General features: G+C 38.5%; 3 protein-coding genes across 4 annotated transcripts; all 3 read right to left on the bottom strand.

Annotated features, from left to right (window-relative positions):
• Positions 1–3,650: 3,650 nt before the first annotated feature.
• Positions 3,651–13,439, bottom strand: cacfd1 (calcium channel flower domain containing 1). Of its 2 annotated transcripts, XR_010924625.1 has the most exons (6): positions 12,847–13,439; positions 9,997–10,069; positions 8,165–8,290; positions 7,880–7,987; positions 6,165–7,486; positions 3,651–6,062 (listed from the first exon to the last, which is right to left on the bottom strand). XR_010924625.1 is itself a non-coding variant. In XM_067573962.1 (5 exons), exons 1-5 carry the CDS (start codon positions 12,953–12,955, stop codon positions 7,396–7,398), a joined length of 507 nt encoding a protein of 168 aa, XP_067430063.1. In that variant the 5' UTR covers positions 12,956–13,439; the 3' UTR covers positions 3,651–7,395. The 2 variants fall into 2 exon arrangements, 1 of the variants encoding a protein (XP_067430063.1); XM_067573962.1 differs by having other exon boundaries at positions 3,651–7,486.
• A 927-nt stretch (positions 13,440–14,366) lies between these two features.
• Positions 14,367–19,022, bottom strand: ptcd2 (pentatricopeptide repeat domain 2). The gene is made up of 10 exons (XM_067574668.1): positions 18,871–19,022; positions 17,562–17,654; positions 17,342–17,471; positions 17,055–17,172; positions 16,570–16,648; positions 16,385–16,476; positions 16,152–16,265; positions 15,974–16,048; positions 15,772–15,885; positions 14,367–14,973 (listed from the first exon to the last, which is right to left on the bottom strand). Exons 1-10 carry the CDS (start codon positions 18,998–19,000, stop codon positions 14,752–14,754), a joined length of 1,167 nt encoding a protein of 388 aa, XP_067430769.1. The 5' UTR covers positions 19,001–19,022; the 3' UTR covers positions 14,367–14,751.
• An 11,010-nt stretch (positions 19,023–30,032) lies between these two features.
• On the bottom strand, positions 30,033–52,763 carry map1b (microtubule-associated protein 1B). The gene is made up of 7 exons (XM_067574485.1): positions 52,018–52,763; positions 49,634–49,735; positions 40,207–40,289; positions 39,222–39,362; positions 33,533–38,828; positions 33,215–33,453; positions 30,033–32,473 (listed from the first exon to the last, which is right to left on the bottom strand). The coding sequence occupies exons 1-7, from the start codon at positions 52,199–52,201 to the stop codon at positions 32,318–32,320; spliced, it is 6,201 nt and encodes a 2,066-aa protein (XP_067430586.1). The 5' UTR covers positions 52,202–52,763; the 3' UTR covers positions 30,033–32,317.
• Between the last annotated feature and the right edge of the window lie 17,286 nt (positions 52,764–70,049).

Genomic DNA, 70,049 nt, shown 5'->3' with positions numbered 1-70,049 from the left:
AAGGGCAAGATAATAAGTTTTAAAACAATAAGCTTTATAGGTGAGAGAAAATTCCCCCGGCCAAGAAAAGAGAGGCTAATGCTGTCATAATACAGTTTTAATTAAATAGTGAGAGGTGGTGACTATTCATTTGATTAGTTAATTAAACAGGCATTAACCACCAGTAAAAAAAAACTCAAAACATCTGATCCATATGTAAGGTCAGCCTCACTGAGAGCCATGAGTTTAATAGTTTAACACCACTTGCTGTGATGGAAACAATCTGATTTGATTTTTTTGCAACACAAAACATGTGATTTATTGGTTAACATGTAGATGTAGAAGCAGCACATAAAATGACTATATGGTGTAAGAAGAAAAAAAAAAACATACAGTTGCAGCACATTTCATGGAAATGAATCATCCAATTTCTTCCCTTAAACACACAGGACTTGTGAAGGAATCTTTAAGTCAAACAGGAGGGATGTAGAGACGTTGGTCCTGATGAGGGAGGCGTTTTCTAATTTGGGCACTTAAAGCCCAAGAGATTTAAATCAGGAACTAGACTTGCAGTTATATTTGCAGTCCAGCCCACTGGATTAAGATTTTTGTGTGGAATAGGAAGTTAGCTCAAGGCAGTTTTTCAAGTCTGTCTTAAAACGGCCATATGAACATTTAAACAGGTTTTGCTCGCTGATAATTCCTCCTGTTCATACTGACTATTAAAAGATCCCCTTCAAATGTACTTTCAATGTAAGTGACGGAGGACAAAATTGTATTTAAAAGTTTATCTGAAGATAATATGAGGCTTCAGCTGTCTGAGTTGGTTAAATAAAGTGGATATCTCATATTTTTGCACAGAACGACTGTGTGGACACACACTTACATTGAAAGTGCATTATGAAGGGATCTTCTACTGGTCAGTATGAACAGGAGGAATGATTACAGCAAGAAAAACACGTGTCAGTGTTCATTTGGGCACCTGACTTTTGTTTTAAGACAGACTTGAGTAACTGTGAACTATCTTTCAAGTAGTGGACATGTTAAAGTCAACCACAGATTGATTTAAGTATTAGTTTGGATTATCCATAAATATTAAGCTAAAAGATGAAAAGACTGAAGTACTAGAGATTCAAGATTATTGTCAAGATTGTATTTGGTAAAAGAAGGTTTAGAAAAGTTGATTGTAACATTGTATATTTTGTATTTTTGGTCGTTTATACTTCTCTTGTAAATATCTGTACCCTTAATATCTATGACGATCTATAAATTGCACGACTGACCAAGAGATATTAGGAAACTGGAAGCAACCTCCCTGATGAAGGCAACATCACCATGAATGTTGTATTGTGGATACACAATTTGAAAATATTAAAGTTATGTCAGAACGAAAGTTTGCCTAGTTTATCTGTGCACATGAAAACACAGATAAACTAGGCAGTTTTACTCCCTGCGAACTGTGATTAATGATGCCAGACAGTTCTCTGTCTGTGGAAGTCATGTCTAATGATAAGAAACCAGCTCATTATCTATTAACAATTCCTAGCAAGAGATTCCCATCTGGTTGTATCAGTGTTAAACCACCTTTATCTCTACTACAGTGAAGTCAGAGGGTTTACAGTCTCACCATCTGATTATTACAGCTGCTAGAAAAGAGCCAGCCTGTGATGGGTCAAAGAGTTGTTTTAAAGAAAACATCTGGCTAGTCCAGGGCAGCCTGAATTTTCAAAAATTAAGACTAGACAGTGGAAAGACAGCCATCAGTTGGGCTGTCAAAGAAAAATAAGTGACATTGAGAGTGAGGTCGTGGGAATGGGTTGAAGTGAAGAGGATGGCATCGCTGCACGTCAGTCAGTTTGGAAAATGATTTTATGACAAATATCTGAAGCTGACAGAGAAGCGACAGAAATGTCTGCAGAATCTGAAGAATAGACGTGAACACGTTGACATGTCAGGTTTACAATAGATAACGCTGCTCAAGTACGTACCGTGTATCAAAAGGAGCATTATATAAAGTAATATTTGTGCATGGTTGAGTATGACTGGCTGTTTCAAAAACTGTAAGAGATAGAGGATTATTTCCTCTGTTTCTCTTTTATGTCGCAGGGAAAAATGTGAAAAAAAAAAACCTCAAACAGATCTAAGTACTCTACAATCAATCACAAATCAAAATGATACAATCCAGCATGCAAACAAAATATGGAAACCCTAAGGGAGCTTGGATTTCTGTGATGAGACTGACATCCTGAAATCCTCTGTCAGATATTGTCCTTTGATCATTAATAAAAGAAAAAAAAAAGATCCTTGACACTCAGAAGTATAAATCTTTAAGAAGATTGTGCAAGTACTCAGACTTATGAAGTCTTACACTTACTTTTTGCATGAGTCAGGCGTTTCTGTTCTGTATGTTGGTTATTTCTTTCAAATAATTGGTTCTATAATACATTTGTTTTATTGTATTAGTGGCTGACCTACAGTGACCTACAGGAGTACATCAAATAGTCTAGTTCACAAACTTCATCATCAAACACAGGTGTCGGGTTCAGTTATTACGTTTATGACAGCAGTAAAGGAATGACTTTAATTCTGTCTATTTGTTGTCTCAGCACAAAAAGGTACAAGATATCCTCAGAATAAATGCAAATAAAAGAAATGTTTTATTTCCTCCAAAAGCAATCCAGTTCCAGGAATCACATGTCTGGTTTGGTTTCTGGGGCCATGTATGTCACAAACTCTGTTTCATGTCACAAAAGGGAAAAACAAATGAATGTAGGTGTCCCATTGAAATGGACTACCTCTGATGTAGCTTAATCACAGTTTTGCATTTTTCTATGAGGGAGAAGCAGGAGATGTAATTATTTTAACCACTTAACAACACAAAATCTTGTTCAAGACTTTAACAAGTCTGGAGGTAAAAGCAAGGGATATCATACTGTGCACTGGAATTAGATGTTTGCTTCTTATAGAAGCTAATCCCTAGATGTGATTAACATAATTCCACTGTGAGCTGTTGGAAATGCCAACCTATAGTCAGATCAATTTATCAGAGGGACTAATGATGTGCCTTCATTCTTGAAAGGACGTTCTGTTTACTTCTTCCTATCCTTATTTCAAGTCCCCCTCCACTGTGCAGAGTTTGACAATACGACACTGTTTTCACATCTATCTGTTAAAAGGTGGAAAGTTTCTCTGTGCTCACCAAAAATCTAAATTTAAGGCATCTACCTGTGAGCAGGAACTTTTGGGTCCAACTGTGGTCCAGTATGCTACTTACACCAGTGTGATGTGGAAACTTAAAGTCTCCGGTGCACAATCACTGAAAATGGACTTTCAACTTCTGAAATGAACAATATTTGCATATTCATAAATTTAACAAGATAATTGAACATTTTGTGGTAAAGCTACATCAGACACAAATTATTATTCCAAGCAGATTCTTATAATTATCTTTAAACATGTCTAGGGGGGATCTTTAACTAGTGCACATAGACTACTTTGCTACATTTCCATAAATATGAAAAACTGGACCATCTGTAAGTTAACTGAACTCTTATTATGCTTTTAGAATTTGTGAGAAAAGCTCACATCCAATAACACTCATTTCTAAAATGTAACTGAAGCTGTCTAATTAGAGCTTTAACCCAACAAAACACCAGAAACCAACACCAAGGTAGTAGTAGCAAGTGTGTTTAATTCACTAATTGATGACAGGATCAGGATTCACATCACAACACATATTAAACACATATCCCTTACAGCAGAAGATATTGTCAGTTTTGGATGCACATCACTGCAATAAAATAACGATGGACTGGTGGATGGACGGCTGTGGAAAGTAACTACGTAGCCTTATTAAAGCTGTAGTGTGAGACGGTGTAGTGTCAGGCTGTAGCATATCCCTGGTGTGTTTGTAGTGTTGCACCACTTGTGAATGCTGGTTGTGCATGTTTTTGTCTTTTCCATTGGCTTGAATGATATAGTAACTTCATAGTCATGCTTATGCTAAACTGTATCTACAATCTATGCATTAACTACTGTGTCTGTATGCTGTGTATTGTTGAATATCATAACCTGAGAGCCGGAGGAGGTGATGTGTGAATAATCACCGCAGTCACTGACCAGCCAATAATAGACTTAAACAGCTGTAAGAGGTACGTGTGAACAATTATTCCCAAAAGCATCCTTGTTAACCATGACAATAGAGGCAAGGCAACAAAACAATATAAAACACAAATCGTACATTGCTGACCACTGCATATCTCATTTCAGTGACAAAGGCAAACCATGGCTCTGATGATTGTGTGGGATACAGACCAATTAGTCCCTGAATCAAGACACTGTCCCTCATTAAATTTTAATGTGTCCTGGTGGAGTAGAGTGCACTAATTAGACTCCTAATGAACACAGAACAATCGGCAGATATATTCAGTAACAGATTGGAACATAATTAAAAAGGTAAGACATGTTTTAAAAATGAGATCAAATAAGCGCACACATTCCAGTTTCTTTTCGTTACGTAATGTGCCGCAAAGTCTGCAGTCACAACTTGGCTACCGGCTGCTTGATCATGAGGAACAAAACATAAACAAGCTGAGCTCCTCTCACCCATTCACTGAAAGCTTTTAAATGCTACTAAAGGTCGAGTGCAGGAATGCCTCAAGTGAGCATCAGCAAAAGCTTAAACAAACTGAAAAGAAATACATGAAAGCATAAAACAAACACAAGAAAAAAAAAAGAGACTGTCTTTATCTTTGGGTTTACCACATACATTCCCCCGATTCTAAAAATGTCCCTAATGCCCGGGTACGTTTGAAAATGCATTCAGGCTGCAGTTCAGAGGTGTCTGTGCACAGTAGGTGTGATGCTGAAATTACTGGCTTGGTATTCGTACCTCAGACTTGTCATTTGTAATATGTGCGTCTCAGGCAAATGAGTTGTGGCTTTTCAGAGTCATTCAGGGAAAGCAACCGATGATCTTTTGGGACTCTCAATACTTGTTTTCGGATGAAAGAAACTGACAACTGTCCCAAGTCTAAATGCAACTGTAAGTGTGTGTATGACTGTAATAATGAAAATACGAAAGAAATTCTTTATCAGATTTCTTGATTAAACACACCCTTTTCTACTAAAAAGCTTGAGCTATCAAAGGTCATAAATCTAACTGCTGCTATTCAATAAATTAAACTAATTCCTAAGAAAAACTATGATCTCAGATGAGATCCTTATCAACAGAAATAGACTAGCAGTTCATAAAAAAAAAAAAAAAACAGGGGAAAAAAACACTTATGGTAACACTTTACTGGATGTTATTTACAGATCTGTTGTAATGGTTTAAAAAGTTAGACAGCTTTTTTCCCCCCCAAAACACTGGTGATAAAGTACTCTTCACCTCAACTAAAACTGATCAATCAAGATCAAAACAAACCAAGGAAATACATACAGGTCTCATGCATAGTCTGCACTGACTTGTGCGTTTGAGTCTACATACATGCTGCATATGTTCCACATTGCTGACTTGTACTGAAAGGTTTTAAAAAGATCCCCAATTATAATTGGAAAGTCTTCCCTGTTGCCTTAGTTGACATTTAATGCAAAAATGGACCACTCTCTCCTGTGAGGCAAGTTGTTCAAATTAAACGCCTCACTGCTAAAAACTTGATGATAATGAGGTTAGAGCTGTGAAACAGTGACATCAATATTTGAGAGGTGATGCCAAACACAGGATGACACACACAGCTTGAGTCTCGCTCACACTCTTTCTTGCAAAGCTTAACTTTACTTTTAACACAAACAATGAGAAATGTCTATCTCTCGTCCTAATATGGATACTAGAGTACTTACTTATTTTATGAATGAGGTGATGAAGTGTTTGACCAATCAGTGATGATCATCCCTGCAAACACCGCCCCCACAGTTCCTGTACTTTTGGAAACTACTACCCCCTGAGCAGGGACTTTTTGGGGGCAAAATAATCTCCGTGGAACTGAGATTGTCCATGGGGAACCTTTTGAGGAACTCAGTTCCGCTACCTGTGTTTCCACTGGAGGGACCAGGGTCTAAATTTTAGGAAGATCATTTTAGTACTTAGTAGTACTTTCCAAAAGTACAGGAACTATGGGGGGGGGGGGGTTTGCAGGGATGACTGTTGCTGATTGGTCAAACACACACAGCGTGGTTGCTTCAACATGTGTACCGATTCATTCATAAAACAATGAAGTACTCCAGTATCGATTTAGGACCAGTTTAGGACAACAGGAGGACATTTCTCTTTGTTTAATAATGTAAAAAGTAAAGTTAGGCTTTGCTGCCGGCTTCCAGACTTGTTTTAAAAAAGGGCGAGAGAAAAAGAGAGAGAGAGATAGCGTGAGCGAGCTGACAGTACGAGCGAGAGAGAGAGAGCAGCAGTGGTCAAGCGAGCTTGAGACTGAATGAAGAGAGGGAGTGGCAGTAGCCAAAACAAAGCCAGTGAATGAGAGAAATAATAGAATATTTTCTGATTGTTTCATGGTGGTTTTGTCATAAAGCAGAAATAAATAACAACAACAGATGATTTACTGTGGAGACAGACGCTCTCTGCATTTCTCCTTTTCATTCATTCATTACATCCCACTCATGTCATAGTAAATACAAAGAACAACAAGACAAGTCTGTGTTGTTTTTTTCCTGATGTGTGAATGCTACGTTTCAAGCGCCGCCCTCATTTTTTAATTCCTCCTGGGTCTAACCTGCATGATCTACCTGGTTTCTTAGATGCGGTGGAAAAGCAAACAGGAATGCACTACAGAGACTTTTAGTTTCAAGTTTAGTTCCTCTGGTTCCAAATTACCTGGAACTTTTGGTTGAAACAGGGTTTTAACAGGAAAGTTCCTCATCATTTGACCTTTCTTTACTCACTGCACTCCCTCAGTCAGACAACTCTGAATCACAGCCTGAAAGTCATAGTGAATGACCTGAAGTCAAATATGTACATTTTACAATCACATTATTTCTATTCAGATTTCCTGAAAGGCTCGGGCTACAAAGATGTAACTCACAAAATTTTTCCCACCAAAAAAAGGGGTTTAATAACTGACAGCAGCAAAACAACAAAGGGAAACAAATAATAAATACAACCCATAGGAATAATTAAAAACATAAAAACAAACCATCAAATCACAATGACAAATCCCATTTACACGCCAGGTACCAAATAATGGACTGAATTCAACGTCAGTCTGTTTGGATACTATTAGGTCAGGAGAACAAGAATGCAACAGTTTAACCAAATAAATAAATTCAGTACCGTTGTTATTTGGTGACAGAAATGGAATAGAGGGAAGGAGTAATGGAGGAAGAGGTAGGATGGATGGAGGACAGGGAGAAAAATAATCCTCAGTAAGAAAAGAGAGGAAGAGGAAGGGCGGGAAGGCAGATGCCTCACTCTGGAGCGCCGTTTGTTGTTCCTGTCATCCTCTCTTCATCCCCTTGTTTCTGATGCTGCAGTCTGGCATAAGTCACTGCGTCTCCCCTGAGAGAAAAGGAAAAAGAGGAAGGAAGAAAGAACGCAAAGACAAGGATGGTAATAAAGAGTTATGGCAAGGTGGGGGAGGTGGGTAAAAAACAAAAAGGAAAAGCAGGAATGACAGATGTTAATTGCAAGGTTATTACACCACTCACCTTGTCAAAAGTTAATTTGCATGAATAAAGAGGCTCATTAAGATTGTTAAGACTTTCAAGCATAAAATAAAAAATCTTATTAACTGATTATAATGTGACATATTGAATTTAATATGAGAGCCTGGGAGTGTTTTTTATGGGTGAGACATTAGGAGATAAAAGTAATTACAAAATGTCTGTATAGAGCAGCTTTTATTCAAATAGATAGTGAAAATAAGTTATTAGCCACTGATAGATGTCTTACTTTTTGCCTAAAGACGCAAGGCCGTACAGAACTCCTGTAGCGAAGGCGATGGCGTTTCCAAACAAGGTTGTAAAGGAGAAACTCAAGAATATGGGAAAGAGAGCCATCCTGAAAATTACCAAAGAGACAGTAAATCATATTACAGTGCGTACATGCTGTAGATAAAACAACCACATTCCCGAAAGTATGTCTCTAACTAACCATTTGAAATTGTCATAGCAAAAATTGAATTTTTCATACAGTGAAACACACTCCCCAGTGACATAAACCGTGTATTGTTCTCACCCGCAGTAGAAGAAGGCTTTCTGCCAGGGTTTGAGTTTGTCTGCGCGGGCGGCCACTGCATTAGCAAACTCTATGAACTGGCAACAGAATGGGACCTCACATAGGAACAGCACAAAGGCGTTCAACCTTGAGACGGGAGGAGAAAGGACACAAACGCAGCAGTCAATCAAGCCCGTGCACTTTAATCTCAAATACAACTCTGGCTCAAATCACGAAGAGGAGGTTTGGAGGAATTTCAAAACAGCAGCCTGTTAAGAGAAGAACCTTTACTGCTGTCACCACTGTAGTCGTTCAAGGTATTCAAATTGGGCTGGAACACTTGTGATAAAATATTTACAGCTGTAAAAACAGCAGAAAAGTTTTTAAGTGAACTGGTGAAATAGTGAAATAAAACTGACATGATATTAGTTTGACTGACAGTCACAACATAACTTGTTCTGGCTTTTTATATAAAGACTTCAGCCTTTGTTAATCTGTAGAGTTGTGGACAGTAGCTTCCTAATCGTGGATATAAGATTCAAAATTAAGGAATAGGTGTGTTTGTTCAGCAAAATCTTATTTCTAAGAAACCTGTAAAGCCTCCTTAAACTCTGGTGTAAAGAATAAAAATGGCAAAATGTCTTGATTTGTAATTTTTACCATTCAATATTTATTTCAAGCTAGCATTGTCGCTAAGCTGACAATGTAAGCTCTTATTTAGTTGGCAAGAAAAATAAAGCATAGATATCTTTATTGAGGCATGTACTAAAGATGTATTTCAAATTCAGAGTAATGACAAGAATTTCTCCACACCTGCTACTGCTCTCTATTGAAACACATATACTGTAACTAAAGGAATGTAAATGAACAGGTAATATGAAAGCATAATGCATGGGATATAAAAACTGGAAATCTGAACAGTGAAGCTATGATGAGTCACAGACGTTTAAAGGGGACGTATCATGCACATTTCCAGGTCTATATTTATATTCTGGGTCTCTAGTTGAGTATCACTGCATGATTTACAGTTCAAAAAACTCCTTATTTATCTTATAGTGGCCCTTTATGCAGCCGCTCAGTTCAGCCTCTGTCTGAAACAGACTGTTTTAGGCTGTCTCTTTAAGGCGCCCCTTCTAAGGAGCCCACTCTGTTCTGACTTGTCACCTTCTGGAAGCTGCCCCTTAGCAGACTTAGAGACTATGTAAACAAACTATAGTCGTTGGATTTCACTCCTTTTTCTTGTTCTTTACTTACATCCGTACATGTTTGAGCCCGAATCTGATCTAAAATATTCAAACAACTCATGGAACAACCTTAGCAACAAAGATGACGGAACAGATTTATTTGTGGGCATGCATGAACAATTTGACATGAACTTGTTGGGAAAGTAGAAAAGACAGGCTGAAGCCCTGACTTTTGACTTGCAGGGAGCATTTTTACATATGTTTATCTCACGTTTTGGAACTTTGGCCATGTTGAACAGACACATCTGACATCATAACAGTACATAAACATGATATGTCCCCTTCAAGAACATTTGTATGTGACTTTCAGTTAGTGTTGTAGCTGCTTAGTGAAACATTAATTGGATCTGGCACACATTTGTATCAGTAAACATTATAGGTTGACACCCTAGCCAAACTATAATGGAACAATTAAAGTATTGTCTTATTCACTAGATTAAACAATCATCAGGCTGTTTAAGACAACACTTTTACTGTGCGACTGTATCCTGACAGTGACAAGTGGTTTTATAGTGTATTTATACCAGCAGCAACATATAAAAACATCTAGGCTCATGAAATGTGAATGCATGTTAGATTAAAGTAAACAAAACAGTGTTTAAGACTTACACCATCCATACTCCAGCAGCAATGTTTAAAGGGTTCACAGTGACACAGTTCCACACTCCTGCGATGGCACAGGCTGCATGATTCAGATCACAGAAACAATGTTAGAGTCAATCTAAAGACAAGGCTGTTATTAAGATGAAACCGATGACAGATAATTTCATCACACGAGCATTATTTAGAGATTGGCCTCTTATTTATGGAACATCTCAGTGGGGAGACTAGATCTTAAACTTAGGGTTAAGTCAGCACATAAATGAACATTTATAGTCATGTTCAGGACTGCTTTAACGCAAGAAAATCAGCAATGTGGAACATATGCAGCATGTATATAGACTCAAATGCACAAAAAACACACACAGATAAATGTCTGTCATGAGCAACACATTACTTTTACATCGGCCACATCAAAAGCAAAGGAATATCTGAAAAAAAAAACACTTATTAAAATGCTTTCATATCTAGATGTAAGAGCTATTATGAAACATGCTTGGCTTGAAAATCAGTTTCCCCATATCAAATTTGAAACACGTATTACCGCCGTATCAAAATCAAAGCGGGCTATATTTTTCATGTACAAGATCATTTCAGACAGATTCCTTAAATGATAACTATGAGTATTTTAATTAAAAGATTTTTTTTTTAGCTTTTGCCATGGCTGAGATTCACTGTGTGGAAAGTTTCATAACTTATTTCATTGTAGATCTTTAATAACTACACACACAGGGCCAAGAGGAATCATTGATTATCCATTGTCTGAAATATATGTATACTGCTATTAACGATTGTTTCATCTATAAGATGTCAGTAAATATTAAGAATTGGCTATTAGGGTGAGCCCAAGCTGATAACTTCAAATGTCTTGTTTTGTCCAACCAAGAGTCCAAAATACAAAAATATTCAGTTCACTACCATATATAATGAAGAAGAGCATGAAATTCTCAAAATTGAAAAACTGGAACCAGCAAAAATTTTGTATTTTTGATTAAAAAAGACAAACAATTTTTCCATATTTCCAAAATAGTGGAAGATTTATTTTCTGTCGATTAACTAATCAATTAATCAACTAATCATTGCAGCTCTGAGTGCTATATGAGATGAGGTATACAGGAATATAAACATGCACAAGTGCACGATGAGTTTGTTGGTTGTGCAAAAACTGTGAAAAATTGTGGGGTAAATTGTGGAGGAGGTTATGAAATAATGTGCAATTAAGCATCATCACACGTTTTAGAAATATGTCGGCAAAGGCAATTAACACAACCGCAGTAAATCAACCAATGTTATCAGTCCTATACGTCCTAATATTAAAAAAAATAATAATAGTTGCATTGACATTCCCATAAAGCAATCAATCATATAAACTGTGAGGTGTATCTGCTGTCGGGTTTTATGGCTTATTTTAAAAATAAAATAAAAAGGAGGATATGTCAGCTTTTAACCGTTGTAAATTATCATTAGTCCTGTGTGTGTGTGTGTGTGTGTGTGTGTGTGTGTGTGTGTGTGAGAAAATGACTGAAATTATATTTTTTAAAATGCAAAATCTGTAGCCAAGAAATACATTTATATAACAGGAAAAAGATCTAATTTTATCGACTGACTTTTGTGTATCCAATGAGATTAATAACGGTTACATTTCCCTGATAATGTGCACACTAGCTCGCTTACACAAACACATAGAGAACAGAAAATTGGTACTAAATATTTAACAGCTGTGCTTTTACTTCTGTAACAAGTCAAAATGTCAGGTGTGATAAACTCCTAGCAAAAGTCGCACCTCTACTTTAACACGTACCAGTGTGCAATTTTTTCAGGACTGAAGAAGAAAGAGGTGTCGAAAAAGTAGAATCTAAATTCTCACATTCAATTCACAATAATAAGTCACAAACATGTCTTAATTTACTGATGCCTATTATTTATAATTAGTAATTCTGCTTTCTTTTCGGGGGGCAAATAGCTCAAAATTTCATCACAACCCTAAAATACATATATTACAACTGCCCGTGTGTGTGAGACAGCTGTCCGTACACAAACTTCATCACACTTCAGTGTCTAGTATTATCTTTTGTACTCTGCAAACAGAAAATAGCAGTTTCAGTCTGAATCTCTGGTATGAGACGAGACGGTAAACATGCCTGCTGTCTAGGTGAAGTTTCATGCCATACAAGCATATCCTGCTCCTTTCCAGCCTCCTTAATAATACAGAGCCCATTGAATATGCAGTGCCCCAGGTGGTTAATGTGATACAGCTACTGTGACTCTAGTGTCACTGTGAAGGATAGAGAGAGAGAGAGAGGCAGGAGGGCTGCAATGCTGCTGCTGGAAATTTGCAAAGCCAGCAGTAAAAAGAAATAAATCTGTCCCACGCTGACTCCTTAGGGAATGAGTCAAAGAACCTTATGTGGACTTGATGGGTTTGTATCATATGGTTAATTTAGGAATAATAAGATGTTATAGGGTAAGCAAGCCAGGCAAACAGGCGGTGGCTGCTGCAGTGAAGGGACAATGGGCAGTGACAAAGCTTTTGTCCAACCTGGCTGAGCAACTAAAGAGAGGTATATGCTCAATCAGTAACATATATTCCCAAATAGTAATCTGATGCCTCATTTCTCTGCTGTCATCCTCATTTTAACAAAGAGTCCACACATTGAACTGTATCAAGGAGTCTGCCAGACTACAAAAAAAGAAAACTCCTGCCTGCCACAGCTGCCACAGAAATAACACAACTAAATAGCATTAAACAGTCAGCTGACACCACTTGTATTCACTTCACATGTTTGCCAGGATTTGTGCATCTTATCGCTTATCTACTGATAAAACAAACACCAGAAATGAACTTTGATAACCACTTACATATTCCTCCCAGAACCCCCGCTATTTTGCAGAGCCATCGGTACCACCATGTCATGCCATCATCATCCGGAGCGGGTTTAGTGGACGCTGCAGCCTCTTCAGAGCTCATTGTGTTTTTCTGGCAAAGTTAGCTAAAGCTACCCAAATCCACTATTTACAGATGAGGCTACCTAACAATAGCTAAGTTAGCTTGTCTCAAGAAACTTAACTGCTTAACTTAGTACGGCACGGCGGTCCCTATTAATGAAACTATATGTAATTTCAACTTTTTAAAAAGTCTTTTATCTTTTCCTTTCTTAGTGTTTTCGCGTTGGCTGATGTTACCAGCGGTTTTTCCACACAGCCTCCCCCGTCAGTCAGTACCAGCTAACCGGCTAGCTGCCTCCAGCCGCCGCTAGGAGTGGATATCACCGCTGCATACGTCCCCAACTCTGTAATAATCCTATAAATAAACAAAAACGATACTCCTTATCTACTTAACTACTATTTTATGGCCGTACGCTACTATCTGGTTGTTTGGCAATCAAGCAGGTCAGCTGGCCGCTCCGTTGTTCTCCTCCCTGGCTGCTCAGCCGATATGAGCAGTGCATTATGGGAGGGATTTCATATGCGTCATGGTTTGTTTACATGGTTTATTTACATGTTGGGAGGGGTCCGATCAACAGATTTGAGCTTGTAATAAATGCTTTATTACATATTTATGGTTGAAACAATGCACAGATGAAAGGCTGTTCATACTGGATCATAATGCACTTACACTGTAAGTGACGGGAGCCAAAATCCACAAGCCTAATTCTAGTGCAAAAATGTATTTTAAAGTTTATCTGAAGCTAATATGAAGCTTCAGCCGTCCAAATGAGTCGAATCAAGTCACTATCTTTCAACATTAGTCTTTTTAGTGCCAAAGTCACTCCTTTTGTCACTATACTTCCACTGTAGCTCAACAGGGAAACACTGTCCAAAGAAAAAAAAGTTGATATGATTAACTCAGATTGCTGAAGCCTCATATAAACGTCAGATAAACTTTGGATTTTGGCCCCCATCACTTAGATTGCAAGCGCATTTGAAGGGGATCTTTTAATAGCCAATATGAAGAAGGATGCCTTGCTCTGTGACTGCCTACTAGATGATGTGCACAGTTGTCAATTTAAACACAAAAGTTGATAATACACCGGTTCACATTACATGTCTTTGTCAAGTCTGAGAAAATAACTCTGATGATGCCACAGTGATGTCATCAGAATTGTCTCGGCTTGTAGACTATAAATTTACGCATTAAATTTAATGGAAAACAATTCAAACTGTGCATGTGGAGACTTATCAGTTAATCATTGCATCATGCATTTTTGGAGCTTGACAAAACGTACGATTAGGATATCTCTGCTGCATTGATTCTTCTGAGTCCCCCCTACTTTATGGAAATGTGATACTAAATCAATGGAGTGCTCCTTTAAAATGCATGAAACAGCAGAATATCAGGATTTCACCTGAAACCCAGCACATCAAAACATGACAAAGAATCTTTCTTAAAATATCTTATTCATCTTTAATCATTCACACTTTCACGTACACATCACATTTTTCCAATTCATTCATGTCATCCACATGTGATCCTTACAGGAATATTTATACCCATTAAGATGGTCTTTCCTCAAACTTCATTTCAGCAGTTTTCTGTTTAGTGTAGGTATGTACCACGCAAAAATGTACTGTGACCGTTTGCAACAAGATAGGGACAACTAGAATATGAGACTAAAGTTCAGTCTGTAGAGGGATGAATGTGTCTGTCTTAAAGGAGAGGTAGATAACTGGGACAAAATCAACTATAGCCAGAGCGAGGGTTTGCTAACACTTTTCAGCCACATATAACACTAGTTTTGAGGGACGGGGTTAAGGCAAGGTGCCTCACTCTGACAGCAGAGTGGACTGTAGTGGTGTCAGAGTCCTTCGGCTGATCCTCCTCTCCTCCGTTATTGGCGCTGGTTTCCTTTTCCCTGTTGGTGTGTAGCACAGCATGTCATCGAGGGTCTGCTGAATCACCTGTCCGGCTCGCTCAAGCTGAGACACTATCTGCTCCACTCTCGTCATGTGTGGTCCATCCTCACTTCGCAAACGCAGCAGATCCACCTGTGGAAGAGGTCATGAGAGGTCACTGAGTCAACTAGCTACTCCTTCACAGCAGAGTTTTAGCCTCTCTAGCAGTGTGGCTATGTCTGTCCATCACTCTTGGATGGATTGTCATGAAACTGTGTGCAGAAATTCATGGTCCACAGAAGATGAAACCTACGGGCTTTAGTGACTTTTCCAAAGGTTTCACCATGAGGTTCCTCTTTTTCGTTTTTAGGGAAACGTCTCAATTACTGGATGGATTTCCATGAAATTTGGTACACACATTCATGGCTCCTTCAGGATCAATTGTAATAACTTTGGTGATGTTTTAATTTTTCATCTGGTGCCATCATTGGCATAAATTTTAATGTGTCCAATACTTTGGTTTGTGACCAAACAGTTGCAAAACTACTGGTATACCCATCAGCTTCAGCTACTTTTTGTTTAGTACCATTAGGTCTGCAACTAACAATTATTTTCTTGACTTTGTCTATAAAATGTCACGAAATTGTGAAAACGGTGTACTGCAGGAAAACGTTTACATATTTGTGAAGAATAGTGCAGAGAGAAGAAAAAGAAAAAGACGAAAAAATACATTAAACAATTACAAGTAGTCTCCATCTTTATCCAAACCCTCAGTTTGTTTTTCAAGCGTGAGTAGCGGGTACTTTTTTTTTTAGATTCTATAATCTGTGCGCACACTAACCTAAACTAACAAAAAAGTGAGACAACATAGTTTAATATGCGGCCAAGATGACACATCTTTGTTTCAGATCACACGATGGCAATGAACAAGCAGTCAGATGTTTCACTCACCACCTCCTGAGAAAATTCAGGCTTCTTCACAAAAGAAGGACTTTTAGACAAAAAAGCTTCAGACAGGATGGAAACGGCGCCTGTCACTGCTCCGGACATTGCTAATAGTACAACCTAAATCACAAGAAAAAAAAAAAAAATTATGGAACAACAATGACATAAAATACTATGTTAACACTGTAGTTGTATGATGCAAACTTACCTTCAAATTTTGGCATAATCTGCTGTCTGTGCTCATTATTTGTGAATATAACGACCGTGCGCTCTCAATGTCATTCTGAAACAAAAGAAAGAAAGATAAATAAAACAGATTACTGGTATTATTTTAATATTCTTCACATCTTTCTGCATGAGTGATGAGTATAGAAGATATAACTAACCTGTCGAAGTGCTAACGCCACAGCAAAGCAGTAAGCATGTCTGGGGATAAAGTGCCCTTTGGTCTGACCCTCCTCTAAGAGAGCAGTGCAGATCCTGTAGGACTCAGGTGTGTTCTGTCCAACATAAAACATCAACGTCATTTCACAGCCAACAGTTACAAACATGAACTCAATGCTGTAATACGAAATGTCATTAAAAATCTAGGTAGATAATCCATTCACTTGACAGTTACCAGTTTATAGCAGGTGCCAGCTGCCAGGATCAATGTGTCCTTATTGAACGGTACACCTTGTTTCCTCATGGTTCTCAGCACCTCCAGAGCAACTGCAATAGTTGCAAAGTTTAGTATATTATAAACACACGTGTGACCATAACGTCAGATAAAACACAACACTAGAAGGTTAATCTGTCACTTACTTTCATGAGAGCCTTTTGTGAATAACATGTCTATGGCGATGTTGAAGGAGGTGGCGTCGTTGAAAAATCCTCTCATTGTCTGTTCAGAGAAATGAGCGGAAACGTTATTACTCCAAAAAAATATGAGTCTTATCTTGTTTTTCATTTTTTGTCACTTTGCCAATAGTCAGAGTAGAGGTCTTCTACGATAGTAAACGAAATATCTTTGGGTTGTGGACAAAACAAGACATTTGATGGGCTTTGGGAAACTGTGATCAACATTTTTCACCATTTTATATTGACATTTTATAGACCAATCAACTAATCAATTAATGAGCATTGGTTGCAGCCCTAAGATGCATTATGAATGGATCTCTTAACGGTCAACTTGAACAGGAGGAATAATTACAGAAAGAAAAACATGTGTCAGTGTTCATTTGGGCACCTGACTGTTGTTTTAGACAAATTTTAAAACTATGAACCCGTCCTTTAACGTAATGTTTTACCTTATCAGTAAGTGTAGCAGCAGCCATCTCCTCCAGACCCAGCTCATAACAGAGTCTCATGAAGACAGGACCAAACTTGAACTCTCCAAATGCCAAATTCTGGTTCTCTGCATGATACCTTGCGAGTGCAAATCAAAGAATCATAAATATGAAACTCAGATATTTATCACATGGTGACATTTTGTGGCTCTGTGAAGTAAGTAGAATCTCACTTATTTCCCACTTTTTCATAAGGCTAAATGTCTTGCAGAGGAGGAGCAGAGAAAATATTTTTAGGTGTACTGTACCTATACATGGCATCTCTGGCTATCATCATGTCATCTGCAGACTGGCACAAATGAAGGAGAAGCTTCAGCTCGTCTCGCAGTATCAGCTCGTTCCTCTGTAGCTTCTGATTGAACAGCTCAATATAATTCCCTGTAAAAAAAGGTGAAAATCCTCTATGTATCGAAATCGCATGACATAAAACTGTAACTTAGTGCCAGTGACAAAAAAAACAAACTTTACCTTTCGATCCAGTGACAAGGTGCGCCACTGCCAGCTTCCTCTGCTGAAAGTCTTGTAGTTTGATAACATCTTCTGACAACAGATGCCTTTTTGCTGCAGAGAAGGCAACAATTCAGGTGTGTTGATGTGATGTGTGGTAAAAAGTCAGGGTGGTATAGTGAGTAAAGACCACTGGGTAAAACCATTACCAAAGAAAAACATCTAGAAGTGGAAGAAGTATTCAGATCCTTCACTTGAGTAAGAATACCAATACCACTATGTAAAAGTACTCCATTACAAGTAAAAGTCCTGCCTTTAAAATCCTACTTAAGTAAAAGTACAGAAGTATTAACAGCAAGTTTGCTTAAAGTATTAAAAGTAAAAGTACCCATATTCCACAAAATTAGCCCATGTGACTGATATATAATAAATGTTATGATTAAATATTATGATTAAAGAATATTAGATTATCAAATTGAATTACAGTATAAATACTTGAAACATCAGTGTTAGAGCAGCATGTTACTGTTGTAGCTGCTGGAGGTGGAGCTACTTTGAACTATTTTATATACAGCTAGCTAGTTTAGTCCAGTGGTTCCCAACCTAGGCATTGGGCCCCTCCAAAGGGTCGCCAGATAAATCTGTGGGGTCATGAGATGATTAATGGGAAAGGAAAGGAGAAAAAATTCTGATACACAATTTGTATTCTTTTCTGACCCATTTGCAATCTTTTTATGCAATATTGGAGAGTTTCTCCATTTTTTTTTTTTTAGCATCAAATGGCTACTGAAATGTAACTATGTGAGAACTTTAGAGGGGAAACTGAAACATGACAAAATGCCCCAATAAGTAACAACAGAAATTCAAGCAAGAAAAGGTTTGTGAGCCTGAAAAGGAGGAAATATGTACAATGTATTGAATTGAATATCATATGAATTTAAAACTGCTCTATGCCAGAAATCAGGCAAGGTGCCTGCGAACTTCAACCCATGTAACTATGTGTTATAGCTTATCAGGACGTAAAATCCTAATCTGGAAAGTAACTAAAGCTGCCAGATAAATCTAGTGGAATAAAGTAGCATAAAATTGAACTACTCAAGTAAAGTACAAGTACCTCAAAATTGTCCTTATATACAGTACTTGAGTAAATGTACTTAGTTACATTCCACCACCAAGTTAAGTGGATTTTAATGCAAAGCTCAACACACTGACATGGACTGTTAACTTAAATGTGCTAATGTAGCCTAACTGTTAGCAGTCTGTAAATCAGCCAGTTTTAATAATCACTCGCGTTTCACACATGACTTTTAACGACTTTAGTTTGTCTTACCTCCTGCACAACGTTCAGTCCAGCCTGGCTGTAAAACACGACAAAATCCTCCTTTAGAGGGCTCATGTAGTAACGACCGACAACATTTACTAAATCTGCCCAGCGCCATATTGCCCGCTGACTGTACCATGGCGATGAAAACAAAGGGGACTGCTATTGAACATATTGTAGTGTTTTAAAGCGCTAATTCCCATACAGTGTAATTAAACATATTTTAAAATGCACTTAACACTATAAGTATATTAATGAATCAATTATCGACTGGGATGATATGTTTAACTATTTGTTTTCATTTTTATAATACGCAATTTGCAAATGGCATCGTCCAACATCCGGCGCAGAGCACAATTTTAACTCTACATTATTAATTTTATCATCATTTGCTTTTCTTGTCAGTGACATGAAGCTGTGCTCATTTTCATGCCATACGTTTTCTTTTGCAGAAATGGAAAAATCATTTAATTAAAATTATTATTATTGTTGACCAACACGGCAGCCAAAGAGGTGTTTGTCTTTTAGCCAACAGGTGGTGCTCTTGCACTGCTTTTTAAACATGTCTGAACCATTGACTGTATATAAATCTTCACATACAGTAAATGGTCCGAACAGGTTGTTGCTGCCCGGATGTTTTAAAAGAGATTGACAGAGATGAAAAGTAATTAACTACATTTACGAAAGTACTGTAGATACGTATAGTTTTTCCACTTTTATCCCACTACATTTTGCAAGATTTTGACTAAGATTTTACATTAAAAAACATATGATGATCTTATAAAATACAATGCCTAGCTAAGGATTAAACCACTGGTTCCCAGCCTTTTTGGCCTGTGACCCTTTTTTAAAAGAGCAGTGTTTAGATGGGCCCACAGTCACAGATATCTCAGATGTCTAGTTCCATCAAAGAGTGATTTCCTCTCTAAACTTCTCAGATTTCACTTAGGCTTAAAAAAGTAAAACTAGCAAACAAAAGATACAAAAAAGTCCCCAAAATAAATATCATACAGATTTGTATTGCAGCACTTTGTTTTTGTTGTTTTCTACTCTGTAAATAATCACACGACCCCTCAGTTTTATCTTGCGGCCCTTAAATACCCTCAGCTGCAACAGTAAAATGCTTAAGCACCAGTAACAATCATATAATAATATACCACTTACAGTGACCATTTCTCAGCGGAATGAGTACTTTTACATTTACATTTAGCTGAATATTTGTTCACTTTTATTTTAAATGTAGGACCTTTTCTTAAAATGGGGTGTTTTTACATGATTGTACTGGTAAATAAAGGATCTCGGTACTACTGGAGATTGCATGGATACTATAGCTGCAAGATTTTCATTGTCTCTGGCTGTTTAAGTTGGCAGAAATAACTTCTTCTGCTCATGCCTTGCCACATACATTACAAAAAACCATGTAAATTAACAGACAAGTTAATAAATAATGATTAAAAAACTAAACTAAACTAAACTAAACAACCAAACTAAACTAAACAACACAAACAATCAATGTAATCAATAAAACACACACAAACAGGGCTCTCACAAAATCCCAAAGTACCATGTCTCTATTACTGTTCCAAGCATCAAGAAGTAAAATAAATTTACTACTGGAAATTTACAGACTAAAAAGATGTCATTAATACTGAGTCTACCTATAAACTAAAAGGCTAAACTGGAAAAAAGAAAGACAGCAAGAGAGAGAAAATATACTGTAGTAATAACTGAGAACAAAAAAGAAACAAAAAATACGGCGTTGTTTTGTTTTAAGCATTGAACTGTCACACAGATCTGACTATGGTTACAAATACCACAGCTGTGGTTTGGCAACACATTTTGCATCAAATTACTATTTGACCACACCAAACCGAATCACATGCACAATTATTTGACTGAATTGTTTTTTTGTCCAAATGTTATGTTGAAAAAACTGAGACAATGTGGCCATGAGGCTTTTTTATTTATTTAAAAAAGTGATTCACATTCACCTATGTATACCTTAGTATAGGAGGCATGCCACTACTTGGTTCACCCGTTGACCTACACAGCATTACATAACCAAGGACTCACAGTATATTCATAGAAAAGAGCTCTGCTGCATTTTCTTTGTGAAGGTCATGTTGGGGTCGTACATTTTAAATCTTGAAATGCTTTCTAGATTCAGCATAGCTCCTTACACCCACACTTTTTATTCTGTCAGAACTCTAATAGTAGTAAAGTCTTATTGGGTTTTTTTTATCATATACAAATGTACAGCATATGTCAAGTCCATTACAGTAAAATATGAGTTTTCACTGCAGGTGGTGGGTAGACTGCAGTGGAAACATGATTGCTAAACCTGCAGAAATTTGGAGCAGTAAACTGTATATATGTTGTAAAAAAAACCCCACAATGATTAAGGTCTTTCTTAAAGTAACTCCTACATAGACAATCTCACACTGTGAAAATAGGACTGGGACAGGGAGGTTCCCCACTGTTGCCTTGGCAACAAGATCTCAGCCCATGCAGCCGAGATTGCTTGCTCAGCCAATCAGAAACAGGGCTCTGGATAATTTATAGTATCCTGCAAGGTGTATGTGTCTCTGTGGGGTTTTCTCTCCATGTGCGTATGTATGTGTTTGCATTTACAGTTCATTCCCACATATACAGCTACAGGTTTAGAGTTTACTGTAGTGCCAGCTTATCTTATAACACAATAACCTGACTGGAAAAATGTTTGTATAACTGATAACAGACCCCCTATTCTAGCACTCAGAGACTGATTTCCCCTGACAAGTAGCCAGGTTCTGCCGACACATAGTAGCTCTTACATCTGATTTATCCCCGCGTGCACTTCCCTTTGGTTTTGGAAAGTGCCTGGGGTGTCCCATCAACATTAATAAATGTCCTCGCTGTTCCCTTTTATGTTGGTTCAGAACATTGACAATTCCAGGGCATATTTTTGTTTCCTAGCTTTTTCCTCCTCTTTTTTTTCTTTATGGCGAATTAATGTATGATGTGATTTTACGGTAAAAAGGGGTTATGGCTACTATTAAGCTGATAAGCTTGAATGTAAAAGCGATTCTCATATAAAACAAAGAGATGTAAAATAATTTCTCATTTGAAATCCCTGGATTGTGATGTGGCAATGTTACAGGAGACACATCTGAAGGATCTATTAAGCTAAAATGGGTTGGTCAGATCTTTTCAGCACCAGGTACTGGGGCCTGTAGGGGCGCCAGTATCTTAATAGCAAAACGACTATCTTTTAGACTTTCCCAAAAAATAATTGACAAAGATGGCAGATATATATCAGTCAGGTCTTCTACAAAATGAAAAATGCACTTCAGTGAATGTCTATGCTCCTAATATTGGTCAAGCCAAATCTCTATTGAAGTTGAAAGTGGTGCAGTAGATCCAGTCTTCATGGTAGGAGACCTTAATCCGGTCAGTGATCTGGTATTGGATAGGTCAAGCGACCCCTTTACATCTGACGGTGCAATTATCAGCTGCACTTAAAGAATTACATAACGCTCTGGCAGTGACTGACATATAATATGTAGTGAACTCTCATGCCTGTGAATACATATTTTATTCTCATGTTCATAACTAATTTTCCAGGATTGATTATTTGCTTTTATCACAATCTGCGGTGAAGAGTGTGATTAATTGTAAAATTCATAATATTATCATTTCTGATCATGCACCTTTGTCAGTCCTCCTCTCTCTTTCTTTCTCTTTCTTCAAATAACCCTGAAAGTAAGCAACGGAGATTCAATAATTCTTTGCTTGAAGATGAAGTGTTCGTGTATTTGATAAGAGAGAAAATAACAGAGTATATACATGTTAGCCTAAATTCTTTGCCCTCAATACAAATAGTATGGGAGGCCTTTAAAGCAACCTGTAGAGGATGGATAATTAGCTACTCCACAGCTAAAAAGAAGAGAATGATGATGAGGAAAAACAGATTTTAAAACTTAAGACTTTAGAATTACAGCACATGCTGGACCCCAATAATTTAAGACTTAAAAATGCAATGTTGATTCTTAAGGCAGAACTGCAATCAATTATACATGAGAAGACAGCATTTGCACTGTTCAGACCCTGCAGGAAGTATTTTGAATCTGGTGATAAATGCTGGCACTAAGGCTAAAAAAAAAAACTAGAACATCGTCAACTGATACGGTTTATATAAGATAGTGCAGAATCAGCTATTTATGAGGAGATGTAAATTAATCAAGCTTTCAGAGAATTTTGCTTTAAACTTTATCAGTCAAAAGGCTCTGAAAATGAGAAGGTTATGGAAACATTTTTTACTGACATACCTTTACCAACAAGGAGGAAAAGAGAACATCAACAAAGAGGATGAAAGGGAATGTCTGGAGGCACCTGTTCCTGAATCTGAAATAAATTCTTCTTTGAAAGCTCTCCCAACAGGGAGAGCACCAGGATATCGATGAACGAAGAGCAAAACCTCCTATCTGAAAAATGCACTTTTTTGAGAAAACTAAAAAAAACTTGTTTTCTTGCAGAATGCTATTTGTTAAGGATACCCAATACATAACACACTGTTTTTGGACTATATTATTATATTATGTGTTAACAATACCGACTAGATATTAATGCCTCACAAAGTGCAGATAGGAGCTTTTGCACTTGGTGCAATTTTGAAGAGGTTCTACAAAACGATGCTCTAAATTAAGTTAATAATTAAAATTAAATTAAAAATAAAATTTAGTTTGTTTTCAGGTAAACAAATGTAGTAAATGTAATAGTTACTACATTGTAGTATACTAGGGTCAGAATTTCTTAAGTGGGAAATTCCTTAAATTCAGTGTATTTGCTTCCTCGTCCACTGGAGATGAATGTTCAGTGATTGTATAACCCACTTGTGCTGTAGCCTCTCTACACATCCAGGGACTCTGCGTTGTGTTTTTGTTTTGTTGTGTGACTTTTCTGTCACAACGAAGGGCGGGATTATCTTGCAGACAGACTGAATATGAGCAGCCTTCCTTGTTCTCATCATCAAAAGTGAAATCCACCAATCAGAAAGTTCTGCAGATAGGAGGTTTTGCGCTTTGGCCATCGATATGATGGTTGTATTATAGAATTTTATAAATGTTTCCAACACATTCGATCGCCCCTTCTCACTTTATTATTCGATGGCAGAATAGCTAATCAGTCCATGCCATGCCAGGTCATGCACAGAGCTTATATCACACCATGTAGATCAAAGAAAATGGATCATTCCCTTTCAAATTTGTGCTGGCTCAGCTGTGGAGAAGTAGGAACACTTATGCACCTTTTATGGCACTGCCCTCCAGTGAGGAGTTTTTGGAATAAGGTCACTTTAAGATTGTTTTCTATTCTGGATGTGAAAATACCCCAATGTCCATTAGTCTGCCTTTTAGGCACAAGGGTAAAAAATATACAGTCAACACTGCACCGTATTACTGCATTAGCTTTTATGTCAGTTAAATGTATTATTATGATGAATCTGTAATCACAAAAACTAAATTGCTTTAGTCTTGATAATTGGTTAAAAGGATTTCATGGATTTATTGTTAATGGAACAGGCGGCCTCAGCCCTCTTTGAATGTGATCATGGACTTGATGGACCCTGGATCTTTATACGATCATATTTGAATAAAAGGTTATATGATAACCTATTATCCCCCCCCCCCCCGTTTGTTTGTCTTGTCTTATTTGATTTTGTATTGTACATGGTGTTTTACACTATTGTTTTATGTGCAAGATTAGTGTTGTCTAACATAGTCAAACAGCATGACATATTTAATATGTCAGTGTTTAGTCCCTTGTCATATATTTGAATGCAAAAACTATCAATAAATAAATAAATGTCCCCGCTGAAACGGTTTTGGCACAACAACAACAACAAAACAGCTGGTACTGATTATTGTGTCAGACTGTGTACCACAGTATAAAGTCACTGCCCTTGAAAGACGGTTCGCCTCCATCTAAGACTTAGATGTTTATTTATATGCATGCCTATTCACTCAGTGACTAACGCTCCACTGAATGTCTGTGTGTTGGCTTTAGATAAATAGTGGGGATGCTTTGTCATTTGCATAACTTGTGTATACTAATGAAAGGACTGTATGGCAGGAAAAATACATCTTTCCCACTCACTGTTATGCTTTATACCGTGTATGCAAAAACAGCTCTAAGAAACTGGCTCACAAATCCATTGTTCCATTGTTGAGAGACATCAAACATGTAGACTAGCGGTCTCCCACTGTACAAAAAAAGGATATTGAATTATGAACATGTCCTCTTATCCTCCTCTTCTCTGTTCTTTCTTCTCAGTGTTTTCTGCCTCCTCAGTCAGTATCCCTGCAGCGCCTGCTCTTCAGTTTGCTAAACGCTGGAGGAGCTAAATATATGGTTTAAATTCATGTTATTTTTTATCTTTGTTTCCCCGTCAATAACGTTGCGCTCAGTAATCAGCCTGTCTCCACTCATTGCACTTTTTGAGCTTTTTCCAAACAACACAAAAGGCTCCAATCTTCTTAAGGATGCTCTTGCCCTTTCTACTCTAATAGGCTGATGGTTGGCTCTTTTACATTTCCTCCCCACCTACTCATATTAACTGGGTGCATGATTTAATGAACTACATTCATCTTGGAAATATATTTAAGGGATGGCAAGGAAGAGATATTTATGTTGGTTTGGGAAGCATTTATTTCCCTCTTCTCCTCTCTTAGTGCTGCTGGGATCACTCCCATTTGCCCCCCCCTTTTTTTTAAATGGATTCCTGTGGGAAAAACTTTCAAACTTCTTCAAATGTTCATCTTTTTGTCAGCTTCTTACTTCATCGTACATTGGGCTATAGTCTTCGTTTAAACTTTGTAAGCGTCTAGAGACTTTCAGGTTTTCAACTTTAAATCAGCTTTTTGTTGTCTTTTCAACTTTTTGACTTATTGTTTAAGTTTTCAGATTTTTTTGGTCTTTGGTCTTCAAACTTTTACATTAGTGTGTATGGCATGAGTGGTGTCATTCACTGTAACTTAATCTTTCATCTTTCAGCTTTCATAAACAATTTTACATCAAAACGTCGACACAGACATGGTTTAAGTAAGTTTAGTAACATGGTCAAAAGTGTGGTGAGTGACGATAAACCTCCCATCCGCGCCCATCAGAGCTCTGGAAGTTCTCATCAAAAACACAAACAAGGGTGAAACATCTCCTTTTATTTTAAGGAATATGTACACATAAAATACATCAACGCCTTCAGTAAAGCCTCGTGCCGCTCATGAAGAAAAAATTATTTCGATAGGACTTATAGTTTTGGAGCTGAGCGTATGAAAGAGGACTGGTTTTGGCTTAGAAGCAGTGTTCTGTCTATATACCTTGACCATAGGGTGTGTACCTCGCCTTACCAAGAGGGTCCAAGGTAAACGCTAGATTGGATTAACCGGAGGGACGAACTCTCACAAGTGTGGTTGAGGTTAGGCTTAAACCTGCAATGTGGAACTTTTACAAATGAACATCTGTTACATTCAAGCCCTTGCCGAATGAATTCTCACAATGCTAATTAAGCTTATCACTGTCAGATAAATCTCTCTGTATTTCACAGTACACAGAGTTTTTAAATCTTATGTCTCATCTGTGATGACTTTCCTGCGCTGGCGCACCAGAAGTGCTGGAAGTACACATTTCTGTGGCGGAAAATAGGCTACAAATAGATAATTACCTCATCTGACAGCTCCATCACATTTTTTCCCCTCTGCTCTTAACAGAGTGCTCCTGGGGATGAGGGAGATGAGGTGGGGGTGGGAGGGGAGGGGGATCACCGTATGCAGGCGCCGACAGTGTTTCTGTAGTTACTCACAATACGAGAAGGGGAGACAAAAGTCTCGCACTGCAGCTTTAAAGGAGTCCTTCCCTTTCCAGTCACATGGGGCGGAGGGTGGTGGTGGGTGGGATATGGCAGGTTAGCTAGTTGTTAGTGAATCACAGCAATTGGCAATTTAGTCTCTGGTCCCTTTTTAATGTGATTTTTTTGGGTTGATTTTTAAAATGACAGTGACCATCTTTTCCTGTAAGGAATGGTGAGCTGGACAGATTAGATGAGACCACACTTAGTAAGTAAATCTCTTGAAAATTATTTAGACATCTGGTGTTAGTGCATATCTTTAGACAAATCTAGACCGATAATTCCCTAATATGGGCTCTTTGCAAATAGTTGTGGTCTGTTGCTGCCATTGCCAAGCAAACCTCATGCAAAATTTTGATTAGAATTTTCTTGCTTTACCAGTAACACAGATGTCAATTTAACTTATAAGGGCAACATAATAATAATGGTGTTAGAAACATGCTTTTGGTATCAATCTGCTCTCAAATATTGCTGCAAATATTAACAATGAGCTATTTGGGAAGCAGTGCATCCAAAGTTAAAAATCATTGTGAATTAATGAATTAGTTAACCCAAACCCTGAAAAGACCGGCCATATTACACTAACTTAATGAGTTTTAGATTTTATTATCATGTTCCCCCGTTTCTGATGCACATTGCATTTTCTGATTGCTAATCTAAATGTTAAGCAAAATGGGAGTTAGAAATTGTTTCTCTGTATCAAAAGTTCTATTGATTTTTACACTCAGATCATGGATGAACTGCAGGTAGACTACAAGAAATTCACTGACCAGATCAAAGCCTGATGGGAAAGCTTTTGCTGTTCTTTGGAGTGTGGAACAAGTCGTTGAACCCACTAATGGGTCTGAATAAATGTAACCGTAATGCAAATATAAATAGCTGTTGGCACAATGCTGCTGATGATTTTACCTAAGGAAATGATCCACAAGGCTCCTCTTATCCTGATACTGTGTTATTACACCATTATTTCACCTCACCTTCCCCAAATGTGTTGCTACTTTGTTATCCATCATCTAGACCGAGGTATGAGATGAGCGTGACCTTACTCATTCTTACAAGAAAGCAATAGCTAAATGAGAAGAGTTCACTAAAAAGTAGAGTACAGCCAGAAATGCACAGGTTGGTCAACTGATAATTTTTTAAATTTATTTTTCTGGTTTGTTGACAAAATTGATGAACTTGAATTCTGTGTCCAATATTTGTTAGTTCTGTAAGGATGCATGTCTCTCCGTCGGAAAACATTTGCTTTACACAGTGAATTATCAGTTCTTTGGTTTATGACTGTTGATGACTTTGTTAGCCCTGGAAGCAGAACATTTTCAGGTGACTGCTAAAAGCCAGTTATCATGACATGACCATGTGAATTGCTGTATCTTTCTGTGGGTCCTTGTTAATAAAAACATGTTTTTTTTCTGAGAGAATTGTCATGTTTCCCTATTTTAAGAGCATGTGGTCTAATTTAGCTCCCTAAAAACAAGAATTTCATAAATCTCATTTTAAGTAATTTGATGCTAAAAAAAGTACGCTACTCCTTATCCCCTGAGTGATAATAGGCTTCTTTTGCATTAACTAGGTTTAATTAGATTGCTTTAAATTAGTGTCTTATTTTAAGATCTTATCTATAAGATTGTATGTGCTATAATGACAGTGGGACAGCCTGACTGATTTTAAGACATCTTATCAAGTAAAATTCACTGACTGCAATGCCAAATTTGCTTCATTTTAAGTGGAAGCATGCTTATATCTAGAAAGTTTGGCCTTAAATTAGACATTAGCATTTTTGCATATTCATGTCAAATTTACTTTTGTCATGTTCTCATTTCCCCCTGACAAGTTTCATGTTCTGGATATCCTTATATATTTTTTAGATCAGTTAATTTGTCATAAACTGCATATGTTTTATTTATTTGGTATGTTTTTTGGCATTACTTTTCCTTCGCATTAGTAGCAGTAGTTTGCAGGTGTTTCCTCCTGGTACCCACAATAGAGGATATGCTTCGTAGTATTAATTATGGTAACATTCCTACGACTTAGGTGCTCCCAAGGTGCTGTATTTTGGCTGGATTGGCAGGATGAAATGCAGAAGAGATATTAAAACCCAGAGATTAATAAAGAAACTTAGTTCCGCTGCTCTTATTATGCACACAAGATAGTTTTCCCCTCTGTTTTTCTATCATACATTTTTGTGAAGTTTCAAAGTTTATGAGGTTTTTATGAAGTTTATGATTCTCATAAATTATTTTGTCACTGTACAAAACACAAAGTAATATCCCTTCCTCATTTCTTCTCTCTGCTTCTCCAAAGAGAAATTATATTTGAAAAGCAGGCAACGTCTTTGTTTTACACACACTTACATCACTCGGACTAAACCAGGAAAACAGAGCCTCCAGTCTTTGTCCTCATCGTATCTCTCTGTAGGAACATAAATCCCCCGTCTGTCCTGTCTGGCTCTTAGGGACACTTGTCACCAAGGAGGCCAAAAGAAATGACTTCCCCCCTGGGCAACGTTATCGCTTATAGCCAATCATCCGTGTGCACATGACATTAACTTGGCAGCCACTATTCTGTTCTCTATCATTATAACAGGGGAGTTTATATCTGGGCAGCCAAGGATGTCTACTTGTGATTAACAGTTATATGCCAAATACTGATGTTTACTGTATTCCATAGTTCATAATAATATATGGGGCTAAGTTTAACTGAGAATACAATGCAAGTACTGCAGTTGATTCAGTGACCAATAAACATTTACATAAGGACAAATGCTGTTACTGTTACAGTTGGATTTCTGTTAAAAGCACTGTGATCACCGTCCAAATTTACACTGAGTCTGTTAAAACATTTTAGTGGTGCCGGCAGAGTGGCTGCACGGTTGTCAACGATGGTCGGTTAACTGCTTTGGTCCAGACTGAAATATAAAAACAACTATTGTATGGATTATCATGTATTTTTTTTGTGCAGACATTCCTGCTTCCCAAAGGATGGAGACTAATGATTTTGGTGGTCCTGTGACTTTTATTCCCATTTCACAAAAGCGGTTTTCAAGCTCCGCTTACATGCACATTCCAAATAACGCCAGTGCTCCGTTTTACAAATGTTTGTCTCTCACAAATTGCTGATGAATATGTGTGTGCTACACTCCTCTTGCATTTTTATGTATGGGTCGTATATATGGTGTTTCAGTTTTTTTCAATGTCACCATAACATTATAAAGAAATAACACACTGGCTTTATAATATATAAAATCATAACTTGGTTCTATAAGTAGATAAGAAGACAAAGACACAAATCCTTGTTTTTCACAACAGATTTTATTGTGGTCGTTTTTTGAATGTTTGTTCTTTAGTAGTGGTTCCTCTTACATCAGATTCTCCATATGGGTAGAGGAAATATTGCACACAAACATCAGAAAGCACTAAGGAATACTTTCACTTGAAACTAATTGCTATAGGTTACATATGAGTTTGGGGAAAGGGCAGAAAGGATGCAAGATCACAAGACAAATATACCATACAGCTGCAGACAAACGTTATTAAAGATCTCCCGAGAGAAAGATGAGGAGAAAAAGGCAGAGATAAGTAGACAAGAAAGAGAGAAAGAGAAGGTAGAGAAAGAAGACAGAAAAAAGAGAGATGTCACTTCAAGAGAGATGTCAGTTCAGAGTTTGTAGGTTTGGTGTTGATTGACAGTATGGTCATGGTGTTGTTTTAAGGTTCCCCTGCTGGAAAACTGGTCTATAGCGGTATCATGAACACCTTACGTCATTTAAGACATGTCTGGTGAGTTTGGTGAGTCGATTGAATAACCTAAATTACCAAAGTCTGTAATCATAGAGTTGTGATTTGTTAAATGTTCCTCCAGAAGTTGGCCTGTCAAAGTTGGTCTGTGGCCTCTGTACTGTTTGGTATGTGTCATTTTTTTTGTTTAAAGTGTCTAGTTTTTGTTTTACATACTTTCATCTAAAACACACAAGTCACTCACTCTCACCTTTGTGTGCTGCCCCTCTTAATACTACGCCTCTACCGGAAGCTGTTTCCTTTTCATCCTGGCTAAAGAGCAAAAACTCTCATGTCACAAGAAAATTTCAGCCTCCCTTAAATGCTCACATCAACCTGAAAATCTGCACTGCACTGCACCCAAAATCAAGTTTCATATCCATACAGTGCATGGGCACCGCTGGAGTTAGTGTAGTATACAATGTCATGGCACAACTTGCAAAAATAATAAAATGCTCCTTACATTTATTTACTTAGCCTATATAGCCCTGTTGTTCTTAAAGTAAGTCTGAGCAAAATCCCCAATAAAAAAAAAGAAAATCCTAATGTGTCATAACTCATGCACATGTCTTCCAACCACTCCATTGGCCACAAAGCTATTTATAATTATAGTACAATGCTTTAGAAAAACAAGACATTTTAAGTTTTATGAAAATATCCTGCTTCACCAGCTTTACAATGGGAAAAGGCTAGCTCCCCCATAGCTCAATGATTACATAAAAAGAGGTATAAGAAATAAGATTTCATTGTCTCTTTTTGAAATAACTTAGAATCTGTAAATAAAACACGCAATTTGAAGTTAAACTCAACTGTCAAACAAAAGAAAAAGAAGCTTACATTGTGGAAAATGATACGATTTTACAGATGAGACACAGGCAAGGGAGGGCCTTCGAAAAAACAAAAAACGTCTTTTTGCACAGTGTAAAAGGCTATCCGCACACAAAAAGCACAATAAGTTAACATAATAAATAAATATTCATACATCAGCAGTAACGTAAACCAGGCCAAATGGAAAAAAAACATTTTAAATCAAATAAAACCCAGCCATAAGGAACAGTTTTACAATGGTAGGGGCACTCTATTTTGCCCAGGATGAATATGAAGACATCATATTAATGCTAATCAATGATGAGTATCCCTTAAAGTTAATTTATATTTACCATCATTCAGCTATGTAACCATTTAACAGTCCTTTTGGGGTTGATTTACCTGCCTGCTAGTTGCATCAGTTCTTATACATTCATTTTGACATCCCTATAAGGCAAGAACAGAAATTGTGTTGTTTTATCCTTTGGTGTGGATACCGTAACAGCCATTATGTAAGAATATACCACATGAGGGGATGTTTTTGTTCCTGAAAGTACTTAAATTGGTTAAAAGCTCTCTTATAGTTTGATGTGGGGACACAAAAAAACCTCATTACATCAACATCATTACTTGAGCTGTTCTAGACTATCTTTTTGGTCTCTAATTTTGTTCTAGTACAATCCATTTATACTTAAAAATTGGACAACACTTTGAGGATGTTGAGGATGTGTTACTTTATATATTTCATTCAGTGGCTACTCTAAAAAACATTGTCCCGTGCATTGAGCTCCTCAAAGCTAATTTGTAATAGTGTTAGTCCTCATTGCAGATATTTATCTTTTGGGGTTTAGTACACAAGTATCATTTTAGCATATAAGTGTTTAAGTGTCTGCTTAGGTTTTATGCTACATTGTTTTGTTTTATTCCTCAAATAATGATCCCTCACATAATTAGTCACTAGGCCTCCTGATCCACAATCTCTTGCCGAATAGGCCTACATCTCTATCTTACAAGCTGGGAAAGACTCATCCTGCATGACAACAGTGCTGCTGCTGGCCAGGACCATGATGTTCAGCTCCTGCTGCTTGTCGTGGGTCTGCTGGTACCACTCTCTCATCACATCAGTGTCATGGGTTGGGATAAGGGTGACCTGACGCCAGAGAGAAAGAGGTTTATAGGCTCAAGTATTCAGGAAAATCATTCTTTCAACCAAAATTATCTTTGTGTTTCTTCCTCTTCTTCCTACATCCCTCCTTCCCTCCAGCTGTCTTAAATGCTGATCACGCAGTCTTCTAATCATGCATCATAATCACATTACATCACATAATATTACATCTCATAACTTTATGGCTTTGGCTTCTTGAATATAAAAAATAAACACAATTTGACTGAAATGGCACTATAAAGTAGATGCAGCAACAATTCAATATTATTTCATGGATCCATGGAGAAATGGAAATAAAAGTTGTTCATATCAGTCTGTTAGATCAGTGGCAGGGCCATGATTTGAGGCTGGTTTATTCTGGTTTTCTTTGATTTAATTGAACTCTGCTATATACTCAAATCTACCTGGGAATAATGTAGGGAGACCGGAATTTTGAAAACAGGACCACAGAGGCGACCAAAGTTCAATTATAAATCATTGCAGAATCAGTTCATAATTAATTAATCTATTGAACAAAATCTCTATACATCCAAACCTATTTGACACTAAGACTTGAAAAAGCCTCGAACTGAAGGTGTAAAGTGTAACCTATCTGTCTTCCTGTCAAATAAAATAAAACAAATAATATTTCTGACCACAGAGCAATTTATATCAAATGCATATGGAGCTGTGTATAACAGTATCACATTATTACATATAATTATCATATTAAAACTCGAAATTTACCTGCATATTGTTTCCCCACTGGGCCTTTCCTTCCAGCAGAGCATCAAGGACAGCCCTACTGGGCTCCTGAGCTGTCTGGTCATTGCCACTGACCACATAGTAAGAAGACCGCACACGCTTAAAGAACTCAGCATCCACATTCTTGGCACTGCAGTGATTGGGGATGTAAACCAAATCCATGTACATGGGAGGACAGTTGGGCAGAGCTGCCCCGCCTGATACCTTTCCACTGCCAGTACCTGAAAAAGGCAAAAATATGGGTAAATTATATGCAGGAAAGAAGCAATATAAATGAGGCAATGAGTAAATAGTACTCACCTGATGTGGCACTTTTCACACCTCTGGATGCAGAGGTATTGGTTGCATTTTTGGCATCTTTTCCTTCTCCAACACTCTTCTTAGGAGAGGCAGTCTTTGAGTCCTTTACTTTTGATAGACCAGTCTTCCTGGCTGGTGAGGAGGACTTTTTCAAGAGCTTTTTCTTCTTGGTCTTTTCTCCTCCATCTGTATTAGCATTGTGAAGGTTTTCTTCAGCCTTAAGGGCCTCCGGGTCTACCATGCAGACATCGTGCTGGCCTGAAGATGGAGCAGAGTCCCTGAGTGCCACTGGAGGAGGATCAGCATGCCTGTAGGTCAGGGTTCTGTCAGTAGGCAGAGTCTCAGAGTCATCCTCAGAATCAATGTTAGCATCTGCTGTAATGGAGGGGCACTCCTCTGTCCCTGGTGGAACATCTGAATCAGTCTGGGAGGGGGCAGACTCACTGATGGATGTGGGTGGGGTCTCCTCACATTGCTTAGTGGGAAGCTTGCCCCCTGGGGGTGGGGGCCCTCCTCCTGACTTGGCCAGAGGCTTCTCCTCCAAGATTTTACCTTCATTGATGAAATATTCAAGAGGGTTAGGATTGATGAAAGATGGGGAGAGTTCTGTCTTGGGGTGACGGTACTCACATGAAGTGACTAGACAGAGGTCGACATCTGTCTTAGATGGAGCAGAGGGGCTCTTCTTTGTGGAGTCCGGATCCATGGAGCCACAGGCAGAACTGTACTTACTCAGATCAGAGGAGAGAGGTAAATATGACGGGGAAGGAACTTTGGGGCTCACAGGGGATTTTGCTTCAAGTGTAAAATCCTCACATTTAAAGGGATTAGTCTCCTTTGCCGGGGAAACTGTCCCTTCTTTCGACAATGAAAAGGGGGGTGATGGGGAAGTAGCTTGAGGAGGTGAGGGTGACTTGTCATATTTCTGCTGTGTGTCAGATTTATCAGATTTATCAAATTTATCAGATTTATCAGATTTATCAGATTTATCAAATTTATCAGATTTATCAGATTTATCAGATTTATCAGATTTATCAGATTTATCGAATTTATCAGATTTATCAGATTTATCAGCAATGCTCTCCATGGATGGTGAAATTGGGCTGGTGCTGTCTTTATCCGGGGGACCTCCCAGCACTGGGGATGGCTCACTGGAATGGGGAGAGTGGGTGAGAGAGGCTGCTTTTGGGGTGACTGGAGACCTTTCTGTCTGCTCAACCACACCAGGTGGCATTTCTGTCATTTGGCATGGGGTTGTAACAGAGGGAGTGGACTGAGATGCATCTGATGGCGTTGCAGAAGTGGCACGGGCAGAATCGCTGTCTTCAAAAAGCAAAGGTTTCTCCACTGTAGAACTTTTCACTCCAGATGGTTTTCCATCAGTTCCATCTGAGGGACTGTAGTCAACCTCAGTTGGGCCATTCTCTGTAGCACGTGAACTGCCTCCAACAGATGGGTGCTCTGGAGATTGCCTACTAAAGTCAAGGGCTAAGGAGTGGTCAGGGGACTCTTGGCCAAACTCTATTGACATGGTAGAGTGCTCTGGGGATTTTGTGTCCTGCATCTGTGCTCTACTCTTTGTCTTTGGTGAGATGTCTGGGGAGATGGACATGGGCCTGGGGCTATCTTCCTTGGATGGAGATCCCTCAGCCTCGTGAAAGGTGGTTGGGGTCTGAACCACAGACACAGACAGAGAGTCATCTACCTCTGTTGAGTGAGGAGAGCCTACCTCAGCATGAAGGGAAGGAGAATCAGTGGTGGGCTCTGGCAAGGAGCTAGTGGCCAGGGAGGCGGTGGACGCTGAAGCTAAATGTGAAAATGTGTCTTCTGCTACCACTTCCTCCAGAGGTGTACCTGACTTGTCTGATGTGGTACCCTCTGAAATGGACATTTTACTCTCTTCTTTGAATGCTGTGAAAGGACTGGTGTCTGACTCCTGTTTGGACATTAGTGTTGAGGAAAAGACTGAATGGCTGATTTCCTCAGTTTTCTTGTGATCTATATCAAAGGATAATTTTTCCTCTTTCATGGGGGATTCAGGCTCAGTTGGAGTGGGACTTTTTGGAGAGGACATTACTCTCTCTACAGGGGAGGATCTCTCTGGTTCTGGCTCACCAGGCTCTGGGGTAACCCTGTTGGAGGAGTCCTCTTTATCACTTGTGACCTCAACAATTATTGGACCCTGTGCCTTGTCTTCTGACACAGTTGGAAGAGCTCCTGCTTTTTCATCTACTGGAGACTGATAGTAAGGTGTATGACCAGACGACTGAGGAGAGTGTGCTCCTTCCCATGTCTTGTCATCTGGGCTGATGGAGGACTCAGCTATTGCTTTGGGATACCCTGCCAGAGTGGTAGATAGTTCTATTGGAGCAGCAAACACTGATGAAGAATCAAACTTGTCCTTGTAGTCCACTGAGGGAGAACGTACAAGAGGTGATGTTGTGGAAGTTGAACTGAGTTTAGCTGAGTCTGCATCATACTTCTCAATCGTTTCTTGAGCTTTGGCAAACCCTTCTACTTTCTCTTCAGAGGGAAAAACCTTGCAGAATTTATCCTCTTCCAGTGATGAAGGGGGAGATACTGTGGAAGCAGAGTGGTCGTAGTCATGGCCTTCTGTGGCATCACTTTGAGAGTGATCTGATCCCGACAAATCCTGAAGTGGAGAGGGCTTCTTCCTATCAAACTCTCCAAGTAGTGGGGTGCCAAACCTGCTGACATCTTGTGGAGGAGATTCAGTCTCATCGTTCATGGTTTCGTCGCTCATAATGTCCCTTGGAGTTAACATCTCATCCATAGGAGTAGGCACACTGGAGATCTCAATGGTGGACTGAGTGTGGGCAGAGGTGATGGTGTAATCCTCATGGAGTTCATCTCTGTTCTCTTCATCTGAGGCTGTTGAACTCCCAAAGCCAACTGGAATCATTTCATCATGGATAGATGCAGCCGGGGAAACAGGTGAGGACACTTTGGGTGAGGCTGATACAAAGATATTCAGTTTCTCAGTTTCTTTTTCACTTATATGCTGATCTTCTAGAATTGTTTTAGTCACATCATCATTATCCTGAGCAATATCTGCTGGTTTGACTTCATCAATGTGTTTATCCTCAATGGGAGTAAGCTTTTCTTTATCTGATACCACTCTCTGTGGTTCGTAAACTTCTTCTGTTTCTCCCTTCTCTTCATAATCCCCGCCTTCGGATGTCTCCTCCATTACAGTGCCCTCATCTTCAAACTTCTCACTTACACTGCCATTGAGTTTTCCCTTAGGAACCTGTTCATCTGGAGTCTCTCCACTGTCTCCTTCAGCCTCTGTTGTGGTTATACCCTCATCCACAGACTCTAATGCCTCAGGTGACTCTTTAGTTTGTATAATTTCTTCATGTTGGATCGTCACAGCCTCTTCTTCCTTAGTTTGTTGTACAGTCGCATCATCCTCCACCAACTCTTCTGCTTTGAGCTCCTCAAAGTCCTTAGTGAGGTCCTCTGGTGAGGACATCAGAGATCTCTCCACTTCTGCATCAACAACAGCAGCTGCAGTAGCTGCAAGTTTAGCACTGTCCACCTTTGTCTCCTTCTTTATCACCTTTGACTTTCCTTTCTCTTTTAACTTTGATGGGATTCCTGCTTCCTTCTTTGAGGCATCATCTTTCTTCAGGGGCTTTGGTTTTGGACTTTTTTCCTCAATCGCAGTGGTCTTTTTTATGTCTTTAGACGGCCTTTTGACATCTTTCTTTTGCTCTTTCTTTTCTTCCTTCTTTTCCTTCATAGGGGAATCTTTTTTGACATCCCTTTTAATAACTTTCTTTGCCTCCTCTTTCTTCAAAATTTCATGTTTGGGTGTAATATCTTTCTTTGCTACTTCTTTTTTAACCTCCTTTTTCTTTTCCACAGATACTTTGGTCTCCCTCTTTGTAATCTTTTCAGGTTTGGATTTTAGTTCAGACTTCTTTTTTTCTGGAGTTTCATGTTGGGCTGTTTGCTCTGCCTTTGCTTTTGATTCTTTCTCAGGTGCCTTTGCTTTTTCCTTTTTCAGTGGGGTCTTTTCCTTTTTCTCTGTCTTTTGTATTTTTTCATGAGATGATTCTGCATCTGTTTTTGCCTTTTCTGGTGCTTCCTCCTTTAAATCCTTCCTTATACTTTTGCTTGGTGATGGCTTTGGGGTGGACTTTAGGCTCTCTTTGCTGTCTGTTCTATGTTTCATCTTAGCTTGCTTTAGAGTTGGTGTTGATGGCACATTAGAGGACAATGCTTTTTGAGTGACAACTGCCTGCTTCAAGAAGTCCAAGTGCTTTAGCTTTTCTAAACCTTCAAAGATGTGATGCTGGGTGGCATTTCCAGGAAAGAGAACACGAACAACCTTATCTGAGGGATTTGCAGGGTGCCACACAATGAGTGAAGAGATAGAGGTCAAGTAAGAGACGGGGAATTCAGACTCTTTTCCATTTGGCAGCAGAATAGAAGTGGTGTCTTTTTCACTACCTGTCCACTGCTTCATAAAGTGTTGCATCTCCTTGCTGTTCTTTGATGGATTAAGCACATACATCTCAAGCTTCCCCACGCCCATTTTCTGGAAAAGTATGATGGGTTCTATAGCGTTTCCAACAGGCCTTTGCAAAGGCTCTATCCTCAAATTTAGCTTGGTGAGGAATTGTTGAGTGAATGCTGCCTCCTCAGCATTCCTCCGCACTCTGTAATTGGGTTCAGAGTTATCCAGGTTTTCAGGAAGATTCACAAACACAACACCAATATCTGGTGAAATCATGTTCTTCACCCAGTCACTGTTAGCTGTTGAACCTTGTGACTGTTCCTCCTCAAGTTCTGCAATCTTCCTTTGCAGCATGCTATTGATGCCTGGTAGGTTGTCATCGCCAATGTGGGTCAGGAGGATGGAGTCTACCCGGTCCAGATGTCTCACCAGCTTCCAGAAGCATGACTTCCTGTCTGAGCCACCATTAATGAGCATGTTGAAGCCATTGACAGCAAAGAGAGCGGAGTCGCCGCGACCACCAGGGAAAATGTAACAGCATGGTTTGGAGAGTTTGAGGAATCCACCAGAGGTTGGTGGTTCTAACATGTCAAAAGGAGATGGGATCTCTACTGATTCAGATAAGTACTCTGTGAACTCTGAGAGGCCCTCCATTTCAGGGAGTATGGAAGGGGAGTTCAATTTCATGTTAATGAAGTCCTGCAGGTTGTGTTTGTCCAAGTTGGTATTCTTCCAGTCACCTTGTTCAGGGCAGGAGAGTGTAAGGTTGGCTTTGTTTGCTGGGTGAATGGTGCTGAGCAATTCACCAATCTGGACATGAGAAAAATTAAGTGATTTTTTAACATACTGGAGTCATTAGTGGAATGAATGATACAATGCAATCGTTCAATATGTGTGTAGGTACATAGTGTATGTGCTATCTGTATGTGTCAGTAATTCTTAAGTCTATTATGAAATGCTAGAATGGTAGCTTTTTGGGAGTGCAACGACTATACATTTTTAATTTATCCAACATGCCATGAAATGGTTTACAAAAATTTTTTCTCATCCAATCAGAGGACCATGGAAGCCTCCATTAACATAAAAAACAAAATTGTTTTTGTTTTTTTCATGGCAGCAACATGTGGAAAGTATAATCATAGGTATATCATAGGTAATGGAAGATTTTGTGTGCTTGCAAAAACAATCCTTATGTTGCCTCACCTCTTGGTCAGCAAATATGTCTATGAAGTTGGAGAAAGAGAAAGATCCAGACTGAAGAATCAGCTCCCCAGTGTTTTCAGAGCATTGGCCTGAGAGGACCAGAAGTTTGTGTCTTGCAGAGTCTGAGATCATCAAACGAGCCTAAAAATGAAAAGAAGAAAATGATGTTATTATGTATGCCCGAGAGGTTGAAAGTAGATAAACTGTAAATCAAAGAAACTTGGAAGAAAAGTAACAATTTATTTATTGCAACTACTATACAATAATAATATTACTGGCTATGGAGACAGGGAATACAACGCCTTGCTGCCGCAGCAATCAGCTTAATGATTTAGTGTATTTGAAATATCACCAGTTTCACAATCACTCAAATCCATTAGCTAATTAATTGACTTGTACTCTTGCTGTCCACTCTGCTAAGTTGCCTTTTGTCCCTCTATCTCTAGGCCTCCCCCACCACTTTCTGTTGGTCTTTTTTTTTTTCAACTTCAGCAACATCAGCTGTTCTGGGCAGCTGACCAGATCGATCCTGCTGTGCTGTGAGATATTAATGCACAGTTTGACTGCCGACATGGCTAGCGGGTGGAGGCAATGCTGAGAAGAAGCAGTTATACAAGAGAAAATATTGTGTCATCTTTGCTTGTATCTCATATCAAAATGCAGCAAAAGCTTTGCTGCAATAATAAAAGGGTAAAAGGCTGCACTTGTTATTCTAGCAGTATATGAAGCATTAGTCTGGTCCCCTGGGATTCTAATTATTCCAATCAACAACAACAAACAGCAGTTCATATTACAAGGATGGATAATTGGCCAAACATGGTTCACAATCAGGGCTGAATAATAATCCTTTTTAAGTTGTAATATCTTTGTAAATGTGTATTCAATGGATTTATGAATCATCCCTCTCTAATAGGAGAATATTAGATAAATGTTTGAGTAAAACAGAGCTTATAACAGTATAACTGATCATTATAGTTCATTTTACCTCAATACTGACTGCTTCATCTGAAGGGTTGATAAGTACCACCGTCTCCAGGACATTACTTTTGTGGTGAAGAATTCTCTGCCCTGTAAAAGGAAAGAAAGAAAGAAAAACTTAATAGTCACATAATTACATTATACGAAGAATTAGGATTGTTATAAATGTCATGCCTGTAAATTATATTGTCGATACGGTGCCGGCAAACACTATTAATTTTCTTCTGATGTATCACAATAAATTAAATGTGCATATTAACTAAAGAAAATTATTCGAAATGTGCTTGAAAACATAAAGACACAACTAATCCCTCTCTGGAAACATGATGCATTGCACAGTCAAATAGAAGGACTACTACTGCATTTATTTTGAGTAATTTCTGGTCAGTCTGGACATGCCGTTCTTTATTTTTTCCAACCACCAGTAGACCAAAGAATATCAAAAATTCTCGTATATTACCTCTGTCCTTTCTAGTATGACTTCGACCAAAGTAAACCTCACAATATACTAATTATTGTAACACAAAACCACACGCACAAAAGATAAAGACAAAATAACATACAATATTCACTTTCTTTTTGAAACATTCACATTTGTGTTTGTATAATCCTATTGACTACCATAGTATTTTGTACTCTTTTAACGTGTAATTTTCTTACTATTTTATTATTTTACTTATCTGCCCAGGGATACGGGCGGAAAATAGCAATTTGCTAAAACCTGGTACATTACATCTCTTGTTGTTTGAAGGTTAATGTTCTTTGTACATTGTCTCTGAAACAAGATATGAATTTAATCTTTATCTGGTTAAAATTATCCCTCATTATGACTCTGATTACAAAGTCATAATGATTCTCAGCTCCTCTGGTTCCTGTAAGGGGCAGGGCTCATCAACTAAATCATCAAACACAGACAATCTGGCAGTTCCAATATGGCTGTGTAAATGTTAATGGTCTCTGCAGAGTAGAGCTCTTTATCGCTAAGATGGATATGAACTCTCTAGAGATGAAAATATAACAACCTTCCTATACCCTGAATCCCATACCTCGGCATTAAAACCTTTTTCAAGATTAAATTCCTCCTCCATCATCCTTCGTTATAAGACATCTTCTAACCAAACTCCATATGGCTGTTGTTTTGAAAGTACAGTAAGATTTTTTTAGCTTAATTAAATCATGTAATATAATATGTTTCCTTTATTTATTAATTATTTATTAATTTATTGAAATGGAAAATATCAATATAGGGTTAATCAATATAACTTAAACCTGCTATAATTTAATCTTTGGACTCTTGGGGGCAATACAAAATGCTGTAAACAATGACATTATCACCTTGTAAAGCTGATATGTTATGTTTTATGTTATGTTATGTTTCTGGCTACCAAACAAATGTAAATCCACTTTTATCTTTGTTTGTGTCTCTATCCACTCTTGAGGGAAATATTTGACCCATTAGCTGCTAAACACTCATTGCTAACTTTGTCTGCCTGATGTTTGGTTCTGAACACAGCTGCGTGTTGCTGAAAACCCTTGATGATGTCGGATTGTTTGCGCATAACCACAAACGTAGCGTTTGTTGCCTAGGTTGTTCACGTTGTCCACTCACATATTTTGGATGGGATTTGGGCTCAAACATGTACGGATGTATTTGAGGAGTTTGCATTTTGAGTAAAGAACAAAAAAAGAAGTGAAATCTGATAACTATTGTTTGTTTATGTAGGAACTGCCGGAAGTCAGTTCTGATGCAGCTTCTGAAAACTGGCCAATCAGAGTGGGCTCAGTGGGAACGAGGCCTTAAAGAGATGGCAGCTAAAATGGCCTGTTTCAGACAGAGGCTGAACTGAGGTACTGCATAAAGGGCCAGTATAAAATAAATAAGGAGCTCCAGTAGAGCCCCAGAATAAAAATTTAGACCTGGAAATGTGCATGATACGTCCCCTTTAACATAAACATATTGATTAGTGCAGCTTTAAAGCAATGATACTAAAAGCTTGATTAGAAATCATTATAACATGTATTCTTCAGTGCATTGTGAACTTTGCATATTTTTGCATTTTATAAAGGTCACAGAGCTTTCAAATAAGTTTAGATATAACTGTCAGATGTCAGAAATGAAAGAAATAAAAACAAATAAACCTTGACTTCTCTAGTTGGACTGAATGCCGCTGAGATGAGGAACAATACAGATGAGAAACAATGATTATTTGCCCCACTGGTAGACCCAATAATTGTTTGGCCTCTCTCTATAATGGGGAATGGTTTGGTCTACCACACGCAACATGAGCAGTGGGGTGTGACAGGCTCATAATCAATCGTACTAGGTTTTAGATGATTGATTATGATAACGACTTTGATCCCACTGTGTCTCTGTGTTTGTGTCTCTGTGTGTATTAGGGGGTATTCTGTTGGTACAGCTGATGCGACACTGACAGGGTATCTCCAGCATTATTAATCACCTACACATCAAACTCAATCTGTCTTTGTTTCTTCTTCTTGTTATCTAATTTCTTTTTTTAAATCAATGAATTCCCCTAGAGGACACAGGTTTTATTTTGTTCATTTAGATCAATTTCCGCTGGTGAAACAAAGGAAATCCTGCCACCAGAATTCATAGGACAAGAAAAACAAGAATATGTTCCTTGTGAGATTCAGAGGGCAATAAGGTGTTGCTTGGATATCAGCTTTAAATTCAGAAGCATAATATTCGAAGATAGAGCTTGCCTCGTCTCTAGAGACGTGATACTGCAGCAGCTATCTGGCTGCTGGGCCAATTCCTCCATACATATTTCATATAGCAGATTCTCATCATGGAGCACATAGCCATTAACCCTGCCACTTCCCACTCCCAGAGGGCTGTCACTCCATATGGAAAAACTCTTTCATTCACTGCTTTTAACAGTGATGCGGCTTGCACACAGTATGACTATTAGCATTTAATATTCTGGGGAGTTCAGTGAAGGTAGAAATAATGACACTTGGTGTCATTAGTTTCCAGGCACGTGTCAACCCTTTAGCAGTTAACCATTTTGTGAAAAGAGGGTCACACTCAGAAATATATCATTCACTTGATTTAATTGTTCATCAGATGACAGATGAATGATTAAATCAAGTGAATGATATATTTCTGTGTGTGATCCTCTTTTCACAGAATAGTTATATGCATCTAGGATAATGGAGCATGTGATCAGAGCGCAGTGGCATCCCTGCAGACAGAAGCACTTCCAATATTGCACTCCATTTGTTTTATGGAGTTAGTTGTCTGAAGGGAAAATATTTTCAGTATGACTTTAATTTCAAGTTTTAAATTTTAAGCAAAACTAAACAATGAAGGTACCGCAGGTTAGAAGACACTTGAAATTAAAGTGTTGATAAATTATATTAGATTATATGGACAAGCAAAAAATATTGCCTCAAACATAAAATAAAGCTGAAATATTTATTTTAAAAGCAATTCAGCCTGTGAGTCCACTTGTTTTCCTATTGAATTAAAGTTAAATGATGGTCATGAGAGTATATTTTCACGTTTCCATGATTTTTTCTATATTCAAGTGACCATTTTGTGATATTCTTACATCGTCCTTTACAGAGAAAAAACTACTGTACGGTGTAACTAGGCGAACATTTTTTTTACAGTGGCAGAGGCTATGATTGTATTAGTTTTATACCAGATGTGACACTGGTGTTCTTTTGTACATCTGTTCAGAGCATGTGCTGTTTTACCTGATGAAGGATGAAGGTTTAAGACCAAAATCTCAGCCTTCATTGTCATTGCCCTCGAGAGTGTGTTGCACCTTTTGTTCCCCATATGGCATCGTATTTAACAAGTCTCAGCTCCTCATGTAAGCCTACTCCCTATGCATGTGCATTTTATCAGCAGTTTGAAGTAGATATTTGTGTCAGCATCATACCAAGATCATCAAAATCCCAGTTGGGAGAAACCAGCTTTACTGAGCTTTGTTCTGAAGAGGCAGCAGTCTTAAACTGATGACCAGAGCTCCTCTGAGGAAACAGTACTCAGTGGGCTGTGCAATGAGACAATAATCAATCATGCAAGTCTATTGTTCATCCTGCCTGTGCGACTGTAAACAAGCCATATCTGCAATTGCTAATGTAATAGAAAAGCATCTTGTTTCCCTTTGTCTCTCTGTGTGGGTTACACCCTGCTTACTGGTCTATTCTACCTATCTGATGAAACGGAAAATTTAGCAGTTCCTACATGAAACACAGGGCAGCCACCATTAGCACCACCATGTATCTACGCTAGCTCGTCAAAAAATGACAGATTGGTCACTGGAGCTTGCTTGACCCTGACAATTACCTTGATCAATATAAAAATCCTTAACGCCTGGTGTGTCTCTCTCTCCGCAGGAGGTGAAGTAATGTGACATGCATCATTGAGCATTCTCCTTCTGGCTGAATAGAAAGTGCAAGACTGGTATAGCCTGCCTGTCACAGGCTGAACCAGACAGGGGAACATCAATGTGGATGGCGCTGCACCAAGAATAGATCAGTGGAACAACTACATTCAGTGCCTCCTTCCTTTTGCATCAAAAAAGACCTTGCACGTAAGGATGATAATTTTAGCTCCTCAGGTGGATCCCCTGCATGTGTCAGCACTATGTCCTTCTCTTCACTGTCAATTCCCTTTACACCATTGCAGAATAATTGACCCCGGTGACTTTCAGCGGCATAGATGGGGGCCCCTGAGCACAATTTTCAATGTCACTTGTTCCCGTGTCCCCATGACACTGGCCTAAAAGGGGAACTAGCGTACATATGGAGCTAATGGCACTGCCATCGCTGTTAAGCCGGTTGACTCACCAGATAAGTCAATCACTGGTGTCGTAGTATTAATGCCTTTCAGTAACATCTGGCTTTAAACTCCTTTACGATCATTATCTTTAGGAATTAGCCTCTCAAACTGAATGACAGCCTGGCAGGAGAAAGACGCTAATAACTAGATTATAACCAGGGGCATATGATAATATTCACACCACACCCAGTAGTTACCAGTAATTATCTGCTTTGGCTTTTATGTTTCTGATAAGACTATTGGTGACTACCTAAAACTACTGAATGACACTTATTAAAGGATAGGTTCACAATTTTTCAAGTCTGTCTTAAAACTATAGTCAGGTACCCAAATTAACATTGAAACAGGTTTTGCTAGCTGTAATCATTCCTCCTGTTCATCCTGGCCATTAAAAGATCCCTTCCTAATGTGCTTTCAGTGTAAGTGATGGGGGACAAAATCCACAGTCCTCGTTTTGAGCGAAAATGTATTTATCTGAAGATAATATGAGGCGTCAGACATCGGAGTTAGCCAAATAAAGTGGATATCTTCCACAATTAGTCTTTTTAGTAAAAAAATCCTTCTTTGTATCTTCACGGACAGTGTTTTCCTGTTCAGCTGCAGTGAAAGGATTGTAACAAAAAGAGGGAATTTAGGACTGAAAAGACTGTAACTTTGACAGATGTTGACTTGATTTTACTAATTTGGATGGCCGAAGCCTTGTATTAGCTTCACTGGTCTACTAGCTTCACTGCTAATACATGGTGTTTTCTAGCTGGAAGGAACCAAGTAAGCCTAAACAGCAAGGGGTGGCAGTGTGTTTACCTTGCGAGGCAGCTAGATTTGCGACATCACGAGATTACGTGAGAATCCATCAGGTCAGGCTTCAAGTTATCAGCGTTCCATGAGGATTCTTGCATGATCTTGTCAATCCAGCTGTCTCGCAAGGTCAGACGGTGATGGACAGTGATAGACAGATGGTTCATCTAATCACCTGCAGAGTATTTTTTGAAAGTGCCTGCCCTTTTCAGCTGCCAAGAATGGCCTCTCAGATGGTTCTGGGTAACAAACCATCTGGCGCATCAGGTTAGCAGTGTGTAGTAGGCAGAGTAAAATATAAATAAAAACATACAGAAAAGATACTTTTTTGTATATACTATATTATTAAGGCTAATTAATAACACTTGAAATAGAATGGAAGCAGAATTTAACTATTTCTAAAGCCATCCAATCTCTTTGAGCGCATGTCTTCCAGCTATGAACATGAGGGGTAATGCAGCTTGAATAATGCATGACTGATCAATTAATCGGCTGATTCACAGCTATAGAATGTAGCAGGTTAGACCGTTTTGTAGATGTCAGTTGAAAACAAGATCGTATTTGTGAAAAATGTTGAGATTATCAGGAGGATCTTTATCTTAGTCAACACAGGTCTTAATTACTATTGATCACAAACTGCAATATTGTCTTCAACAAGGGATTTGTGGGTTTAGAGACGGCCTTTTAACTCTCCAGTTGCTTTTTAGGCTTCAGTGCTGTCTGCATTGAAGGCAGAGTTCTGGGAAATCTATATGTAACCAGAAGTATCATATATCCATCAGAGAGACATCGGGGGTCTCCTGTCTTGACCCTTTTTCCTTCTTTATTCCTCCTCACTGTGGGGTCCAGGCTTCCTGTTTGTGTGGAAGTGCACTAATGCAGTATGATGGATGGCATGTCGTCTATCAAGCAGACAGATAATTGCATTTGTCTTTCTCCGCCCAATACCACCTGCTGGTTAGTGTTTTCCTGTGAGCACTCAGCCCTAACCAATGACTGCACCGCCGGCTAAAGGTAAAAATAAAAACCTCAGCATATAAAGATTTTATTAGAGATATGTTTTGGGGCATTTTTGCCTTTAATCAGTAGCTGATAGTGAAGAAACTGACAGGAAACAAGGGGGAAAGAGAGGGGTATGATGCAACAAGGGTGCCCTGGCAGAATCAAACTGGGGACATTGCAGTTATGTGGCATGCTCTTATATTTTATTGATTTTATTGGTCTTTAATGCTAATGTTGAAATTCACTGTATTGTATATAAAGCCAGCAGCTCAGCTCCCTAATCAACCATCTTTATCCTGGAAAAATCCAGTTATTGTTTGATTGATGTTTTGAGCAAATTCACATACTTAATGGAATAGTTTGATATTTTGGGAAATACCCGTATTTGCTTTCCCACTCTTATATCTATCCATTAAACATAAGGCTACAGCTAGCATCTGGTTAGCTTATGAAGACTGGAAACAGGGGGAAACAGCTAACCTGACTTTGTCTGAACGTAGGAAAATCTACCTACGTACCCACTAGGAGAAAGAACAAGACTTCAGTAAGAAACAGTCCTGCGCATAACCTCCCATGAAACCACAACAAATGGTTCTTACACTTTTTGGTTATGTATCATCTCTTCTTGGATTAAAGAGAAGAGATATAACGTGTTAATTTAGCCTAAAAGAGAGTTCAGAAGACTTCAAGAAGTTACAATGTAAGCGAATTTTTTTACCTTCATACAGAGCCAGGCTAGCTGTTTCTTTTTATGCTATGCTAAGCTAAGCTAAGTGGTTGCATGCTGTAGCTTCATATTTAGTGTGTGAACAGGAAAGTGGTATCAATCTTCTCATCTAATTCCCGGAGAAGAAAGTGAAGAATCCCAAAATTTTATACAGTGATAATTATCAATTTTATATTTATAGATTTACACTTCTAAGAAGGGAAAACAGTCATAACTTTATGCAGGGTAACTGTAAACTTTAAAGTACAGATTCATGATTTTTTTTTTGTCGGTCTTAAAGCAACAGTCAGGAGCCCAAATGAACACTGAAACTTTTTTTTTCTTTCTGTATTCTTTCCTCCTGTTCATCCTGCCCATTAAAAGATCCCTTCCAAATGCATTTACAAAGTAAGTGATGGAGGACAAAATCCAGTCCTTGTGCTTGAGAAAAAAATGTATTTAAAAGTCTGTCTGAAGATAATATGAGACTTCACTTGTCTGAGTTAGTCAAATAAATCTTCCGCAGTTACAGTCTTTTTGGTAAAAAATTCCCTCTTTGTGTCTCGACGGACAGTGTTTTCCTGTTCAGCTGCAGTGGAAAGATCATGACAAAAAGATGGAATTTGGCACTAAAAAGATTGTAACTTTGAAAGATGTTGACTGGATTTGACGAGTGTAGATGGACTTTAAATACATTTTGCACAGATGCAGGGCTGTGGATTTTGTCCCCCATCAATTACATTGAAAGTGCATTATGAAGGGATCTTCTAACAGCCAGTCTGAACAGGAGGAATGATTACAGCAAGAAAAACGTGTGTAAATGTTCATTTGGGCACCTGACTATTGTTTTAAGACAGATTTGAAAAATTGTGAACCCATCCTTTAAAGAACACAAAACCAAAAGTCAATGTCGAAGCAAATGTAGTTCTCTAGGAAACCCTTCATTAGGCAGTTCATGTATTTAAAGTTCAAAACACAATGAAAATGCTCCCCTTGAGAAAGACACTTGGCAAAAAGCCTGAGGCATTGAATTTAAGAGAACAGCATTATTCCACTTTTACTGTGTATGCAGCATCGACTCTCAAAGTCTTGGCTTCAATAATTCCCTGATCAGAACTGCATTTCTGTTTCAGTGTCGCAGTTTATTCCCCACTCACATCTATCCTCACCCTATTCTTTTCACCCAACCTATGCTTTGCTCTTTCCTGGCTCGTCCCCTCCTCCCTTGCTCCCCTTGTTTGCCTTTCTCTCATCCTCCCTCTGTTTCCAGCGATTCCCCCTCACCCTCTCTGTTCCCTGAGTCCTCTCTGTTCCCCTCCCTTCTTTACTTTCATGAACAGACACTTGCCATTGGGGATTCTACACTGCTAATTACTCCCAAATCAACTGTGCATCTACTACTGGGTTGCAAGGCAACAGCACACAGGAGGTAGAAAGGGAGAGAACAATGGAGGATGGGAGGAAAGCCAAAACAAGAAAGGATGAAAGGGAGTAGGGATTTGGAGTCTCTTTGAATGCTACTACTGATAATTCACTGTGTTTTACCTCCTGCAATTCTAAGATTATACATAGGAATAATGAGGCATTAAAATAAAACTACCTGATTTAATCTGCAGCAGCTTTTGTTGCCTGGATCAATCTATTGTGAATCTAACCAAGTATGAAGCCCTGCCGGTTATATCCAATATGGAGCAGATCCAAGCAGAGGCTTTAACTGCTGCTGACCGTCAAGGCCATACTGCCCACTGGCAGACCACATGTCCTGCCACTCTGGATCAGTTCCATCTTTATAAAGCCGCTTCTTCATCTTGCAACTGATACAGCAATAAAGGCACCATTGCAACAAAATGCTGATAGGGCGTATCCAGGAATCGGTAATGAAAGCCATGCGCTTAGTACAGTATACTGCAGGGAAGTTATAGCTGACTGTGATGCTGTGACGCTGCTGCTGATAAGTGTGTCGCAGATTCTGTTTAGGATGCAATGGAAGCTGTTGGGAACATATTATAGCGTTGTCACATCATAAAACAAAATTATCTCATTCTGGAGTGCAATGGTTAACGTATTTGGTTGTTTAATTTTGAGGACTTGTTGCTTTCATTCCCAGTTTACCTTTGACATCTGCAGAGAAACGAGCTGAGTGTCTGGAGACAAACAGCTTGAGTTCCTGGTCCAGGTTGCAGTCAATCAGGTTGGTGTCCCATGATCGGATCCCTGCAAAATAAACAAAAATACACACAAATCAACAAGAAAATAAAAAAAGAGTAAGGGGAAGGAAAGATACCAGCAAAAAACGAATGAAACAAAAACACATGTTAGCTCTGCTGTCTGAAAATGAATCAATACTTGGCAACAGGTCCAAACTCTAGCAAATGTGCAAAGTCTCACCCTCACCCACACATCTATCTCATCTGATCCTTTAACCTCCAGTTCACTGGAAAATCTTAGAGTGATAGACTTGTTACTGGTTTGGCATGAGAAAAGTAATCTATAATAGGAAATATCTATAGCCCTGTTACTGCTTTGCCACAGGCCAGACACACTGAGCTGAGTCATGCAGTATCTCTCTCTCCATAATTACGCAGAGTAATGGCCTAATGAAGGCCTCTGCAAATTTAGGGGATGACATAAACTGGGAATTGAGACAAAAGGAGGTTGTTTTTCCCCTGAGGTAAACTGCACACCAAGCTGCAAATAAAAGTGTGTTTCTTATCAGAGAACGCATATTAAAATAGTAGGTCTAAACATTAAATAGAGGGTGTGGCTCTAAGATGAGATCATTAATAGATTAACGTGGGCAATTATGAAGACAAAATTATATTCTTCGTCCCATAAATAAGCTACTGAAGGAACAAGAATGATAAGAAAATAATAGAAAAATAAGAAAATAAAGTAGGTTTTGAAGAGCAAACTTCAGTCTCATCTATCACGCCAGCATGGACAAAGTAGACCTTAAAGTTCCCCGAAAACATGGAAATTTGAATGATCTAATTAACACTTAAACTGTTTAGGAAGATTCTGTGATACGACCAAAATCTCCAGAACAGGTAGCTACTAAATAGACCTTGAGGTGAGATTGTTTTCAAGGTCAATGAATGAAAATTAATATAATGAGAGGGGAATGAATTGGACTGTGATTGACTCCAACAGGTTAAACCCAATCAGGTGGTAAACATTATATTTCTCTATACAAAGCAGCATTTTTACGCCTTTAACAGAGTGTCAAACATAATCTGTGCTTGTTTTTGTCTGTGAAGCAAACTGCAGGAGAAATAAAAAAGTCAACATTTCCTCTTTCAAAGCCACTTTGTTGGCAACAGCCACCTGATGTGTTTTCCTTCTGCCTATAAAAAAAAAAAAAAAAAACCCCACTCAATTTTACATCCACACAGTTACTGCGCCACAATCTGCTCTTCATTCTCCTCTCACACAAACAGTACACTCAGGCCATGGAGCCAGACCACTACAGCAGCTGTAGTGTTTCTAAATCGCTCTGCTCAATTTGAAAATCGGTCCTTGTGGCTTTCCGTAGGGACCGCAGTGCGGACCGAGCCACGCCCACCAACCGGTGTGGGGATGAGAGAGCTGGATGCGGGATGATGATGATGACGATGATGATGGAGAAATATTCCCACAGGATAGAAAAGGGAATTAATATATATTACTATCCCATTACCAAAGACAAACAGCCATTCTAGTCTCAGAACAGTGAGGGTATTGATTCGCTTTTTTTTTCGGCGCAGACAGGCCTCCTTTCACAACAACAACACAAAAGGAGAGAGAAGCTGCTGTAAACCCCGTCCTCTCTCCTCTCCTCCTGGCTGTAAATTGATGCGTGGGACCCTCTGCTCTCCTGAAACAAAAGCCTGACGCACCTGAATATAAACCTCGCAGGAGGAAAAACACAACTGCACCGGAGCCAGAGAAATGCGATACGCTGCATTATTGACGCATAGTCCAGATTTAATGCTGAATCATTGCTGTCAGCTTTATTAGAAGACCTGGTCCCACGTGTGTGGATGACAACACTGGGCCTATTGGTATTATTCATCAAACTGAGAGAGAAAAAAAAAAACAATCATGCTGAACTAAACTGCTCATTAACACAGTGGGTGGGTGGCGAGGAAGACCTGTGCGTTAAAAGATGCGCGAAGTGTTTTGGAGGCCAGATGTGGCGATGGCTCATGGTGATATTACTGGGAGGGGCTGTTCAATAGCTCTATTATAAACAACCTCACTTATAGTTTCTCATTAAATAAGGTTAAGACGTTATTAATAACTCGTTAATAGCCTATGCGTAATTCGCTCAAGCGTAATGCGTAAAGTTTGGCGTTACAAACAGGTGCATCAACATCCTATATAAACATCCTATATAACTTAAACGAGCTATATGGCGAACTTTTCAGTCATACATGTTTTCATCTGTTCAAGTAGTTATAAAGATGTTAAGTTCAGCTCCCGGTGGCCTACACCCACCTCACGAAGCTCCATCTTACCTTTTTCTATGTCCGCAATGGCACACTTGAGGTGATCCTCTGTTATGATCTCCCCGATAACCACCAGCAGGTAGAATTTGCTGTCGGTGAAGTGTTGTGCGGGGCTAGAGGATGTCGGAGATGCCCCGGTGTTGCTTTGACCGCCTAAAGTCTCCATATCGGCAGATTCTACCAGGGTGGCCATCCTCTCTCTGTCTCTGTCTCCTGTATACGCGCAGGATCCCAGCAACAGCAGCAGCCTCCTCCCTTTTATTCGCTGCAGCAGTCAGAGCACCGGAGTGGTCTCCAGACATACAAGTGAAGCCTTGATAGGAGTGGCCCTAGCTTTTTATACCAGCAGACATTGTGTCATATTCGGTAACCGGGGAGAGGAGAGGGCGCCCGGTTTTTTCGCATACTCACTCCACAGCTGATGTCATCCGCAACGAATCAAACGCCTCCGGAAGTCACTGAGATTTGATGCTTTGTGCTGTACATATTCAAATAATTTGCTACACTATACTCAGACAGCAACAGCTGAGAAACTATTTTTGACTCACTGCTCATTAGACATAATTCTACTACTCCCTGCAAAAAAATGACTTGCTTTTAAGATTCTTTTCGGGTATTCAGAGGTCTGTGATGAAGTAATCTATATTCAGGGAAGGAGTAATGGACTGTAATGCAGCAGGTACTCTGACTTTCTATTTTTCATCTCAAAGATTAAAACAAAAAACTTGTGGTGAAGCCATGAACATTCTCCAAGTGACAAGGCATTACGTGCAACAATTTTGCACGTAAAACCAGATAATGGTGACTTGTTTTGTACTGATATTGTCTTCTGAATAAAACACTTTTAACTGAGTTTTACCTCAATTTTTGTGTTCTGTTTTTCTATTTCATTGGTTTTAACAGGTGTTCAAACTCATTCATCTGAGGACATATTTTCCAGAATGTGATAGTCTTGTAAATGTGACTTCAGAGGTTCATTCCATTCACATCTCAGTGTACACTGTACACCAACAAGCAGGAGTTTGTCTGGAAGCCAGTCATGGTCCAAAGTGCCATTATGATGGTCCACACAAGTGTGATGTGGAAATGTGAAGCCTCCAGCACACACACACACACACACACACACACACACACACTAAAAATGTGCATTATAAACATGATGACCATGTAAACAAGTTTAATTTGGTCTCATTTAATTTGATGTAAGATTAATAATAATTCAGTGTAAGAGTAGTCTGAGTAATTCAGATAAAAACTAATTATGGTATGTAGTTAATACAGTTAACATAGATTTATATGGGAAAGGGAGTTAAAGGTTCATTCAACAACATGTTATGCTAGAATTACCACTACCTGATTATTTAAATTCATTATTCCTCAATTGAAATAATTTTTTTTATCAGATTCAATCAGTTTTTTCTTTATCATCATATTTGAACATTATTCTTTAAGGGGGCATATCATGCTTTTTGTGATTTTCTCTCATTTTTATGCTGTTATGATGTTAGATGTCTATGTTAAACATGGTTTAAGTTCCAAAACGTGAGGACAACATATGGAAAAATGCTCTCTGCATGTCCTGCATGTCAAAAGCCAGAGCTTCAGCCTGCTCTGACCACCTTGTTTGCAATGTTACTTCTACTTCCTCCTGATATGATGATGATCATATTGTTTGCACATGTCCACAAACATCTGCCTTTGTTTGCGAAGGTTATTCTATGGGTTGTTCATGTTGTCCACTCGCATATTTCAGATTGAACATGTACAGATGTATTGGAGAAGTTTCCATCTCGAGTAAAGAGGGACAAAAATAAGTGAAATCCTACTACCATTGTTTGTTTACAAAGTCTGCTGAGGGACAGCTTCCCGGAGCTGATCAATCAGAGCAGAGTGGGAGGGGAGCCTTAAAGAGACAGGAGCTAAAATGACCTGTTTCAGACAGAGGCTGAACTGAGGGGCTGCTTAAAGGGCCAGTATACGTTTTTTGAACTGTGAATCATGTAAGGATATTGCAGTACAGCCCCAGAATATAAATATAGACCACGAATATGTGCATGATACACCCCCTTTTAAACACTGCTTGATAGATACATTTTGACAGATGGATCCTAAATGCTCAACTTGTCAGAAATGCACAGATTCTTCCAACATGACACAGCAAATCCTTTGTACACTGTTATTAACAATCACATCTCTTTCAGGTAATATATGTTCATACATTTAATACATTACAATATCAGGAAATGGATTCATGCACTGTACATTCATTTACCCCCATATGCATAAAGAGTTAGGCTTCTAACTCAACCAGTATCTTACAAACATAGAGAAAACGGACATGCTGTAGATGAATGTCTGATCACAGTATCCGTCTTTGATGAATAAATGAATGAAACAGCGACAGCACACGCTTCCAGCTTTGGGCTCCCTCAGGTCGATACCTTACAGTATAATGTCTCAGTTCACTTTCATTTCAAGACAGCCACTTGAAAAATAATTTTAAAAAAATCTTTTGATTGTGGGAAGCTTCCTACTTACAAAAAGCAAGACCAAATGATTTCATGTGAAAGAAAGACATATCAAATCAGAAGGGGGTTAACGACTGACAACTACAAATGAATAGCAAATGAAAAGAACGGAGATCACAGCATTCCAGTCTGTCATATTTTAAAAGAAAGGAAACAGCGTGTGTGTGTCTACAGTATGTGTAGATGTTAAATATAGTTGGCAGTGAATAATAAGCCACTCTATCTTATGATATCAACATAAAAGAGGCTCAGCTTCCCTGTGAGGATAATTTAGCAGCTGAAACTTTGCCCTCTGTGAAAGCAGACATACTTCAGAACCTTTGCAAGAGCAAAAAAAACCTGACTGTCAAGCAGGTTTTCCCTCCGGCAAGCCCTCATTGATGTGATGCAGTCTCATGGATGGGGTCACTGCTGGGGCGTTATTGACTTTAAAAAAAGGCTATCAGGAACAGGGGTCCACTCAGCAGCTCCTGGATGTGAATATTTCAGGGCCTTTGTGGCCTGGCGGGCCGGGCTTGGTCATATTCTCCTAAGGCCATGTGAGGTTGTATCAAACATTCATTATACACAGCTTGGAAAGAAGAAGAAGGCATTAAAAATACAAGAGGCTGCCACCAAAAGTCTCCCAGACACAGACAAGGATGGGATGAACATGTTGTGTCTGTGTGTGTTGGAGCATACACATACATGTTGTTTTTAGGAGGAGCAATGACAGATAAGACTGCTTTAGGATTTTGCTTACACCCATGCATTTGTGTCTGTGTGTTGACAGGCAGCTCAAAAATGAACATGGAAGGATTTTAATAATTCAAAAACCCTAAATCCTTATGGATCTTACAAAACATCAAATCCTATAATGCCTCAGGTCACTTCTAAAAACAACAAAGAAGCGAGATATACTGTATAATGCACTGGGTGGGTCTGGAAACCAAGAGATTCTTCAGTAATGAAACAAAACACAATAAAAATAACTGCAAATATACACAATATAATATCCTACAGGAGGTAGATCAAATGATGTAAAAATATGTAAAAAGGATTTTGCCAAAGTGGGTTATATTACAGTAGATTGAATCCAAATTAGCAGTAATTTTCAATCCCATAAACAGTGTATATATCTTTCACATCCCTGTTGGTTGTTTCAAATTAATTAATTGTTTTTCATTCTAAGCAATTATTTATCTGTTTGGATGTGTTGTCATGATTTTCAGTACTGTTCTCCTTTACATATTAAATAATTGTGCAGCTTTTCTTTTCCTTTTTTTTTTTAATACACCTGCTGTGTCAGAGTGCTCTTTGTTCTCTCACGATGCTTTGAAAATTCACATATCAAAGTGTTGTCTGCACACCTCTTTCAGCTGATAAATGCTGCTAATTTGCATTAAATTTAACATGACACACCTTAGTAGCAGTGTTTTTAAGTCTGATTAAGTTACGTCTGTGTCATCAAAGTGCAACAGCAGTGTGGAAACTACTCCTGAGTTCATCCTTTTCCATTATTTTGTGTACTGTTTTGTATACTGTTTGTTCCTTTCATAGCAATGAAACCTCAGCCATCAAAGTCACCAAGAATTTACTGCCATCTGCAGACTCTGGTCAATGTTCTTGCTTGATATGAGTTCTGTTTTTGACGCTGTCAACCACTCAAATTTAAAGGAATTTTTGAAAAAAGTGAGTTGGCATTAAGCTTATGGTTCTTAATTGGTTTTGCCACTACTTTTGTGATAGAAATGACACTGTTAAAACTGGGAGTACCTTTTCCACCACTGGTGTCCCCAAAGGGTCAATTTTAGGTCTTCTTTTAGTTTAGTTTTCAGTTTACATGCTGCCAGTGGTCCACATATTTCATTAACACAAAATTCATTTTCATGTCTATGCTGATGATGCACAACTTTATGTTCCCCCTAAACCTGGTGACACTGATGTGTGTGTCTGCCATGTAATATAGTCAACAGAGTCTACATGCAATCTTGGGGTTATTTTTATACACCCTCTTGTTTGACAGCCAAATACACAAAATAGTCCAATCATGCTTCCTTTAGCTGAAGACAATTGCTAAAATTGTGAGAAATTGATGATAAAAACATTTTTAACAGTTGTACATCTTGAGACAGAAATCCATTCTTTTATTTCCTCTCACTTGGACTACTTAACATTTCCTTACTCCAGCTCATTCAAAATGTTGCTGCTATGCTTTTAACAAACTCCAGGAAATAAGTTGACATCACTGCCATTCTTACATCTTAGCACTAGTTTCTAGTGGGCTTTTTAAGTAATTTTAGGATTTTGCTGATAACCTCGAAGGCTTTGCATGATCAGACTCCTAGTTATGCTGTGTAATTGTGTCACTGCAGCCTGAGATCCTCAGGCAGGGGTCTCCTGGTTGGTCCAACCGCTCACTTTGTTACTCAGGGTGGGTGAGCTTTTTCTCTTCGTGCCCCTCATTTTTGTGTTGTATCTTTTAATTCACTTAAAAATGTTTTATTGGAAAGCCTTTTCTTAACATTTTCTGTTTCTAACCTGTTCTGGTTTTTACTTTTGGTATGCTCCTCAGTGTTTTGCTGTTTAATGGTTTTATTCTGTTAAAAATAATTATTATTTTAGCATGTTTTATTGGTGATTCTGTTTTACTATTAAGCGATATGGAAATAACATTTTTATTCTAATCAGATTGCATCAAACTTCCCTACAATGGTTACTGGACACTTCCTGTGACTGCAGCACAAGATATCCCTTAATCAAATGTATAAATGTCATATACCTGTAAAACAACATAATTACATATAATATGTAGGGGTTGAGCTTCATAATTTGTTGGTATGGAGACAGCCATCTGCTCTGATTTGGCATGGGACCACAATTAAGACCCTATTGCTATGGCGCTGTTCAAGAGAGAGTGGGCTTGTGGGTAAAACATCTTTCCACTGGCTGCATCTCACAGGCTCCTCCTGTGCGGAGTTGGCACATGTACAGATAATGGTATACTGTATTTGCATGACAAAAAAAGAGATCAATATTACTATATTTATTTCAGTTATACACTTTGATATAGCAGTAGATGCACAGGTACATTTAATAACATTAATGATGTTTCAGTTCTATATAGATAACCCAGTAAGCCATTCCAGTGCCAGCATCTGCAAAATGAAATGCAGACAACATGCATCAGTGTTTGATAAGTAAATGTTTTCATCTTGAGAAAGGTCTTTACTGTATGCAATGCATCTTTATATAAACGTGAATTATATGTCATTGTGTTAAGGAAATTAAGGTGGTACTTGGATCAGTTATGCACTGACCAATGATATAAATATACTGTAATAAGTACAATTCTGAGGTACATCTACGTGTGTATTTCAGTTTTAGTTTTGTTGTAATTCTACTCCACTACATTTCAGACAGAAATTTTACTTTTTCATTGCACTGCATTTATTACCTAGTAGTGTTAAAATTAACTCCACCTTGAGTACTTTTGATCCTTGAAGTACATTTTGCTGATAATACTTTCTTACTTTCACATAAGTAAGGTTTTTAATGCAGGACTTTTACTTCAAATGGCATGTTTCTGCGGTGTGGTTTTACTACTTTTACTAAAGGATCTTTTCACTGACACAAAGTCCTCCATCACATCCATGTTGCAATCTTTAACAGCTATACCAGCCGGTCTGTTGTTTAAATTTGAAAGATATGTACAAAACAGAGCAATGAATGAGATCAAGAAAGAGTCTCTTGAGAGGTAAAAAGAGGTCTTGGATGGTGTGGTGGGGAGGACTGTGAAGTACAATCAGAAAACAGATGCTCTGGTAATGGCACTGCAAAATTAAGTGAAACTCAAAATCACATGTTAATGTTTTATATAGGAATTAGTTTTATACAGCAATTAGTGAACACCTCCAAAGAGGGCAAGGAAATGAAAAAACAATGATCATCTAGGTGCTTTAATTAATAAATATACTGTAGGTTTCGAAGCCAATACAAGGATAAAATACTATCCTAGAGAGGAAACACAGGTGCACAGATGACACTCCATCACTGAGGAATCCCTCATTCTGCCCTGCTTGGTATCTCTGTGGTATTTCTCTGGGTCAGTCTGCACCCTGCTGAGGTGACAACACCAATGTGTCACCCTAGTTAGTGTGTGAGTGTGTGTGCGTGGGTGGATGTCTGAACACGCAATGAACTGAGAGCGACAGAAACAGAGAGGCAGAGGGGAAGTGAGTTCAATCAATGTAGTTCATAGGAGCACACGGAGAGTTTTACATGCTCAGTCATGACATAACAGAGCTATTTTTTTACTTTTGTTTTATCCTTTCAGTCTTGGCCAGAAGTTATCCTGTTCAGCATTATGTCCAGGTATCAAATTATTTTTAAAATGCCAGACAGAAAATAGTAGTGTCTGACCTGTTTTTGCAGACAAGCTGACTCTGTGCACAGCAGCAGTGTGTGTATGTGTATGTGTATGTGTGTGTGCCTGTCTGAACCAGCTGAACCCTGTTGTGTCTGTGCTATACGACTACTGGGCATGTGACATGGCTGCCTAGATTTCAGACAGCTGAACCAGTTAAAGATCATATTAACCACTTGCAGAAAATGTGCAGGTAAAGGAGGTTTATGTATTATATTGCATGACAAAGCGTCTAAGTACATATATATTAGAAGAGCAGATTGACATATTAAGATTCAGTACATTGCTGTTTTGACACTAGAAGCTTTTCTTTTGTTAGTTTGGGATAAAGCTTGTCAGGTTTTTTATTTAAGGCTGGCACTCAAAGGGAGTCACTACAAAATCAATAGCCTCTTCACACGACCTTCTAATCTGCACTTTACTAAGTGATCGCCTGTCAATACTGAGAAAGGAAAGGTATTATTGGCAGTAGCGAGGTGCACTTGCTTTTTGGTAACGATCCCAAGAAGCAATAGCTCTAATTTAAGGAGGTAAAGCAATGTCCAGATGCCATAGAGGATTCACAACATAGAAAAAAATGAAAATCTGTGCACTGCTGAGTCTAATTCTAGGATGATACAGCAGAAAATGTTTCATAATGTCATCTACTGCTAATGTATAAGAGATTATTTTTAGTTTAGTCTATACAGGCAGTTGTTCAATATCTTGCAGGAAGCTTTGATATTGTCAGACTGACAGCTCCCCCTTGTGGTGATATACAGCACATGGGTAAAGAATCCCATTCTTGTCCTATTACAATCATTTCAAACTATTTAAGGTGTTAGGGCTTATGGTTTTGGTAAGACTTTTTTTTGAATAACTCCACAAACAGTATTCTTGGTTATACTATACACCCTCTGTTCACTTACAGATGCCACTCTGCAGCTTCTTGATATACTCTGCATTAATTCTGCCGCTTTACAGACATGTCACTGCTACTCTTCAGCTGCATTAGTTCACATCAACTATGTCAATACAGATATTAATATTGTGTGTTTTTTGTATGTTTACTCAGTATTACTGCATCTTTGAAGATATCATGCCAGAATAACTAATATTAAAAAAGAATGACCAAAGAATGACAATAAACTTATCTACATCTTGAATTCTATTCTGGCATATTTTTGGGCCTGCTTGTTAAAATATAAGTAACCCTACTGCACTCACATACCTTACACTAAAGTTTATATGTCTCTTCATTCAGTTTATGTTGACCTTAATGCATATCATCTCACTCACACTTTATATACTGTACATAAAGAAACAGATAAATGACCGGACACATCCCCTTGATTTATTTACTAGTTTTATGAGTATATTAGTTCTATTTGTACTTTTCTAAATTTTGTAATCTTGTTAAGTAAACACTTGGGTTTGTCTTTAGCTTAGTTTGCCACAAAATCATTTCTATTTTCTTTTGCTTTTTTAAAATGCGTGCTTGCCTGGAAATGTCTGCATTCTTTTCGGTAAGATGCTCAGTTTGGTAGATGCTTGGTTTATGACTCTGATTATGATGTCTGGCTTCATATTGCTGCTTTTCCTTGGCAGTGTGGCAAGCTGTTATTGAGTCACTTTCAATGTGTGTGTTTTGAGTTACCAGTGCTATGGGTGCTGCTACTGGTTGCTACTGGTTGAGGGACATCTTATCAGGCCTCAGAAACAGATGCTCCTCCTGAAGCAGGGCTGTTAAAGTGGCCAAGTGCCCACCATAACCTGGGTGCCACTTTAAACAGTTTGTGACGATAGATACGTTTTTAAGAAATGTATTTTCCATTACCTCATGAGGTGTGTTCTCCTGTTTTTACTTGCTGTATGCATGCATTCCAAAATATTTCTCACCTGAAACATGATCCCCCATTTGAATGAATTACACACACTGAGGCTGTTATTACTACTACACCCTCTCCAAAAGTGCCAGCTTGTCTTCTTGCTGTTGTGGGCATAAATCCTGATGACTAAACCTTGTGTGAGTGAGCAGAAGCTCTTATATAAACATCCCGCCTCCCTCACAGGTGCAGAGCTTCCTGTTGTGAGATCTCAGTTCAGTATCTTTAAACATGATCTTTTGAGTCAGCATAACATCACTGGCTTGGCCCTGATGACACCTTGATCATTACCACATGCACTTCCTCTCACTGTTAAACCTCTTGAAACTATTCTCTCTTAAACCTCTAAAACTTGTCATTACCTGGAATTTACACAGAAAAGTGCAATCTGTGAGATCTTGTTTTTGCACCAGATGTCACTTATCAGCCAACAATTGTAAGCTATTTTTACACAGGACCAAGTTGAGCAATTTGAGGGAGGCTAACTGCAAGATCAGCCCGCTTATTATCTGAACTTCTGTAGTAGGACATCAAAATACAACCAGAGAGTGGCGCTGTGGTGCTACAACATAACAAAATAACACCTGCAGAGGAAGGAATCTACTGTATCCTCTGTGGGTGTGTTATTTTGTACTTCTGTCTGTATGAGAGTCAATTTAAGTTTTTGACATGCATGGGGAGCACAGTTTTGGAAAGTGGAGACATTTTAGTTTGTTGTCACGTCTGCAAGTGCTGGTGAAGTTAGGAAAGTCAAAGGAATAGTTTTCAGGCATTCTGAGAAAAACACCTACTCATTCTCTTGCAAAGAGTTAGATAAGAAGATCAGTATCACTCTTATGTCTGTATAGTAAATATGAATGTATAGCTAGTTGCCAGTTAGCTGAGCTAAGTTAGCATAAAGACTGGAAGCAGGAGGAAACAAATAGCCTGGCTCTGTCCAGCAGCACAAAGTCCACCTACAGACACCTCTAAATCTCACTTATTAACACTTTATATCATGTTTGTATATTCCGTACAAAAACTGAAGTGTTAAACAGCACATTGTGGTTTTACAGGGAGTTATGTCTGTGACTTTCCTGGCCTGGAGCAGTAACTTCCTGGAGCCTTGAGGCACATAACCCACCACAAAACCATCATATTTACACTTTGATTTTTGTATGAATTTAAAAAGCTACATATAACATGCTAATAAGTGATCTTTAGATGTGCTAGTAGGCAGATTTTTTTAAAGGATAAGGCTGGTGATTTTATTTTCAACAAATCTCATGTGCAGAGCCAAACCAACAATGAATCGATCTACAAGTATTGTGTGTATATCTGAAGCTTGATATATGTTATTCCTCTGTGCCATAGACCTCTGTTGTTGCCCAAAACCTATTATAAACATGTCAATGAGCCACACCACTGCACTGGGTGACATGTTCCTTCACCATGAAGATTACGGTCATGGTGGTTTGTTAAGAAATGACTCCAGAGACTAATAACAGCAATCACGTTTTCAATCTCCGGAGAAGAGTTCTTTGTAAGGCAGACGCCATCCGTGTTTGGGGTAAGGTCTGTGTACTTATGAGCGTGCATGTGAATATACACGTGCTCTCTGCTTTGCATGCCAATTGTTTCCATTTCACGAGGAGCATTAAGGCAACAGTGCATTTCACTGGAAATTCTTGGCATCTGCAGCCCAATATCACACATAGCAGCACCCTTCCTGAAATTACACAATGTGCTGGAGTGCTTAGTGGGGCCAACTCTGCTTAGGGATGTAAGTAAACTGAAGGAAAACACATGGACTACATGTCACAGAGTTTTCTCAACCCCCATTACACCAAAGCACAGAAATAGAAAATATACTGACCAGTGCACTTTGCTCAGTACCACTATAAAACCCATTAATGCAGTGAGACACGTAGTTTGCCATTAATCAGAGAAAGGGGTAGAAATAACGAAAGCCCTTTTGAAATCATGATAAATGTCATGCAATATACCACTAAATATTCTTTTATTGGCCAAACAAAGTAGAGGAAAAGATCATTAAATACTATATATTATTATAAATACTATAGATCAGCTCAATGATCTTTCCAATAATGGAATATGTAGGAATAATAACCTCCCTAATGCACTACAACATCTAATTTCCAGTGAAAAGCAAAATGCTGCCAATTTTCAGCCCAGATCTTCCTGTGGTCATCTCTGTACGTTCTCACACTCGTTTTTTAACACTGAAAGATGTTCTGTGCTGAACAGAGGAAACTTACCCATGCCCATCCTGTGCTGTTCTCTGCTATGTGGTTCTTTGTTCTGGTTACTGTCAGTTTAAAGGCTCAATTAGTTCTTACCTGACTCCTTAGCTGTGCACCAACGGGATGACTGAAGTTCATCCAAAGATATTGCCCACATTACACACACACATTTCTTGAGTACAGTACACATCCACAAACATACAGTCCTTTGGCAGACTTCATTTTGACCTTTCTTATGAACAGCTTAGATAGATATCAGTGAGACTGGTGGGATGTTTTATTTACACTAACTGCTGTCATAATTGTAAAAACTAATGATCATTAAAATTAAATAAACACGAACATGCCTTTATGTACTGCTCTGCTTGCTACATTTTTACTAATGTTATTTATGTTCCAGTTTTACGTCAAGCAATAGCACTCAGCTACTGATTTATTAGGTACATCTAGTTAAAATTAATGCAGTGTAATACAACAGAACTGCAAACTCTCAAAAAGCTTCAACTTCTCTCTAGAAATACTAAGTCAATTATTTTTTTCAATGAGTGATTATAGTCTCAATCTCTAAATTCTAGCCTTCTAATAAGTGTGCTGGTGGTAATTTTGGAAATTATTGCTCCATTAATAAGATTTGAAGACTTATAGTTGCTTTGATGTCTATGTCGGTGTTGACTGACAGCTGTGATTGACAGTTTGCTCGCCTGCTGCTCTCCTCAGCTCCAAGACTGACTATTGTTGTAATATTTTGGTTAAGTTTAATGTTACTTGATTACAATACCTGCCCTGTTAGCACAATTTAGCTAAAGTGGCAAACATTAGTCAAAATGTGCACCGCTCGGTGTTCATTTTGGTCTGAGGTGTTTCCAGGGAGCGAAAGGCAAAACCCAGCATTCCTTATTTGGAAGTTCCTGGCTCCAAACAGAAAAGATGGTGCCGACCATAAGCAGCAAACTGGATCCAATGCAAATCAATGGGTGACGTCACACCTTACTCTGTAGCTGAGCCCAGCCCCTTTTAACGCATTGTTTTGTTTTTCTTGTCCACACATACACTGGTGTGGTTCACCGCTCTTACTAGTGTAATTTCCTGATGCAGAAGACGTCTGTATGCAACCTGCTGAGCACATGACAACAGAAAGACAACAATTGACTATCTAACAGTGAGGCAATTTTCTAGCTAAAGAGCCAGATATTTTACACAGAAGTTTGGACTTTTTTATGCTAGAAAATAACTGTTTTATATGACGTGCTGTCCGACCACGTTGGAAATCAACAGTGATTATATCTGTTCCAAACGGCCACACTAAAAGATGAAGGAAAGATGCAATGATTGTTTAAATATCTGAAAACATTTTCAGGCACTCTCTCCTCGAAGACGATCATAGTGTTGTTCTTGGTCGAAAACAGAAAAAGTGACAGAAATTGTTGTGTAAAGAATGAAAACAGGAAGTTAAGAGAGAAGTTCAAACCCTGCTGATTTTCTCACCTCCTCACACAAGGCCAATTGCTGTGTGAGGTGAGCATGATTGTCGGTTTCAGAAAGTTACAGAAATTGTTGGACCGATGCAGAACCTCCAAATTTGCCATTGGTAAGGGAAGGCGGGAAGAGGGTTTCCAAAGCTGTTTGACCATCTGACAAGTACTTCTGATGAAGTGTACTGGTGCCTTAAATCCAAGCAGCCCCCTTAGAAAAGATGGTCCCCACTGTAACCCATGACAGCAGAAAGACAACAATTGAGTCTATCTAACAGTGAGGCATTTTTTCTAGCTAAAGAGCCAGATATTTTACACAGAAGTTTGGACTTTTTTATGCTAGAAAATAACTGTTTTGTATGACGTGCTGTCCGACCACGTTGGAAATCAACAGTGATTATATCTGTTCCAAACGGCCACACTAAAAGATGAAGGAAAGATGCAATGATTGTTTAAATATCTGAAAACATTTTCAGGCACTCTCTCCTCGAAGACGATCATAGTGTTGTTCTTGGTCGAAAACAGAAAAAGTGACAGAAATTGTTGTGTAAAGAATGAAAACAGGAAGTTAAGAGAGAAGTTCAAACCCTGCTGATTTTCTCACCTCCTCACACAAGGCCAATTGCTGTGTGAGGTGAGCATGATTGTCGGTTTCAGAAAGTTACAGAAATTGTTGGACCGATGCAGAACCTCCAAATCTGCCATTGGTAAGGGAAGGCGGGAAGAGGGTTTCCAAAGCTGTTTGACCATCCGACAAGTACTTCTGATTAAGTGTGCTGGTGCCTTAAATCCAAGCAGCCCCCTTAGAAAAGATGGTCACCACTGTAACCCATGACAGCAGAAAGACAACAATTGAGTCTATCTAACAGTGAGGCATTTTTTCTAGCTAAAGAGCCAGATATTTTACACAGAAGTTTGGACTTTTTTATGCTAGAAAATAACTGTTTTATATGACGTGCTGTCCGACCACGTTGGAAATCAACAGTGATTATATCTGTTCCAAACGGCCACACTAAAAGATGAAGGAAAGATGCAATGATTGTTTAAATATCTGAAACATTTTCAGGCACTCTCTCCTCGAAGACGATCATAGTGTTGTTCTTGGTCGAAAACAGAAAAAGTGACAGAAATTGTTGTGTAAAGAATGAAAACAGGAAGTTAAGAGAGAAGTTCAAACCCTGCTGATTTTCTCACCTCCTCACACAAGGCCAATTGCTGTGTGAGGTGAGCATGATTGTCGGTTTCAGAAAGTTACAGAAATTGTTGGACCAATGCAGAACCTCCAAATCTGCCATTGGTAAGGGAAGGCGGGAAGAGGGTTTCCAAAGCTGTTTGACCATCTGACAAGTACTTCTGATGAAGTGTACTGGTGCCTTAAATCCAAGCAGCCCCCTTAGAAAAGATGGTCACCACTGTAGATAGTCCCACTGAATGACAGAAGGTGCCATTGTTAGGATTAATGGGTAGAATGTCTTCATAATAATCTTTTCTATTTGTTCAATGCTCAGTTGAGTTTAATTATGAACAGTTAGCTGGGAGGAAATTTAACGGACAACATTCAGTTATGCAATGTAGAAAAATTCAAAGGTTCAAAAGATAAATTGCAGTTGGTGCAAGATAAACACAAAGTAAATATAAGAAATAGAGATAAAAATCATGACGCATTACCTTTGATAAAAACACAAATGGATAGGCGAACCTTTATTTACAGGACTAACAAACAATGGAACAATAATGTGTTTGCAATATGACTAATAAGTGACGTATTGTGGACTATAGTTCTTATGGCGATTGTCAATATGCAGTCCATGCATCATTGCACTGTCAGAATATTTGCATTAGTTTAGATATATGCAGATGTGTTTGTGTAAATGAAATGTGTATGTGCACATATTGTGTATTTATGTATGATTAAGTTTAACTGAGTGTGAGAGTATGAGTGAGTGTATTATAAACATGTGCATGCAGTATATGATATAGTATATAGTACCCTGAAAATGTTTTATTGTGATTTTAAGATTGACTCTTGGGAGATTAGCCTTGAAAAAGAGATCCAAATAAACAAATCAAATAACCAAATATTGAGCTCTGTAACAACAAGCAAATCTAAAAGGAATGAAGTCTATTTCATTATGCAAACACATTTATATGAATATAGGAATCTAAGATATTGACACATACTTCATATCACTTTGATCCCTTGGAGGGTATTTATTGGGGCTGGCGTTATAGAAGCATAATTTGGAAATGTCTGTAATTTAGTCTGCAAATGTGGAAGGACAAACAGTTTACAAAGCTTAGTCAGACCTGTGAATACACTTTGCAATTTGCAAATGTGTAGTCTATTCGAAGTTGAACAACATCAATACGTTTTTATTCCCAGGAATATCCCAAAACTGTTTAATTACATATTTACAGATACAAGTTACAGATTCACCATTCTCAGATTTTCATTGTATGCATTAGCTGTTTTTGTTGTTGCAGCACAAACAAATATTTTTCTTGCTGTTTCCGTTTGCTTTCAAAGATACAATCAGAAATAAGCTTAAAGGTTTCTGTTTACTTAGTTGTTTATGCAGAGACCCCCCCAGCGGCTCAGGTCTGACATGTGAGTCAGATGCCCTCATATAAAAACAGAGCTGTGGAGCTTTTCTGGAAATGGTTTTTACTGGGAATGTTGCCTGTGAAAGGTTCATCAAGTGACCTGGACAAATACATGACTGTACACCCATACATGCATCATAGGACAGACAAACAAATATTTACAGAAACAATAATGTCGAACATACATATAAATTAGTCAAAAGAAACACAAACATGTAATTTCACAATTTATATTTTCAGGAAAATAAATAAAATACAGTAACGCCAATGAGGATGTGTGAACCCCATTAGTGACTTAAATATTCCCTTAAACTCCTTAAATATAGATATTTCCTGTATACTGTATACTCTTTAGGAATATACAGTATTGAAATACTGCATGTTAGCAATAAGGTAAATTATCACCAGCCCAGAACCATGGTTGATAAAAACCCATCAAATTCTTTGTAATGAGCCATGGCCAAGATTGACTACAGTAAATTACAACAGTAATATTTTCTTTAGCAATTATAAACAGTATTTTAACATTTGATAAATTGTTATTAGCACACTATAATGTAGTAAAAATCAGATACAAGTAGCTTTAAGGTGTTTATTACTGTATTTATTACCAACTATAATTCTGTGAAACATCTGTAACTTGTGTATAAACATTAAAATAATGATTGGTAAAACATTATAATAGAGTTGTTATCATATTTTATTACACACATGAATTAAAATTGTTCATAAATATGTTCAAAACTCCTGACCGCCTGAAGGGTCATGACAGACTCTTAGAGAGAGCATCATGACTGACAAGATGGTGAAAGTGAAGTGCTACAGAAGCTGTGGAGACAGAGGGGTAGCAGCTAAACAGTGTAAGTAGCTGAGGCACTTCTATGCTTTGCAAAATCTGGAGACTTAATAGAATTAATAAAATATGGAGATTTGGCTGGTTTTATCAATGTCTTTCAGTGTTTTCAGTTCCTTACACCCAGAGGAACTATTAAGGGAAGGAGCGCTCTAATGTTTTCTCCTTCGCCAAGCAAAGCTGGCTAATGATATGACACAAGACAAAGACAAAGAGCGGATGTTTGAACTTGTGACTCTAACATACTGAGAAACACAAAAAGTGACAGAGCCTGAGAGAGAAATTGAAATCCTGCACACAACTGTCCAATTGCTGCGTGAAGTGAGTGTGATTGTTGGATTGTCGCTTTCGGAAAGTTACGGAAACAGTCGGATACAGACCAAGATTCAAAAAACTTTGTCTATCACATAATGATAGAAAATTGTCTTAGGTTGGGGGCTCACAAACACAAAATACAATGGCCATAACCTCTGCATCCTCATTGAGGAACTCAAGGTATATTATAAATGCATCGTCTTTAGTTGATAATGTATGTTGGTGTTTTTGGCGTTATTAACACTTTCCAATTTCAAGAGATGTTTATTTGAAACAAGACCTTCCAGTTTAAACATTTAAACATTTTTCATGTCAGAGGTCATTCTCTGTTTGTCTATTAGTATTGTGTCCAGTCCTTCTCCAGCATCTCAACATTACCTGAACTGGTGTCTGTTTAGTGTACTCAACGCTGTGTGGCAGTTGCAGTCAGGCCTGGCCAATGTTATTGTCTTCTGCCACCGGGGATGCCAGCATGTTACTGATTCTCCTTCCAAGCCCACAGCGTTTTTTGGGCAGTGTTTACAAAACCAAGTAAGGCCAACTTTTGAAAGGCCAAGGGACAGGCATCCTTGGGAATGTTTTTAAAATGCTTTTTGACATCGTCAGGGCAAATTAAAGACGTACATTATGGTCGCGTGGGAGCAAGTGGGCTGCTATGTGGAGTTTATCAAGTTGACCCCCTCCCCAAAAAAACCCCCACGAAATCGTCTTATCTCACTCCTCATCGAATGTCCCTTAAATAAAACGGATTGAAACCACAAAGAGAATTACTGTAAACCTCATATGGAAAATGGTCTATCTTTGGGTAATTTGACCAAGTATGCACACATGGCGCATTAACACTATGCAGGTTTTGAAGCACCACTGTGTGGAAGAAACTGCAAAACCTCTAAACACTTTGAGGCTTTAATGAGGACATATTAAGCTCTTTGTGATTTTCTGTTATCTTTATACTGTTATGATGTTGGATGTAGATGTTAAACATGGTCAAAGTTCCAAAACTTGAAGTGAAGTTATGTAAGAAGGCTCCCTGCATGTTGAAAGCCAGGACTTCACCCTGCCCTGAACGCTGCAAATGAAGAGTTCAGGTTGGTTTGGCTTCGTTTGCAAAACTTAATTTCTACTTCCTCCCTGTGATGACATCAGATTGTACATACCCACATGTCCATTCTGTAGACTCTATTTCTATTTAGGATAGAAATAGAGTCTACAGAATCTATTTCCATTCTGTTGCTACAGTTGTTGCAAAGGTCGTTCCATGTGTTGTACGCATTGTTGTCCACTCGCATATTTCAGATTGGATTCAGGCTCGAACACGTACAGATGTATTTGAGAAATTTAGATTCTGAGTAAAGAACAAGAAAAATAAGTTAAATCCATCAACTACTGTTTGTTTACGTAACCTCTGGAAGCCAGTCAGTCAGAACAGAGTGAGCTCATCGAGAGACAGAGGTTGAACTGAGGGGTTGCATGAAGGGCCAGTATAAGACAAATAAGGAGTTTTTTGAACTATAAATCAGGCAAAGATATTTCAGTAGATCCCCAGTATATAAATATAGACATGGAAATTTGCATGATACTGCCCCTTTAAACACTGACTAATAGATCTTCAATGCTCAACTTTTCAGAAATATTTTCAGATTCATCCAACATGCACACACACACTTAATGTGTTACAGTATCAGGAAATGGGTTCATGCATTGTTCATTCACCCCCATGTTCATAAAGAGTTCGGCTCCTAACCGAACCAGTATA

The sequence above is a fragment of the Thunnus thynnus genome, chromosome 19, assembly GCF_963924715.1.
Source record: "Thunnus thynnus chromosome 19, fThuThy2.1, whole genome shotgun sequence".
NCBI lineage: Eukaryota > Metazoa > Chordata > Actinopteri > Scombriformes > Scombridae > Thunnus > Thunnus thynnus.
The sequence above is the reverse complement of the archived record's forward strand: the minus strand, read 5'-3'. Positions and strand labels throughout refer to the sequence as shown.

What these genes read in the sequence shown, in the direction of transcription:
- map1b (XM_067574485.1), bottom strand. Translation starts at nt 52,201, where the DNA reads ATGGCCACCCTGGTAGAATCTGCCGATATGGAGACTTTAGGCGGTCAA. An exon ending in TGTGAAAAGTGCCACATCAG is followed by an intron (nt 33,454 to 33,532) that starts GTGAGTACTATT and finishes TGCCTTTTTCAG; the next exon opens with GTACTGGCAGTGGAAAGGTA. An exon ending in AGTGGGGAAACAATATGCAG is followed by an intron (nt 32,474 to 33,214) that starts GTAAATTTCGAG and finishes CTCTGGCGTCAG; the next exon opens with GTCACCCTTATCCCAACCCA.
- ptcd2 (XM_067574668.1), bottom strand. Translation starts at nt 19,000, where the DNA reads ATGGTACAGTCAGCGGGCAATATGGCGCTGGGCAGATTTAGTAAATGT. An exon ending in GCCAGAGATGCCATGTATAG is followed by an intron (nt 17,173 to 17,341) that starts GTACAGTACACC and finishes TGCACTCGCAAG; the next exon opens with GTATCATGCAGAGAACCAGA. An exon ending in CTGGCACCTGCTATAAACTG is followed by an intron (nt 16,266 to 16,384) that starts GTAACTGTCAAG and finishes TATGTTGGACAG; the next exon opens with AACACACCTGAGTCCTACAG.
- cacfd1 (XM_067573962.1), bottom strand. Translation starts at nt 12,955, where the DNA reads ATGAGCTCTGAAGAGGCTGCAGCGTCCACTAAACCCGCTCCGGATGAT. An exon ending in GGGGGTTCTGGGAGGAATAT is followed by an intron (nt 10,070 to 12,846) that starts GTAAGTGGTTAT and finishes TGAATCATGCAG; the next exon opens with CCTGTGCCATCGCAGGAGTG. An exon ending in AAAGCCTTCTTCTACTGCGG is followed by an intron (nt 7,988 to 8,164) that starts GTGAGAACAATA and finishes GGTAATTTTCAG; the next exon opens with GATGGCTCTCTTTCCCATAT.